General features: G+C 37.6%; 1 long non-coding RNA gene across 1 annotated transcript; it reads right to left on the bottom strand.

Moving 5' to 3' along the window:
- Positions 1–53,023: 53,023 nt before the first annotated feature.
- Positions 53,024–60,865, bottom strand: LOC104689839. Its single transcript, XR_002045576.3, has 2 exons — positions 60,623–60,865; positions 53,024–59,343 (listed from the first exon to the last, which is right to left on the bottom strand). It is a non-coding gene; the product is annotated as an uncharacterized LOC104689839 (long non-coding RNA).
- Positions 60,866–72,089: the final 11,224 nt, after the last annotated feature.

Below are 72,089 nucleotides of genomic sequence, written 5' to 3'. Positions count from 1 at the left end.
AATCTGTTTGGACATTTAAAGACTCAGGAGGGTGGCTTGTTTTGTCTTGAAACTGTTCTTGTTATGTTTATCCAGTTGTTTTCATTCTCCTTTTATTAAAATAAAATGGGTGAGATGTTGGGGTCCCTTCCCCCTGCCATGGAGCCCTGGGAGATGGGCCCTGGGGGGGAGACACGGGGTCTCCCTGCCCCTGGTCACCTTTGTTTCCCATTGGTTGGTTTGTGTTCCCCGGGGTGGCCAAGGACCCTTGGGTCCCGTGACTGCGGAGTTCCTGAGCTGAGCCCCGGCCATGCGGCTGGAGAAATAAACACCTCTGAAACATCTACCACGAATCTGTCCATATATACTTCGCTTTCCATGGGACTCCTGGTTTGAAATATACTTATTGCAGTAATCCCCGCTGCAACAGATTGGAAGACGGAGGGAGGAAGAGGCAGGGAGATGAGAGTGTGGAGTAAATTGTGTGAAATTACATAGCTCTGAAATTTGACAGGTTTGCAAGGTTCTTGGTAGACAGCCACAAGGCAGAATACCTGTGGGAGCTTGAGGCCAGTAATAAATGTAATCTAGACCAACAAGGGTAATAGAGAAACTAAATTTGTCTGATCAGCCAACAGGAGCCAACTGCTTATTTGGAATCTTAATTAAAAATACCTTTAAATGTTCCCAATGTTCATGGAACACATTTATTGTATTTTATATATGTATTTTAAGGTTTCCTAACTCTTTTTCTGACATGTTTGTTGACTTGCTCACAGTTACAGTGAACATTCTGAATGAATGTTCCAATAGTTTGTGTAAGTAGGAAGTTTTCTCCATGGCCTGACACACTGGCATGGAAAAATTCTAATATAAGCTCATCTCAGTAATCAAATAAATCAGTAAAAAAATAAATTTATTTATTTAGGGCTATACTCACAATATACGAAGCGAATAATTTATTTTATTTCCATTTTTTTGGATGCCAGACTACATGAGAGGGATACAGCCTTTCTCAAATCACAGAATTTGCACTAGCTTGTTCCAAGATTAGATAAATTTTGTTGAAGTCAAAATAGTCCTTTTATTCTACATTTGTTCTTTATATTGGACTATATATATAATTAGAATAGAAAAAAAAATCAGCATTGCACAGTAAAGCAAAGCTTGAAAAATATATTTTTGTTCATTCTAGGGCACTTTTATTTCCCACAGAAATTTCTTACAAAAATTCTCAATAAGTCAGTAAATCTCAAATTTTCTGTCTGTAGGTTTCGTTACTAAAAAATTAAAACCCTATCATTGCATTAATCTGCAATGTGTATCCCTGAAATGTAGCACAACCTTGCATTAGATGTGACATGAAATGCAGCATTACATCTGTTACATAACACAGTCTGACTGGCAGTGCTTGGTATAAGAGGTCAGAATTGTTCGATCAACCAAAGCTTTCATTAAAGGGCCTATTTCAGCAAAACTGGGAAACAGATTCAGGGGAAATCTGTTTTGAGTTTCTTTTCTGAAGGTTCTGCTATCCAGAGGGATGTAAGAGTCAGACAGCAGGGACATAAGTTTCTTAGAATAACCAAAAAGTGTTTTGACAGAAATGCTTTTTGACACCTGTGGACATATGAGGAACAGTCAGTACTGCAATTTAGAGCAGTTTTAACTATGAGGCTGTGTACTGTCCATTTAAAATAATTTCTTGGAGTCAAGTATTCTAAAATCTAGTGTTAAATGCAAACTCATTTAAACAGAATATTTATTATTATTATTATTATTTTGGAGACGGAATGCAGTCAGGTGTCTCTTTGTCAAAGTGAGAAGAAAGCTGCCTCTGGTAAGACAATATTACTCACATGGGTAAAGATTTTTCATCCATTCACTTACAGACATGACTTGACACTGGATTTAAAAACACACCTGGTGATTTTCAGCTACTGACTGCCATTACAGAAGGTGACTGCTCGTAGGTATGGCTTGTTTCCAGTGTGTGTGTGTGGAAGTCCATTTTAGAAGAAGTGCAAGAATAGTGGAAGCCTCTGTGGAGCACTTCTTCCCTGGGCAGTCACCAAGCCTTCCTTGGAGAGAAGAGTGTTCAGGTACTTCAAGCAGAAAAGCAGTGGGAAAGAGAGAACAAACAAGAGTCAGCAGGAGAGATCAAGGGGCTGAAACTCTGCAGATGAGCAGAGAGCAACTGCATGGAGGAACAGAGAGCAGAAAGCCATGCTTCAATGGGGGGAGAAAATCGGCTGAAGCCTGGGCAAAATTTCTTGCAGCTCAAGAAGCTGCTGACAGCCCACGAAACTGATTTCACAGTTCCACCTGCAAAGGTAAAATGCAAATGAGTCACAGAACCAGACCTTCTTTATTTCTCTCTAGTCTATTCTTGTTACTTTGATTTTTCACTCTGTATCTCCCTTGTGGAGCTCATTTGAAGGAACAGATGAAGTCATATACACCTCAAAGCTCTGGCTGACTCAGGGATGTGTTGCAACAAACCAGTATTGCTTCCACATTTTGCACATTACCAGTTTTCTTATTCTTACATTAGTAAAAAGAAAAGTCTACATCAATGTTGTGGTAAAACTGTTAGGATAAATTCAGAAAGATATACTTTCATTCTTGTGATTTCTTTTGTTTTTTTCTGAAATGCACGGAGCAGACAGGTTAGCCTTATAAGGCTTAGATTATCTATACAGGGATTTCTAATTTTCAGGTTTTGAATGAAGTTTGAAGAATTGAAGTGTGTTGCATATTGGAATTTTTTGTGGATACTATGGAATCTTTAACTTCTGTGTTAAACAGGCTTTTTATTTCTAACATTTCAGGTATGAATAAAGAAAATGTGTATAGGAAAGTGTTTATTTTGAGAGTGAATACTGGAATAAGAATGACACTTCAAATTGATTAGTACATGAAATTCACCATGTTTCCAAGCACTTCACTGATTCTTTTTTGCTACATTTTGAAGTCAGAATCAATAGCTATTATAATTTCATACATGGAACAAAAATAGAATGTTTAGATTTCCAGAGGTCCATAGAACAGTAAATATATTTTGAAAGAAATGCATGATTTATCTCTTATTTCTTAGAGGGAAAGAAAAGGTTTAATCAACAGCATTCACATTGTTGAAAACTTAGAGGTTCTCCTTGTGCCACAGTAAGTTCACTAAACTTCCGAGAACTGAATTTGAGACACTGCATTTCATATCAACTACTATTTACATGATTTCACTTTCAGGGCTGTGACATTATGAAGAACTCGACTCTTCTCCTGGCTTGTGTAAAGGTTTTGGCATCTAACCCTGTGTAAGTTACTAAGAGGAACAGACAAATGGATCTTGAGGGACAAAGCACTGAAAGATAAGTCTTTATCACTTTTCTAAGTTTCTTGAATTTCACATGCGAATTTATATATTCTTATTTGCAAGAATACAGAAAAGAAATTGTTGAACTGCAATCCTCACACTTCCTTGCAAAGTTTGGAAGAGCTTCTTACCAGTAAAATTCAGTAGATTTGTAATAACAGTACTACTCTGCTGAAGTTTTCTTTAGTGCCCTTGCTGAGCTGATGTGTCTTGCTGCTGTCGCAAGTCCTTGCTTGTCAGTCAAATTGCCTACCATAGTCTGGCATCACTATTTATAGCTGAAGGAGTGTCTGTTGTTTTGCATGAGGTATTACATTAGCACAAATTATTGCTAGCGAGTGGTGACATTCACCTTGGATATGCCACATCATGATGTCATTTGCTATCCAAGGTACATGCAGTCTGTCAGATGAAGTCAGTTAGCATCTGGTGAGCCGAGAGAGGTGCAAATTTCCAAATCCTAATATGCCAAACTAATCTCCAATCAAAATTTAAACTGAAGCAAATCCAGTTTGTTTCCTGACATTCTGAAAAGCTTCATTAATCCTTCATTTCTTGTGCCATATTTAAATTGTGTTTAAAAGCCCTAGACTTCATTTTAAGTAAGAAATATTTAAATATTTAAAAAGCACAACTTAAGAGTGTATAAGCAAATCAGCGAAAAGTATTAGATGTTCAGTTTAGGAACATCTAATAGAGCATCAATTCAGCAGAAATCACCACTGTATGTATTTTTTATTCCCAAGGAAAGTCTTGGTTCTTCTCTGAACTTTCACTAAGGAAAAAAGAAAAAATAAACTAAGTGATCAAGTGGAATAATTTTTTTAAGATGCTGAATTGGCAATTCTGTGAGGACTGGTCAATCTTTGGCCCAAGTGCTTATTTGCTCACTGAATGTAGACCAGTCAGTAGTTGGATTTCTAATTATTTTCATTTAGTGTGCACATTTTATTTCTAGTTTTTCTGCAATATTTGTTTTAGATATATTTGAGAAAACCCATTCAATATTTGTCTGATACTTTTGTGAATACAGTCCAGAAAAATTTCTCTTCAGTATTCATTTGGCTTAAAATGGACAAATCCCTCACTGTAAACTATTGTTCAAAACAAGTTTTGTGATCTTAAACATTTTGGATATCCTTTTATTTCCTGTTATATTACACTTTTTTTATTGCATCTATACTTTTAAGTTGTTGATAGAGTCAAAGAAAATATCTTGAAGTTCTACAAAAAAAAGATAATTCATGATACTTCAAGCTGTATCTAACAAAAAAAAAAACAACACATTGTATCTCTGTATCAGTCATTAGCACTAACTGCTCTCCTTTCCTGAGAGCTTTAACAGAGAATCTGTGAAGAATGAACCTGCAGATCACATTGCCCTTTTGTGACTTGAGTTTTCTTCCATGTGAGTCTTCCACGTAAAAGCTGAGATACAGGCCAGAACGATGAGTAATCTTCTGATGTGGAGTGTATTTATTTAAAAAAACCTAATTTCTTACTGCGACTCTTAATCTATTTTTTATATTACAATATAATCATTCTAACTGATTTTATGTGTTTTGATTCTGATTTCCCAGATGTAGCTTTCCTACTGAATATGAAACTCATACACCATAGAAATGATTTGGGTTTGTGGTTTTGTATTTTTGGTTGGTTGGTTTTGTTTAGATTTCTAAGGACCCCCAAACACTTGCACCCCTTCCACAAAGATGGATTTCAAAGACACTTGGCTGTCTCTTCAATTTTCTCCTGCTGTTTTCTTTGACTATAGTAACATTTTCCCTAGTACACATATATAAGTAATTGTCCATTAGTATATTAAGCACAAAAATATTGATCCAAATTAAGTCTGACGCAATGCTTCAACAACAGATGAATGAACAATCCATCTGTGCAAGTGGGAATTTTTGAAGGGATGAAAACCTGAAATCCCTCTTTTCCAGGAATAAAAACTTGTTGAGCTGGGGTAATGTGTGAAGTGCAACACAGTAATTAAACTGGATCCGAATGTTACACCCGATGGCTAGAAGATAAAATAAGCGTGCAAAAGCTTTCAAAGAGAAAGCATAGGACGAAAGAGAGGGAGAGGCAGCAAGTCTGTGATGTTTATCTTGCTATGGAGAAGTGAAGATGTTCTCTCTGAAAGTGTTTTTCAGAGATCTGAAGTGTCAATGTGTGGATGTGCAGCACTGGGCATTACTGTGCAGTTTCTATAGCTTCTAACACTTACCCTTTATTACCATGCAGGTAACAAGGACTTATAGACAGCTCCTTAGAAAGCATCTCAAGATCTCAGAGATGCACCTTAGCTCTGATGCTGTTATGATATCTTTCCAGATCCTCAGCTTCCACAGGAACAAATTTGCTGCCTTTGCTTCCTCTGAAGATTTTTTGGCATCAAATGATTTCTTGATTTATCCAGAAGCCCTAGTGGGTGCTACTATCCCAAATAAGGTGTGAAAGTGTCCTCAGCTATGCACAAACTTTCAAAAAATGTACTCTCCTTTTGACTATAAACCTGTTTCACAATGCTATTCAAAATTGTTATCAATAGCACTGAGACTCTGTTTTAGCAGAGCTTTGAAATGAGAAAAGCTTTAGCTTTTGTTCAATTCAGGAGGCCACAGAACTTCACGGGTTGGGAGGGCATTATTAAATATGTTTTATTAGAACACAAAAAGTATTATCTCAAGCGAGATAATTCTTTGAATTGAGAAATGTAAAACCTCATCACAAATAAATGAAAAAATGAATGTCCAGGGCTCTGAAGGCATCCGTAGCTCTAACTGTTCCTTTTCAGTGCCTGCATCTCCCTCCAACCCTGCAATCGCACACCCAGAGGAGCCACCTGCCCTCATGACAAGTATCAATGATTTATGTATCACAGTCTTAAAAGCAGAAGATCATTATCAGATATGTGGGAAAATTGAGCATGGTATGCTTACAAAGTCATCAGAAAGAATTGATAAACTGATCAAAAATGTAGTGCCCTTCCACCATGAATGTATGACAAAGATTTCTCCAGATATTTTTCCTTTTCTTCAGTTTTGCTCTCTATTGCTATTTCTTTGGCTTCCTGAGTTACTATTAAGTCTGTGGCCCATTCTATGTTGCTAAGGAAATCTTTCCACCATCTCTAAGCTCGGCAATGGATCTGCTGTGTGTGATGGATGAGCTTACAGCTCCTTCTCCAGAATCTCTGTCCCACTTCACTTCCACAAGCTTTTCCAGGGGTGTACTGAAGCAGAGAATGCTCCATTCTCCTCCAGTAACTCTCTACAAATTCCCTCTTCCCTCAGCTCTTCTAAATCTAACCCAGGAGGCTGCATCCCATGCTCATATAATTCTTTCCCCCTGAGGCTCAGCCATACTCTTTAAAAATTGTGAACTGACAGTGCAGCAGAATGATACAGTTCTACCATTTATTGCAATGTGTTTGACAAAATGGATGTTACAGGTAAGACAATGTGACTCACACAGAAACAGGAATTATTTTTATACTTCTAACAAACTCTTTTTCCTATGCCTCTCTATCATCAGACCACTTTTCCATGCTCAGTAGGTCTGATCATTGAAAATCCCTAGAGCTCCTTCCAAGACCATGATTTTCAAACAGCCCAGGATTTGACAAAGGGGGTGGTGAAATAGCCATGACTGCTGCAGATATACCTAACATTCCTGCATGTGATTCTCTTCTGTAACTGCCCTGAAAATATTTATATTCTGTATAGCATTTATATCTGAGGGAATGCAGGATTTACCATCCTACTTCCTATTTCTATCTCTTTACTGAAATAGCTGTTTTATTATGTTTTTTCTGTTGTGCCATTCTTCACTGAGATCTAGAGAGGAGCCTGCACCACCCACCATCCCCCCTCCACACTGGTGCAATCACCTGTGAAGTACCTAGATTTAAGGAAGACTAAAACCAAGAAAATTATGTACGTTAGGAAGAGGCTGAGCTTCAGTAAGACAATTCAGGAGAAGAGAAAAAAGTTTGGATTTATGTTTGTAACTGTGATTTCTTTCAGGTTTCTTTCAGCTCCTACCTCTTTAAGCTGTCCTTTAAAGCAAAGGCCAAGACAACCAACTCCCTTTAGGTGGATTCTTCAGCAACAAATTTTTCCTATCTTTTCCACGTTCGTTCTCTGTTTTCACTCTTTGCTTTCCAAGGACTCAGCTTTCTTTTCGAGGGTCTTGACTAAACATGTACCTAAGCTTTTTTACTGTAGAATACACTGATCCTGAAACAAACTATTGAAATTTGTATGTAGTGACCATAGCTTAGAGCTGGTATATTATTAAAACCAGATAGATCAGTTTTATAAATGCGCAAAATTCAGGTCTATTATCAGACCTAAAAGCAAATGTTGAATGTAAGACATTGATTACTGACAAGTAATAATAGATTCCTTTCAAAGTTTTGAAGAGTTTCTAATTAATTTGAAGTCCTACTCTGCCACTATACTGTCAGAGAGATGAAGCAGATGTTTTTCTGTGCAGGAGGAAAGTTGATTTTGAAATCTCTACGAGCACAGAACATCGGTGTCCTGAGAGAATATGAGTCACTGCTAACATAGGAGTCATGCTGTGCTATATCATAATGCATATGATTATAGAAATCCATACTTCCAATTTTTGGAATTAATCCATTTACTCCAAATTTGAGTTTAATTAAGTAGTCATTCTTACAAAAAATCTCTCTCTTTTCAATGATTCAAAGACACTGATAAAATAACAAAGAGATTGGATGCAGAGACATTAATGGTATGAACATGCCAAGCTAAATCCGTCTATAAATTCTACTATAAATATCTAACACACATTAATGCAGATAGTGCTCATTACAAACTGCCCCTGAAGGGGAGAGTAACTCAGGTTCTTGTTAATAGATCCCTTGGGGCAGGTTAGAGTGAAACAACACTGAATGACCAGTGTTCATACAGAAATAGATAGATAGATAGATAGATAGATAGATAGATAGATAGATATGTATGGTTTATTTTAGAACAATTTGGCTGCAATGCAAAAGAGGTATGTAGCCATCATTTTGGTTATTATCTATAGTAATGCAACAACAAAAAACTCTAGATATCACTTAAGAAAATATAAAAGGAAAAGAAAGATTAAGAGTAGATAGTGCGGAGAAAAGATATCAAGCGACAAGACTTGATTGTGGCAAATTAGTTGTCCATGGATCGAAGCGATGGTGACAGTTTTGATCTGTCTGTTGTGGGGAAAGCCCATGAAACGTAGAGTTCAGTGGATTAATACATGTTTAGGTTCAGGTGGGGATGACCAGGTACCTCCCCTGGAGCTGGGGTGTAGCAATGGGGAACGAAGATGACAGACCCCCTTGCACGTACAGAGAAGATCCGTTCATTGCCAAAAATCGCCCCCTCGTTATACCCTTAATGTCAGCCGGACCCAAAGCGAAGCCTGACAGAACTTAGCGGCAGAAGGGCACCCACTGGCTGGCACAGCTGCGCTGCTGCTGTCCACGCGTCCTATCACCCAATCAGCTTCCCGCTCATTGCTGCCCACGTGCTCCTCCAGCCAATCACAATCTCACTGCCAACTGTCACTCAACCGGCTCTTTCCTCGCTGGCTACTGCCGCTCTCCCCTCACCCAACTTCCAGCCGTCCGGCCCGCAGCCATGCCTTTCCCACAGGGCCTTCTGGTGAGCATAAGCCTCAACCCCCTTAACAAATATAACCCCATACTCAACAGAGGAGTTTTACGCTGTCTGATGTAACACTGTGGACCATGTGCACATGTGGAAGGTCCCAGAAAAGAGTCTGGGGACACTTCAGGGGTCTTTGATGGTTTATGAACCATTCTCGGACATGAGATCTGCTTCTCATGTCAGCTTAGTTGCTCCAATTATCATTTCAGAAGGGATTGAGACCTTCAAGCCTACATGTGAATGTCCTGGTACTTCCCCAGGGGGTGAAGTTTAAGACTAAGCCAATTGTGTATAGGAGGACATTGGCATGATAAAGAGCATTATCCCACCTCATAAAATCTGCTTCTTATTGTTTTATACATCTTATCATATGCGTCCTCATTTATCTGCACATTTATCTGAAAACCCAGTTTGTAGCCTCCAGTGGTGGGTGTTCACCCTTTCTGCCCCTGGGCTGTTCCCTTGCACATTGTCAGCAAAGTATTTGCCACTTCCGCAAAAGGCCAATTGTTTGAGTCATTAACTTAATATTTCAGTCTCTCACAGTGCTCAAAAGCAGGCACACTAGCTGGCAACTCCTTACTCTGTGCAGGATAGGATGGGACTGTAGGAAGTACAGTCAGAACTTCCCGCTTCTGAGATGTATTCTTCAGGCACTACTGCCTATAATTTCCCCTTCTTAGGTTTGGGCCCATTCTTTCCCTGGACCTACTGATGGAAAAAAATATTCATGAAAACTTTTGGCTTTTATATTAGCCATATGTTTTCCAGAGGCTCACAGACTGTGCATATTAAAAAAAAAAAAAAACCAAAAAAATTTGCTTGTCTAAGAGAGAGAAAAGATGAAAAGAATATCTGAAGATGTTATTTGAATAGTTTTTCAATTACTATTACTCAATCAGATGTACTAGAAACTGAAAATTACATTGACAAGATGAGCTTGCGCTATCAGTATATAAAGCTGCACAAGGAAGGGAAAAGTAATCAGAATAAAACATGCACAAAATTGAAATGACTATCTGATGCTCTTGAAAAGATCATTATATTTGATATGGATCATTTGATGAGATACAGGCCAAATTCAACCCCAGGGTAAACAAGTGGAATGGACAGAGACTGGAAAAGAAACAACAGACTCTTTTATTTCCTTCTTATTTTGTAGCAAGAAATAGGATATGCACTGCAGTTACAGCTCTCTGTTGAATGTATGGAAAATAAGAGAGTAATTTTGTCTCTCACAAAGGCTCAAGAAAGCATGCAACTAACTGAAAATATTTGAAATTTCATTTAAACTTCTCATAATATCCAAGCAAAATTTAGGTTCTTACCTAATGTTCATTTTTCTGCCTTCTATTATTATTATTTCTATTAAGGTATTTTGGTCTGTCTCAAAATGTTGCATTAGGAGTTCCATACTGTGTTTCCCACCTGTTCGTTGGGGTGCTTTGGACAGAAGGCATGCATATCTCATAAAAATTCTTGCAAGGTAACATGTGGAAAAGACTGTTGATCTCTTCATGCAAGAGAGCAGCAAAAAATTTCCAGCTGTCAAGAATACAAAACCAGAGTGGAATTAATTGAAATTATATAGGCAAGTTCTTTTCCTCTACCCTTTTTCTCCACCTGTGACTTGTCCTCTCTGTAGTTCTGGTGCACATGAAAAACAATGTGGCTACATGCAACCATTTGGGGAAGGAGTAATATAAACTCACACACTTCTCAAACAGCCTCATTTTGTAGTGGAAGAATTGTGAAGCACCTGTGCTGTGGTTCTAGATTAAAAGGAATTACAGAACAAAGAGGCAAAGTAGGCTTTCCTCTCAATGAGGATTATTCCCTGTTGTCAATTTATTAGTGATCTATCTGAATTAATAGTCAGTGCTCTAGAATACCTGAGGAGAGTTGGTCTTTAATGATGCCTCCACTGAGTAAACTCTGTATTCAAGATCAATAACTCAACTATTCACCTTAAGGTTTAATCCCATCACCATCTATACACACTTCAGTTTTCAGTTCCGTTTTTACTTCCTATGGAACAGCAGTTTGTAGAATTTTCTCTGAACATTGTCCTGATTTAAAACAAAACCACAAGATAATGTTTTAAATAGGATATCCTCTTTATTTTAGAAGACTGTGTAGGAATGGTGTTTTGTTTCAAGTGAATTTAAATCGTAAACCCCAGGAGGTCGCTATTTATATGGATTCTTTTAGGATCAATTTCAGGGAAGAAAAAGTAATCTCAAACCTCACTCTAAAATAATAAAGTAATCACATATTTTATCTGTAGACTGTACAATATTTCATTTGTACTCACAGGAACATGTCTAGATTATATATAGCTTACAGAATCTGTAACTATATACAGTATTCTATACACACAAAATTATTTTGTGCATAGTGAGTGTGTTAATTTCTATTTAAACCTCATAATCAAAAAGAAACCGAGTTTCTCAGTTCTTGCAAGTTTATGCAAAAACAAAATTTTGTTTCTTGAAATATTTGCACAAGACTTCTATAGAAAAAACTTGAGTTCATAAGAGATAGGGACAATCATTTTGATCTTGCACATATCGTATTAAGTTTCCTTCCACATATTCTACATAAAGACCTGTGTTCTCTGATAGAGGTGAGGACAGTGTATACTCATGCTGTGGCAGCTATCATAAGCTGTCTCTGGCCTATATCCCTTAATTCTCCAGGACTTCTTAGATCAAAACACAAGTACTCAACAAAATAAGACACCTTTTAGATAAAAATATTTTGGATAAAGGTCTTTTTTTTTGATGAGAATCTGCAAATATTTACTTTTTGTGAAGTACTATCTTATTTCTCAGTATTCATTCCCTCCTATCACTTCACTTTTCTCCTAGTTCTTCAGACCAAATCCAGTCTGAATACCTACAAAATCAATGTACTTGTTCACTAGTGAGATTCATTCATGTCCAAGGGCATTAAAAAGAACATTTCAGAGGACCTAAGTGATGCCATGAAATAGAGCCTGCCCTAAAGCTAGTAAACAGGAAGCAGCAACAAGAACTTAAAAAGAATTTAAGTCCTTGATTATAATATTTCATTTATTCTTCCTGCTTTTGCCAGCTAAGTTTCCTGACGTTGTTCTCTGAATTGAGGCTATCACTGATTATTGCTTTCATGAACACAGGAGAAAGAGTGAATTTCCCAGAGTTAAACTGAAAAGAATAATCTTTTATCTTCCCCCACCAGAAAGCTCATTTTTCAGTTGAACTGATAGAACCACAAGGGCAGTGAAGTTACTAGCAGTGATGGTTTTGATAAAAACAATATTTTGTATCTGGTTTTAATTTTAATCAAATTATAGGAATCACTTCTTAGCTCAAACATCTATAGATATCTATTTTCTGTATTTCATTAGTCTTAGCACACAGGAATTTGCTCATACAGGTTTATTGGAAATATAACCTGGACTTTGTGGGAAACTTACATTATATATTTAATTTTATTTAATTTTGCCCATTAAAATGTAAGTTTATAAGTTGACAAAAGTCATTAACATTCCCACTTTTACTGAGAGAGAGACAGAGATGTCTCCAAATAGTTAATACGAAGTGACTTCTGTAATTTTAAGGTCCGTGGTGAAACAGATAGTTCTGTAATTCACTAGATACTCCTTGTCACCTTTGGAGATGAACATGTCATCTTCTTTCTATTAGGCATCAGATCAGTCACCACATCACGCAATGGTGGATTTTTTTTTTGTTTGTTTGTTTTGCAACAGTAGTCTCTACCAACATTAAAGCAATTATCTTCAAATGGGATTCTATTTGATCTGTTTGTGATTATTAGATGAGCAAAGATTTAGAGAATGTTGGCTATTTTAATGTTGATGTTATTATGAGAAAGGTTACATCTTCATGAGTTGGTGGATAATTTTATTTTTAATGTGTTATGTTAGGTCTGACTTGCCATTATAACGACTCTTTGGAAGTTTCCATCAGTTATGGAAGGAGCTATTATTAAACAGGCAATCAGTCAAAACATCCTTCTCTTTCTAAGTTAGATGAATTTCTGCCTCCACACATAGAAGAGAGGTCCAAAGAACCAGCAGAATTTCTGTTTTTTCTGCAGTTGGACATTTAATGAAAGCAGCCGAAATCTTGGTCTTGAATAGACAGGTTTCTTTTTCTTAAGAATAGCATTGACTGAAATTTATTGTGTGTTTCACCAATAAAGTGTAAAACCTTAGTGTGTTGCATGATAAGATTGTTTTCTTTTTTTGGAACTATCCTTAGGTCATGTTTCATGGAAAATCTACTTCAATCTGAATCTACCAGAAGTCCTGTGTAGGTGGTGTTGTGAAACTTGAAAATGTTTCCATGGATACAAAGTAGAGACATTGCAGCAGCATTCAGCCAGGCCATGGAAGTGTTGAGATGTTTTTCATTACTAGCACTGGGCTGTAGAATTCTACTAAAAGTGGCTTTTGCCCAATTCTTTATTCCCCAGAATATGTCCATAGGTTAAAAAAGACCCCACTGGTATCTGTGGAGCTTGTCAGTTTATGAACTTTAATGATGTTTCTAGGTAACACTATAAGGTAAGAGAGTGCATCTGCCTAAGCTCGTATTTAGCTACTCTGCCAAACTTTATTTAGTTATCTGCAATGTGTTTTATATATATATACCTTTTAGCATTTTGGATGGAGTTTAATACTGTTCATATTTAGTACAGATCTACTTGCAGAAAAGAAAACAAGAATAAATGCAAGGTTAAGACAGCTTATTTTTGTGGAAAAACTCTACTTTTTACTTTATTTTCTCTCTTTTGCTCATGCTGCCAACAGTTTCATTAAGCTCCATTTTTTCCTGATTTATTTTCATGTTTACTACTCTTCCACCGCCTCTGTATTTCTTGCACATACTCTTCTATCCATTCTTTGACTCCACGTAATTTATAAATAGACTGCAGACTATTACCTTTACCTCTGGTATATCCCTGTGAAGACCATAGGGACTTCTCTGAAATGGAATACAAACATTTCATATTAAAGCTCATAATTGTTGTTATGTAATAGCTCTTCACTTTTGAGATAGGGAAAAAGCCGTAGCTTGTTTCTGAGCTCTTCCCCAGAATTCAATGTTCTCAAGACAGAACGGATAAATGGGATGAGCCTTGGCTACCAGGCCCTGCCCTGCCCAACACAGGAGCCCCCTTACCCTCCTGGTGCCTGACCCCTGCTTTCTCCTCTTCCAGTACTGTCATTCGTCTGAACCTAAAGAAGGAAGGTACTGTTGTTTCCATTTTGTAAGCAAGGGATGGAGTTTTACCTAAGATCAATCTTCTAATGGTATTTACAAATAGTTAAATTCCAATTAAAATTTTTGAAAATCGTGAGTTTCCTTCAAAGCAGGTTCAAGAGTGGATTGTTTTGGTTGGTTGGTTGTAGTTTTGTTTCAGTTTTTTCCTGGTATTTCTATTATTGTTAGCTTGCTATTATCCTGGATTCAACCTTTCTACCCCAGCTGTAAAATAAGATACAAGAGAGGGGCTAGAAGAGGAAATGCCATCTAATTCAAATTGTAGTTTTAAGAAAAATGCATGCTAATAACAAGAATTTTTCCCTGGGGCTGGAAAATGACTGGTTAAGAGTTCATGTCTATAAAACGGCCACTCTTCTGAAATTTTTCATTCAAGAGTATCAAGTAAATGAAAAAGAGCAGTAGAGCACAGCAAGATTAAAACATGGGCCAGTGAACAGAAAGTGGATTATAATGTCAATAATGGTGTATTCAGTAATTTTTGTGCCCAAATGCCTTCAGTACACATAAAAAAAGAAGGGGAAAAAAAGCATGGAACAATTCACATTGTTTATTTTCCAAAAAGCATATAGTAATGAATATACTCTAATGTGCATGTGTCAGTGAATATTTGCTGTACAGCTTTATGTCTAGAACTCTCTGCCCTGTTTCTGTCAAGTCAGACAATATTGCCAATATATAAAGTGCCAAAAAAAAGAAATAAAACAGGATTATATGGGCAAAATACACACACAGTGATTTTTATATCGATTAACTTACTGTTGCTAACTCCTGAAGTAAAATAGCTGTGCTGAAATTTTTATAGTATGGCAGGTATTTTAATCAGATCAGTAATTATGAATTTTCACAGCAGGGAAAGATTGGCATATCTATATTTTATATAGATTTAAAACTCTCTTGGCAAGAAGCATTAGAATTTTGTTCTCTAAATATATTTGCTAAGATATAAGCCATTGTATTTCCTATTGTGTTTTGTGAGGCTAATTATAACTCCTTGTTCTATGTGGCTGTTGCTTAGTCTTTTGCTCTCACTATGCTTCTACTAAAGTACATGAAAGAATGTATACCATAAGGGATGGAGTGCCACCAGTGCAGTACCTGGGATGAAAACTACAGGCAAAAAACAAAGCACAAACAAGGTTCTTTGAAAATGGAGAATGTGATTTAACAAGGACAAAGATGTCCTTGTCTGAGTAAGCAATAAAAATTTCTTTTTCTAAAAGTTTGTTTCTAATTAAACTCTGCAAAGTAAGAAAAATATTGCAAGCAACAGCATTCTCTATTTGAATAAAAGAAAAAGAAAAAAAGAGAAAAGCTCATCCTTTTCAAGTCGGGAGCATGTTTTCAGGGCTACAGCTTGGCAAAGTTTACTCCAAAATTTTTCACTGCTCCATGTGGAAATCTGTTCATGCAGTTCCCATCCCTAACTACAGTACAGTCTCTGGTTTAATCACTATTACTTGTCTGCCTTCCTCAGGTCATCTTTCATGATGCTTGGACAATGCTATGTGATGTGATCTTTGTGAAAAAACCTGCAGTTGAACTTTGGTAGGTGTTTTGCACATATGCACTAAAAAAAACCTCCTGGTGACCCAGGAATATTCCAGTTTTAGGCTTTTGTTCTACACATGTTTAAACCTCTGCACAACAATATTGATTTTACTTAGGGCAAGTTCTACCTAAAGGTAGGCATATAGATAATCTTTAAGTTTTTATACCAAGAAGGGCCTGTGTTGTCTCTATTCTTCATCCAAAAGCACCTTTATTTGGACACTACTCTGAACTCAACATGCAATTTCGTAGTAGGTACATTTTTAGATGCCAGTGCAAAAGAGGTTACACACTAATTTTGTCACTATGTGACAATAGTACCCCTGTGGGCATTTAATCCAGAAATGTTAATATGTGTTGATTATAACCCTAAAGTGTGTTAGTCCAAGGCAATTTGTTCTTTTTCATGGAACCTGAAAGTTCAATGATTTCACCTGAAGAAGGGTAGCAGGCAATATAATTAATGAAAAAAAAAAAATCTTTCTTTTCTGGTAATCCTAACCCTTTTACTCCTGCAGAGTTCAATAAAATATACAGGGAAACCAACTGAGTTCAAGAATCAAGGTAATGGCATTCACAGACTTGAATACTGCATAGATTTTCCTCTTAGAGAAACACAATTCTTCTTCTGACTTAATTGTCACTTTTATAATCTCCAAAGCATAGGTGAAATGCATTTGTGGGACATACTAGCTCTCTGGTTGGCTTGTTTTATGAAAACTCTGTACTTACCTGTGCAGTTGTGATAGCCTCACAAAATGACAGGACTAGTCTCACTTGCTTAGCAAAAGAAGTTTTAGAGATGTTGTGACACTTTAATTAGTAGATTTCTAGATAGGATGTTTCATTCTCTGTCATAAAAAGATTATTGGATTCATTGCCCTCATTAACTAACGCTATTGGTTAAATTTGTACAGTGATATTAGTAAAAAATAGAATCCAACGTCTGGCTCAATATTAGGTGTCTACAGGGCTTCTACTTTTCTGGGTTATTGCTAAAGCACATCACAAGAAAGGGAAAAGAAAATTTACTAAAGTGACAAAGAAAGGCCACTGCATAAAAATTTGTACCTTTCCTTGCTGAAAAGCAGCATTACTATTTTCTTGTTTTGAGGTCAAAGGAGGAGATTCTGAACAGACCAGAATTAATTCTTGTTTAATTTTTATGTATCCAGCTATAGTGAAGATCTATTTGTTCATGTTAACAGGAGTAGACATTTTATAGACAAGTAAATTTCATGGAGCATTGGATATATTTTCAGGCTGAAAATTCCAGTCATCCATGAAATTAAAGAGAAAAGGGTTTCCTTTAAAGGAAAGTTTTACAATTACAGATCCTGTCCACCTCTTCAAATATATTTCCCTATCAAACTTTTCATCAGTTTTAAGAATCCTTTTGATGTTGTATTTGTTAGTATTACTAATGTAACAAAAGGTGTGATAGGAAGCCAGGTTAAGTAATTCTGCTAACAAGAGTGCATGTGACTTGCACTCTGGAAAGAAATTTGCCATACTTCTCTGGGAGTCAACCATCATGCAAGTCTGTCAAAATTCGGTGGGAGTTCAGCATTTTGAACATGTTCTTTACAAGGTCTCCTGACTAATATCATATTTCTATTTTTTAACAACGTCAAATGCTTGAAGAGGTCCTGAATGTTTATTTAAAGAAATAAGGGACTGGTTCTGTAAAAATTTCCAAAAAGGACAATTTAACGTTAGCCACAGAGGTCGGTAGTTCAGACATCTATAAAACTCGCCATATTTTTGAAGATGGTTAAGGCTCCCAAAATGCCAATAATTTCAATAGGAACTGCAGCTGATCTTCGTACCACTTCCATGTGAGTGTTGCATAATAAGCTACTGTTTATCTGTCAAAACCAACTTCCTGACTACATTTTCTCTTCACTAGACAGACAGATTGAATAAGATCAAGACTCACTCTTTGAGTAGAGCCGGCTTATCACAGGTACACAATCAGGATGGGGTAGTCTTTATACAAAATTTTTTGTAACTTTTGATAATGCCTGGTTTTGGAACACTTGGAATGGAGGAATTTTCTGTTCTCTCAAAGGAGGGGAAAAAATGGCTTTGAGTATTGAATAGAAGAATTTATGTAAGTCCTACAACTCATTGTAATGCCAGCTGTCAGCAGTCCATCTGTTTTCCCTGTCATCATAGCTCTAATAGGTCTGTCAAGAACATGATACAGTCTGGCTCCATATAAGATCCTCAATCTTAGCCTCCCAGTGCCAAAGAATAATCAATAAGCCTGGTCAAAAGTTGATAGAAGAAGAAAAAAAAAATGCTTTCTAGTTTGATTTTGACTGTTTTGTGTATTCCCCACACTGAAACAGGAGATGATGTATCACGGATTCCACATTGCTGTAACTTTTAGGTACTATTAATTAAAAAGTACTAAGGCCACTTTACTGCAGTCTGTAGTCCTGTAGTGTATTTATAGATGTTTTAGTGTTTCTGAGTGGATTTGTCTCACATTTCACTTATGAATTTCATGGCCATTTCAATTCATGCTGAAAACAGGTCGCAGAATGTCCATACTATTGCAGGATGGAAGTCATATTCTTGCCAGCCCTGTTAAATAAGAAATGTTGTTTTCCTTCTTACTCTAAGCTCCTATATTGTGAGATTTTGGCAGCCCTAAAAGCCTCCGTGTTTCCCTGCAACAGCATTTTCAGAAAATTTCCAGTTCTTAAAAGCAGAAACGGCCACAGTTCCGCGACACCCTCCCTGTGCTGCATGGTGTGTAGTTTGAATTGCTGCTTTTTTCTTACTCCTGTACAAGGCTCCTGAGCACCACTGAAATACAGTACAGGAGACTATATAAGTCTATGAATGTACCTTTGTGGCACTTCTTGCCTGAATGGAGGAATTAATACAGGATCCAACATTACTCTGTCATTTTTTTGTCTTAATAGAAGAGATGGCTCCAGATTGTTATATTTTGGGGGGTGGGAGGTGTTGCAATTCTCTTCTGTTGAAAAAAGTTGTATTATCTAGGCTTTCTTTGCACTTTAGACCCATGTAGTAATCTTTTCATACTGACACAGTAATTCTAGTGTTTATAAATACATATGTAGTTTGCTACTCATGGATGCCTTTGACTACAGCTACTCTGTGAAATGTAAGGCAGTCAAAATGAACCTGTAGGCACTAAAAATTCCATATTAGTGAAATATTTGTCAAATCTATTGCTACTCTTCAGAAGTAATAAAATTTACAAACAGTAATTTAAAATTGTTAATACTTTCAGAGGTAGAAAGAATTCAGATAGCGTCCTGAAGTTAAAATATTAGAGATTGTTGGAACCCTGGGTTCTGAGAATTTCAGCCTGTTGGTGCTGAGAAGCAGTGATCCTCAGAAGTACAAGGTATTCGATCCAAGCTTCCTAAATTGTGTGATAATGCTCAGGTTGTTGCTGTGAAATTAAAAGTTATATCACTGGATGAAATATGTAGAAATGTAGAAAATTAGGTTTAGAACATATAAGTTATAATAGGTTACAATATGGAGGATTTGGGGTATGGATTTATGTCTTCTTCCTTCTTCTTCTTCACAAATCTGAGTACTCTGTCATTGGATCAAAAGTTCTGCACTGCAGAACATGGAAAGTTAGTAACTGGGTTGTAAGTAAAAACATATCTCATAATTGGTTAGTTTAGACTTTAAAAAGCTTTGAAAATTCAAACTCGCGGCCATTTTCCACCCTGCCAACAAAGAGGCACACATTGTGTAGCTGTATTACTGATAAGATATAATAAACAACTAAATCCAAACAAGAATTCTCGATCTCCTGCATCTCAATTCAAACTCTGAGTAAAAGAATTCAAGATACAGAAGAAGAAAAGAAGAAGTAAACTAATAGAGATCATCTGGAAGGAATTGAACATTTTGTAAAAAAGTAGGTTGAAGTATAGCAATTGGAAAAGACAATGATAACATTAATAAAAGATAAATATATTTCTGAAAATTCTATCTAAAACTTTGTGTTATGAAGTTATGGTTTATAAGTTGCTGGTGAGCCCCACAAGACACTAATATGGACACTGATGACATAGAAGACTGTTCTTTGTCTAGGTTTTTGTCTTTTCAGGGAGGGGTTTTCATGCTTTAGTATCAAATTAATGGCCTCTTCAACTCAAGGTGTATTGTGATTACGTTTGTTACCAAACTGAAGCACCAGCAAGATGAAGAACACTCTGTGAAGGGGAGCTGTCAACAGATGGTCGCTTCACTACCAAAAATTTATGTTTTGTTATTTTCAGGTGCCTTTTAAAAAGCATGAAATTTATTTGTAAGATATAAAGATCAAATATCAAAATCTATTGATATGTGAGGAATCATTTGGAATTATTTATCTGTGCATGTGTGTTTAAGTGCTATTTATATCCATAGACATTTAACAGGAATTAAAAAAAATAAATATTTTCAACAAACCCTATGAATTTTTATATATTAAAACAAAACCAAAGCATATTCAAAATCTAGTGCTGACTTTTTGCTCCTTAATAATTCTCAGGTATTTCCAGTTTTCTCTCTGTGTCAAAGACATGCTCAATAATTTAAGACCATACTTGTAAGAAATTAAGGTATTCACATTCTTTAACAATGCTATTAAGTGACTTCCTGAACTTTCAGAATCATAACTGTCTTGATGAAAAAAACAGTAAAACTTTGCCATTTAATGTATTCAATAGAAAAATATAGGACACATTATGAGGCACTATGATAACAGATAAATCTCCAGTGTGTTGTCCTCAGACACACAGAACCTCACCTGATTGTAAACTATTACTGAACCTGGCAAAGCTCCACTGAAATAAACAAAATGATACTGATTTATGGTAATTGGGAAGTTGGCTAACAAATTCACTATATAAATTTTCTATACAATATTATCTAGGTTAAGGTCATGCTTCCTAAGTGCAATTCTTTCCCTTCTGATACTTTCTCTGTGCTCTAATCAGTTCTATCACAAGCTATAATGCTTTAATTGTATTACATAGAGGCCAAAATAATTTCAAACATTAAAACTGCAAACCAAATCTGCTGTATTATACTAATAGTATTACTAGATTTGGATATTAAATAGAAGGCAGGATTCCTGCAAAGAGACTAAATTTTATTTTGAAGAGTTCTTAAGTAAGAGCGAGAAGTAATAGAGAAGTTCTCAAAATAAAAGTAGCAGGTCTCAACATGGTTCATTTACGTTAGTACAAAATGAGACAAAATTTGCTTCTTCCAATTTGAAAGCTAAAGTGATATAATCCCACTTAAGTGCATGTTTGTGCCAGCTTATTAGAACTGCTGACATTGAATAACAGAGATAGAAAATAAAAAAAGCCCCATTGAGTCAGAATTTTGACTAGGATAAATCAAACTCGACAAGTCAGTGCACTCTGTTCAAAGATTTGTCCCCTAGTTTTTCAATTAACTTATGTGTACTGGTCAATTTTTCCATTAATTTATTATTTATTATTAATTTATGCATACTGATCAATTAATTTATGTGCACTTGTCTGTACAGCAGCCGTGTTGATATAAAATAGGTTTAAAAAAAATGGGAAACAACACTCCTAATTGTTTCCCAAAAGAGGCCTTTGGCTTTTCCTTGCATCTACATAACACTCCTAGATCAACAATCCTTGAGAGAAGAGCAATGTCATTTTTGCTCTCTGATTTGTCTCTGAGTATTCAAAAGCTAGGCAGGCCCCTGCCTATTAAAAAGACAACTGTGGTTTGAGTTTAATTAAGCAATTAAATTTTATTGCTTTGTAGTATTTGAAGCTACGAACAGCTGCTGAAACTGATTAAACACTGAGGCGAAGCCTGAGGTGTTTGATCAGTCCAAAAAGTAATTTTATGCCAAGTAAGGAACTAAATTATAAAGATTATTCATGTCATTATATAAAAAATCATAATATAAAAATAATAAGATGAGTTGCTTCCACTTCGAGGTTTTGAGTACTGGATCTAAAGTTTCTTTACTGGACTGTTTAGAGAGACACCAGCACATAAATGTCTGCATTTATTAGTCTCACAGATTCCACGGAACATGGTGACATTTTTTCTTCATCAGTCAAACCAAGGCTTCTTTGAGCCTAAAATCCATTTCAGAAAGTGTTATACATTCCATATTTTTTCTTGAATATTGGGCACACTGTGGATACTGGAAAGCTTTTAGCAGAGAAATTTTCCAGCTTTCTCAGTACTCTGTGAAGTTTTCCTTTCTCACGCAAGCTAGCTGAAAACAGTGTAGAGGTTTTTGTAAACCAAGACTTTATCTAAAACCTGCAGTCTTGTTATGGTACTTGTGGGGTATGCCTAGCCCCCGCCCTGGAGGGACGTCTGCTGAAATAAGGAGAGTGCCTAAACCTCCCAGCAGAACTCCCCTGGAAAAGGAGCTACTCTTCAGTTATGGTGAGAAACCCAGAATCCTCTGGGAGACCCTATGCAGATCCTTTGTAACCCATTGGCCCTTCCCTTCTGATACCCACCCCCTGTATGCCTATAAAGCTAATCCCCTGCCCCTGCAAGGGCAGAGAGATGCTCATCCCTGGCTCCCCTTCGCCGGAGTACGGATAATAAAGTTACCTCATGTGGAACAGCTACTCAAGCCTCTCATCTCTCTCTCTCCCTGGTCTGGCCTGGAGGCTGCCCTGCAGAGCTAAGCTGAAATCATGAGCTGACACACCGGGCTTCAGGAAGATGATCTCTTTTGGGACCGTCTCTCTGGACTGGTCACAGCTTCCTTGGTCAGAGCTGCTGACCCCTCACCAGCTGTCATAGGTACTGACTGAAGAAAATATTTTGAAATGGGTGTTGTGAGAATTAGCCAGTTACTCTAAGAGGTGGATGGTCAAGTGACCAATAGCCTTAGCCATTCTTGCGAACCAAGTTATATAAATGAGTCTGTAATTAATTAAATAATCCCATTTTCTTCCTGGACTTGAATTCTGTGTCATTCTTCTCGCCGTCCCCGGTACAACAGCGACAGGCACACTACTCTTGAGTAATATTAAATCTGAAAAATGTGAGTTGTTCACTGAAATCACAACTAGAATAATTAATCTAAAGTAATGCAATGGCCAAGGTATGTTCAGGAGAAAATACTGAAATAATCAATCATGTACCTTACATTGTTCTGCTTCTTCCCAAGCAGCGTACCCTGTGCAGTCATTCAAGAAAATGCAACCTCACAATATCCCCCCAAGGCATAGATGTATTTACTCTGCTATTTAATAATTTGAAAAACTGTGGCTAACAAAGCATTTTTTTTGCCCAGGTTCATTAAGTGTACCACATCTCTAAGACCAGACCTGGATGTGCTTTTAGTTGAAGTGCTGTATTTTAAATACTGAACAATACTACATTCCTGACTGAATCTGTGAAATGCTACAACTATGTAAAAAATTGGTTTGCATACAGAATATATATTTTGCACATGAATTTGTATGTTTAATGAAATAATTTGTGCATATGTTGAAGTCACAACTTAGGTAACTATTTTAGTCAAAGAAAATTTTTTTTGCGAAGCAATTTGCATGCACAGATGGAAAGAATGGAAAACAGCTCCAACTCATGTCTGTGATAGCAAGGTATACTTTATTTCTCCGTACTGTGACTGGATGCACTTTATGTTACCTCTCAAGGACCTGAGAATTGCATTTCTTTGCCAAATTGAACAAATCTTTTTGATGTTTTTGAAAGATATATTCACTCATAAACTAGCTTGTGTGCCGCACAGACAGAAGTTAATGTGCTCCCAATCAAGAGCTTGCTTCTTCCTAATCAATTTAATGTAATTAAAGACTAACCCAGACTTTCTTTCACATTATCATCTTTAGTTTTGTGCGGCTCTTTGATATCTAAAAGCTGCTGAACCCAGAAATCAGAGACAACTATTTCAAACATATTGTTGTTGCTTATTTTGCTGCAGGCCTAGCAAGATGTCATGTGCTGTTTAATGATACCTAGAAATATGTTGAAATATTTTTCCCCCTGATCAAAAAGAGGCAAGTTCCTCTTTTGCAGCCATGGATTGCTGTCCCTGTAGATGTTAATTAGTAAAACTTCTGAGCTCTGTAGCCTAAACTGACTTAAATCTTTGCTCCATTTATGGTAGCATAAGAGTGAAAGTGGTTTTTTTATCCTTGCCAGGATGATTGAATTAAATTAACATGCTCCCTGTTTGATGTCTTTTTTTAATAACTCTTAAAATTCCTTTCAAAGATTTTCCAGTAGGGCAGGTGTCACTGAAAATTGTGAACCGGGGGAAAACCTGAAAACAAATAAAACAAAGTAAACAAAACAAACAAACAAACAACAAAAAATTAAAAGCTAAAAAAACCCGAAGAACCATACCAAATGTTGCTTACAGGGGAACAGTAAAGAAAAAAAACCAAAAAGAATAACAAATAGAATACAATAACTCAAGGAATTGTCAGAGAAGTACTTGAAGCATAGAAGATAATTGTAGTTACAAAATAAATAGTTCCCTCTCATAATTGTTATTCTCTACACAGTAGCTGGACAAGAAAACTATTTAAGAAGAGTAATTCTGCAGTCTTTTGATGATATGGGTATTATTTAAGTGGCACATTGCTCTAAGAAAGCAGTTTTTTCATTTACATGAGAGGGCAGGGTAAACTTGAATGCCGGTAAAATAATACTGTCTTGGTTTGAAAGACAGGTGTCTGCTAAGGAAGGCAGAAGCCTCCCTTGGAATGGCAGATGCAACCCCCTTCCCTCCGAGTTATTATAATTTCGAAATCAAGGGCTTTTAGGCAAAGATGTGGGAAATAGGAATAACAGTTCTTTACTATTATATATCTATATGTGTGTAACCAATCAAACAAACAGCAATAACTCTGGCAGTGACAGCAAACAATCACAAACCCAGTCCCAGCCTTCTCGGCTGTCAGGCCCTTTCCCCTCGGGTGCAGTTCCGCTCGCAGCCGGCAGGGGCGCTGGCGGCTCCCGGTGAGCAGGGCAGGTGCGATGGTTCCCCCGCGGCTGCAGGGGGCGCTCCGGAGCGAGCTCGGGGAGCGCGCGGCACCGGTGCCCTGGGATCCCGGGAAGGGATGGAAAAAAGGCTTCACAAACTCCCGGGCAGCCGATCCCGGTGTCCGGCCGGACCCTTGGGAACAGCAGGCTGGAACAGCAGGGACAAGCACAAGTCCCGGATGGCAGACGAGGTGTATCCAAATGGAGAAATGCCCCTCCGGAGGTCTGGGCAGGCAGGGCGAGCACGGCTACAACGTAGCAAAGGCTCGAAGCAGCAGCGGGGCAGGGCGGCCACGGCCGGCTCCGAGCAGGGCAGGGGAAGGCAGGCTTGGGACCTCGGAGCTTCTCCAGTAGTGAGGAAAAGCAGCCGAAGAAGCAGACTCCTCTCCCTTGAATGCAGAGACCGACTGCCCCTGCACCCAGGTGAAAACAAAAGAGTAGCTAGGTGCACCCCACCCCCAGTAGATAGCTTTTTGTTTTCCTTAAATATCCAGCGATTTGTCGTCTTAGCAACAGTATGGGGGGAAAATTCCTTTAACAGAAAAAAAAACCTTAGGAGAACTCTTAAAACCCCAACAAATACTGACAATTAAGCTTCAGTCATGTTTTAGTGTATTAAAAAAGAAAAAAAAGGAGAAAGGGGGATGAAGACCCTGTCTCTCAAATCTAACCCAGGACTTAAATCAGACATAGAAACAATATCAAATTGTTTGTCTGAGTGCTAGAACTGCTGATGCTTTGTGCTCTTTGCCTATAGTTAGGTGTTTTTCTGGAGTTTTCATCCCCAAATACAAGTTAGAGTACAAAGACGATGCTCACAGAAAGCAACCCTTGAGTTCATCCTAAATGTCATTCTCTACTTATTTGGATAGTATGTCTAGTAATAAATATATGTTGAGAGAAAATATGAAATAAATTTGAATTCCCTCAGAGAGGTAAACAGTTTATTGAATCATTGAAATTTCAGTAGATTCAAAACATACTGACCAGCTCCAAATGTGAATCAACCAAGCACCTTCTTGGTCTTAGCTTGCTTTTTTTTTTTTTCATGGATGCTTCTAGCCATTCCATTTTTCTTGCCTCCAGCTGGTTTCACTGCACCCACCTCTTCTCCTCATCACAACATTCTCATTTTATCTTTTTTTTCTGCCTGCCATTTTTCTCTCCACACTTTCCATTTGTACATTACACATTACTTCCATCATTACTCCTTTCTCATTTTCCACAATGAACAAGATTTTTTTTTTTTTTTGTGCCAAACAAGGTATGGTGCTATAGCAGCAGTGTAAAATGAACATGAAATGCTGCCTGTTAAGTTTAAGCAGTAAGTAAATTTCAAGAAGACATCCTGTTTAAAATCTTTAGGACAGTGGAAGAGCAGAGGAGAACTGCAAAACGCATAAAGGTTTGCCATAATGTGAAAACAAACATTTCACCTTATGTCTTGGGGGGAGCCCTGCTGGAATTCCTTTGGCGCTGTGTTCAAAACAGAGATACGCTCGCTGGCTTCTCCTCCCTGGCTGCTCCGCTTCTGCAGCAGGGAAGAGAGTTACATTCTTTTTGCTTTGTAGCTAGTTTCTTGTTCATTAGCTAAAGTACAGAGCCCTGGGACCTTGGCTTCTTCTTCTTCTCTTCCGGAACTGTTCAGAACACCAGAACATCAGAACTTGCCTGGAAGGCCTGTCCACCGAGGCCCGGAGGGGCCCACGCCGAACCCCAGCTCCGGAGGGGAGAAAGCCACACTCACAAAGGACTCTGAAATCTACCCAGGTTCTCTCCACAGCGAGAGGTTTTATTATTTAGCATTATTCTTTTTTTGCCCTGTGCCTTCATGCACTATACTTGTTAAATAAATAGGTTTTTTTTCCTTTTTCACTTTCCTCCAAGGAGTTTCTTCCTGAACCTGGTGGGGGAGGGGCAGCTGTAACCTGCCTTCTATCAGAGGACGTTCTTTTCGGACGTTCCTCTGAATTTCTCTCACACCGGGACACCTTACAAATCGGCTCTCAATTAGTTTTCTTTTACTGACAGAAACCAGAAGGAAGAATGTTCTCATGTCTTCAAACTGTACTTTTCTTCCCCATACTTTTTGCTGTATTTCACTTTGTACAGTTTTTCAGAAAATAAAGAAGAGGAGGATGGGGAATCCTTCTATATATAACTGATAAATCTTCAGCAGGTCATCTTCAAAACTGCTGAAGCAAAATGAAGGCCATGTTTCTCTTCTTTATATTGATCTAGCTACACTAATGGACTGTTGTCTCTGTACTTTGTAGTTTCACAGGGTTTAGTTGAACTTGCTTTCTATCTACAGATAACTGCGGGTTGAGTAGCAAATGACAGTATTTTCCTCAACAATTTTCCATTTTCTGTAACAGGAGAATTTTTCCAAAGTAAATGCTTTCTCTATATTGATAATGATTTCTGGCTTTGCTTCATTTTTCAGGCTAGCAATCACCAAAAAAGAAAAGCACACTACCAACAGAAGACTACCAAATTCTTCTGTCACTGTGTGCGCATGATGGGTACTTGATTGATCTGATACATGATATTTTTTATAAGGGATTCATATACTCCTTTGAATTATACATATTTATTAATGGAAATAAAAATAATTTTATACTTACTACTAACAGAGATTGGGTCTTTTTAAGAAGCCCTTCATTGGTGTCATTTTGTGCACACTTTAATTCAATTATTAACCTACAGAGAATGTATAAAAGGCCAGCTAGTACAACCAGTGAAGTGCTAGATTTTTTAATTAATAGACACTCAAACAGCCACTTCCTGGGTTTTGTTTCCCATGAAACTATATGCATGCAAATGTTACATTTAATTGCCTGGAGTGAAAGCACAAACCTCTTTTCTTAATTTTAATTAGGAAATATTTCTCCTTTTAGATTGCCCTGTGAATACTTCATGGAAGATAATCAAAAATGAAATATCATTTGTTCTGTGATTTCTTTAAAAGGGCTTCCTTGATTACAAATAAACATTTATACCACATTAAGTCCAAGAAATTCCATGGGGGTTTGAGGATGATATTGCACTGGATTCTGTGCAAATGGAGATGAAAACACCTGAGAAACAACTTACTGGAACAGAAGACAGAATTTAAAAATAATATATGAGTTTATATTTCATGGAAAACAAACATAAAAATGTTACAAATGTGACAGGGAATTTGCCTTCAAATGTAGAATTATTTTCTTGGGAAAAATGCATTGATCTCCTCACTCATCTCTAGTTATTAAGTCGGTTTTACAGTATTTCTCTTCTATGCTGTATTATTACAAGTTCTGTATGGTCACTTTATGTTAATAGCAATTTTTTTTTTACAATTATGTGTTTCTTCTTTATTTCCTTGGAAGTGCTATTAGAAGAAAGCAACTGTGATTACACATACAAAAAGTTGCCTGAGTCATTGTTTCGTGAAAAAGAAAAAATTGTTTTGTGTTGCTTGTCATAACCTGCTACGAATCTTGAGGTTTGGAGAAGCACTTTTTACCAGATACCTTTGTTGTAGTGTATAAACCTGCAATTCTAAAAAAAAAATTAAGCGCACTTCCAGCTTTGAAATTAAAGTATGTCTCCTTTCTGGTGAGCAGTATGTGGGAAAGGATCACCTTGTCTCACTTTATATTATTGATTATGCACTGCTTGCTCATCTTTTGAAGTCAGGTTTGAAATAGAGCTTTAAAAATTCAATGGTAACAATATTTCCTTGAGATGAAATTACAGATGAAGACTTTTTCATGTATTTCCTTGCTACTGAATTCCTATTGTTTTGAGTTTCCTTTAGAAAATTACCTTCTCCCTCTTCAAGAAGCTGTATATATAATTGATCATTACATATATGAGGTACTTGCATTTTGTATAATGTAAAAATGATAAATGTAAAGTATAAACACTATATTAAGAGTCTTGAAATTCATGTGAAACAGAAGAGATAAGGAGGGACACAGATCCACACCAAGAGTTAGCAAGTGACATGCAAGAGGCTCATATTACTTTAACAGTGTTATACTTAGAGATATGTTTTCAGGATAGAAATATAAATAAGCTTCTTAAATGACAGCAGAAATGATTTGAATAAAAAAGTTTGTTGAGTGTAGGCTTTCTCAACTACCTCATGACAAGGCTCAAAAAAGACACTTTAAATATATTTCACAATTCAGCTTTGTAAAATAATAGTAGTAGTAGCAGTAGTAGTAGTAGTAGTAATAATAATAATAATAATAATAATAATAATATGTAGGTTTAAAATCATCATCATATCTTACACAGGCAATGTTGGCTAAGACAGACAGGTGTAATTATGCATTCTAGAACAGCTGCTTGTGACAGACAGTTTGCTTGCAACCCTGCTAAGAGAAAATTGCAATTATCATGCATTTGATCCAAAGGGCTTGTGCTGTTGTTGTGAGGCTTCACAATACAAAAGGGCACTGATTTTATAAAGTGTGCTAGAGGAAGAGCTAAAGCCACCACATGGCATCCCAGCAAGAGGCAGATTTATTAACCTCACACATGTCTCCAGAAGAGACCTTCTGAACGAAAAAGCCAGTTCTCACTGCTTGGGTCAGATCCAGTGTTCTCCTGGGTTAGGGCATTAGCAGATAAAAGGCAGCCAGTTTTAGAGTTCCCTCCAGGTAGCTTTTGATCTTGTCAGAAGACAGGACCAGTGCTCTTCTGCCAACAGCATCAGGAATTTTTTTTTTTTTTTTTTAATCAGGAGGACCCACTGACTATACCTGTCAGAGTGAACCAACTCATACAATTGGTTCCCCATTCCTCTTGGCCCCTCAAGGGATGTTGCTTGTTTATGGGTGCCCTGGCAGCTTTTGTAGGCACCAAAATAATGGTGACATTAAATGGTACCCAAAGCAACCCAGATATCCTTTGACATTTACATCTGTCAGAAAGAAAAGAACAATAGTCTACATCAAACAGACCTCTTCTCACTCTCTCTGGAGCAATAAATAAGGAAAGGGCTATGGCTTGCACTGCACCTAAAGGTCAGCACTACATCTGATTATTGGTGGGAGAATTCAGTAAAATTCCTCACACAGGACACTTGGCTACTGCTCACAATATCTTAGATCCTAGGGGTTTTCATGACAAGTGCATCTTTGGCACTGCTCTCATGGTACAATTAGAGAGACTGGCAGTCTGGGAATTTCTCAGTCCAAACCAGTCCAGAAAGAACAGAGTTCTCACTCCTCAGAAGCAAAAGGGTACCTATTGAACAGTTAGACCAAAGCACTTCAAACATCTATTATTCCTGTGTAAAGAGGTAATAGCTCTGTGAATCAATGATAACCCTTAAATACCGTTGAAGAGTAGCCTTTGGTAAAGGACTTTGTCACCATGCTAAGTGTAATTACCAATGCTGTATGTATGTATGTATGTGTTGCAGCTGCTGACACAGATTAAAAAAAAAAAATTAAAAAAAAAGCTAAGACATATACCTCTATCACTATCAAGCTACTTGGTCTTTAAGAAACAGAATCACTTCAGAACTCTGAAGTCAAGAGTTAAGACATGTTAAAAATATCCCTGCCAAGCACACCTGATCATTTGAGTAATACACTCATAACATCCCTGCCATGATCAGGTTCCATTTCTTTCAAGCTGCTGTCATCTATCTCCTTCTCTCGACTTTTTCAGATGGAATGGAGTGGACAGGAGCAGTCCTCTCCTCTTAGTAGAAAAAAGTTGCCTTCTTTAGTCATCACCACTTGCACTCCGGCTTCCCTGTTCAGGAGCTGAGCAGTGATCAGAGTGGACAGAAACGCAGGATGGGGACGGTAGAGAGGCATCTGCATCCAGAAGTTCCAAGGCAATTACCTCCAGATCTACTAGGCTTCTGGAGGGTGCATGTTGCCCTATATTTGTAATGTCCTTATTAAACCAGGTTTATTTACATGAGTTCATCTTCCATGGATACAGGAAAACCGTTAAGACAAGGCAAACACAGCAACCCCAAGTTTCTGTGACAGAACCAAGACATGCAATGAATGACACATCAACCATGACACCATTTTTTCTTGCATGTAGCCTGCAAAATATGACTTACTTCAGCTGCTCTGATCAATTCTTTGCCTTTTAGATCTTATTACTTCTTGTCAGGGGTCAGTTCGAGCGGACAACTCTCTTGTACGTCCACACCCTTTCCCTCCCTGCTCCACTCCTATCCCTTACCTTCATTTCTCTTTCCCTCTACTCCCTTTCCTTGCTGGCACAGTCCCACTGGGCCCCAGCAAGCAAAGCTTGGCCAAGGGAGGCTGCAGACTGGCCATTTCCAGGTGAGGTGACCCAGCAGGTGCCAGGCAGATCGGGCACTCAGTGTAGCAGGTCAGGGCAGTGAGGCTGGTGGCCAGAGTGGGATCGGGGCTGTGAGGCGCTTCCTGAGGACGGCAGGAGGCTCTTCTCACCTCTTGCTTGCAGAGCATTACTCTACAAGCTTCACAGCACTTCAGGTGCTGTCATTCTGACGATGGATGTCAAATGAGGTTTCTACTGTTACCTCAAAAGAACTGCAGAATCTTGTGAATCCTCTCATCCATTTTGGTTCTGTGCTGAAAGATGCAAGGCAGGAAAACTACCCCTCTCTGATACTTCATTGAAATATATAATACTACTGCTGACAACTGCCTTCAGGAGTCAGCAGTCCCTGAAACAGGAGATCTCTCGACAAACTTCTTCAGAACCATTATGTTTTTGTAGGCTTAATTTGTTGATACTCAATCTTTTTTAGAGAAATACTTGGACTTCTGTAAATAAATTTACATAAAGACAAGTGCATAGCATTATATTTTAGAAGCAGAAAGAAGTGCAAAAGCCTTTTCTAGGAGAACGCTTTTATTTCTCAGTGTTTCTCCAGAGGGAGAAGAAAAAATATTGCCTGTATCCTTCTGTTTAAGGGTGGGGAAGTTTAAAGAAAATTTTGGAAAAGAAAAGCTAATTTATTGCCTGAAAACCACAATTCTCTTTTAAAAGTTTCTCTGTAGATCTGTATCATCAATCAGTGCTACATGGCTTCATTCTGTAAGGCAACTGTTCTGAATTATTTTTTGGGGCAAGGGACATTAGGACAACCTGATGTCTTGAAGACAGAGGGCCAAGTACTTCTTTCTTATGCTGCTGAATTTACTATACACGTATACAGTAACTCACTTAAGGGGCACAACACTGACAGATAGTTCTGGTCAACATGAGGGGGGAAAATACAGCTGCTGTGACTTTCTGTCTGATTTTCATTTCAAGCTGCCAAGGATGCTAGCTATTTTCTCACTTTTTTCTTCATCTATCAGAGCTACATGTACTCTCATGCTCTCTATACCTCTCTTCATGTGTTTCTTTTTTACCAGCTTTGGGAGACAGTCTAGTTTACAGCCTTACCATATGTGTTAGAAGATTAAATAAATGAGCTACACTTTATGCCGGATCTATTTTATCTATTTTCTCATCAATCTGCTGCTCCTTACCTAAAAGCATCCCCTATACTTTAACAAAACTGGAGACATTTATGATATGTTTCAGCGTGAGCCACCCTATTTATATTTAGAATGTCTTCACTATGATTAGTCACACAGTCTGGACATCTATGCAGAAAATGGTAGGAGTAAAATACACACCCCACACTTTTAACATCAGTGTACAATCTTTATGGCTCTATGCAAGTGTGGCTATGAAATGTAGATCACTCTCAAACTAGTGTGTCATTTAGATATTTCATTAATCTTACTTAAATAGCTATTAAAACCCTTCACACGCTTTCTGAATTCTCTGAGATGTATCTACAGTTTTCATTAGATAGTTACAGTATATCCAATAAACAATATCATGTAAATTCAAGGAAATGTCACTCCTTATTAAAAAATAACATAACAAAGAACCTTAAGCGAATTACAGGAAGAGACATCCCAAGATTCTGTCAATAGCTGAAAAGCTAGGGATGAGTCAGGAGTACTAATCAGTTTTGGTCACATACTCTGTGCCCTGTCAGACACCTGGACTCCCCCTTGCACATGAAGAAGAGGAACAAAAGTGGCAGTCCACAGTGATGGAAGTACACTGCCGTTTCAGTGTTCTTGTTAAAGCAGTATTACCTGCCTTAAGCATCCTGCTTTTTTGACTTATTAGCTCTACTTTAATAACAGATCATTAGTGAGATAAATGACTTAAATTTGTGCCTCATTTCTGGACTCTTGTCATCATCGCTGGGGGGGCTCCATTAGGGTCTTAGTGACAACAGAAAACTACTAGACAATAACTTGATTGCTACTAAGAAATTCGAGTACAAGCACTAAGCAGCCCAGCAAACATGCCACTATGAAGAATCTGTTCGACAGTGTCTCATGACAACAAGACCACCTGCTCTTATCAGATGGTTTTGGTTGGGAACTCATTTATTTTGAAGTCAAACCACTAAAGGTCTGTACAAGTTAGACTATCCAAAATATCTTATCAAAAACCAGAAGGTGCCATTCCAGACTCCTTTATCATGTGGAAAAATGTTCCTCGATCATTCTAATATTTATCAGTGAGCCTCAGAAGTTTATAGCTTTCTTCCATGGCTTTGTAAGGAATCATTGACCACCTACAATCTTGCATATTTGTTTATTGCCAACTACTTTTTCTGGCAGATAAATCTCTTTAGGAATACTTATATGCTGACACCTAGTGGCTTTAAATCAAATGTTGTTTGTAGATAGGCAGTGGTGTTTTACTTCAAATCCTGTCCACTTCTTGGAAGTAGTGGTTTGAATTCTAAGTATTTCTTTTTTCTTCCTTATTTCATTTTAGGCGAATGGACACCTGTTTGAGTCAGAATACTGAATTGATTTATGTGTTACATTACAGTTTATTGATATCAATTATGCCTACAATAAGGATAAAAATATTCAGATGCATTTTTTTAATCCAGAATTGGAAAATGTGCCTCAGCCTTTTTTTTCAGTCTATATTTTAGTGTAGCAGAAGAGTCCTATTCATTTGAGAGGAGCTCTTCAAATGAGCAGATGTAATATTTCCCCATGCAGTAATCAATAATGTGCAACCATAAAGAAGTAATATTGTTCCTGTCTAAGGGAGACCATTTCCTTCCACTTAAGGTGAAATAAAAAGAATCATTTGACTCAGTGAATGGGGAAATGTGTTGGCTTGACATATGTCCCCAGAAAAAAATATTAATTTGAGCCTGCTGAAGTTTAGAGCTTGGTTTTTGTTGTTTTTTTCCCTAATGTGTACCTCATTCTAAAAGCTAAAAGTATATAAGCTCCCTCAATTCTAAAGGTTTGCCATAGGTAATAAAGTGTGATGAAAACCAAAGCAAAAGAATGTTTTAAATATTTGCGTGCAAGGTGACTCAGATAAGCAGTAGGGTCAAGCAGCTTATATTGTTTAGGGAGACTGTATTCTGGAAGTCCAACTGGTTTGTTATGCTAATCTTAGTGTTGGTTTACTGGCCAAAATAATTACTAGACAGATGGAAAAAAAGTACAATAAAACATAGTTATGAGCTAAGAACCACAATATCATTGAGAACTATCTAATATTTAAAGTGTTTTGCTAATATTGTCTTGTGCCACAGAGAGAAACAAGATAATGATAAAAATATTTGTAACTTTAGAAGTTTGTTTTCCTTAACTACCTCTTAAAATCCTACGTAGATTATTTAATATTTCATTAGATTTTTTTAGGGCAGTGTAAATATTCCTGTTTTCTGTTTGAATCTGTTTAAAGGAAGGTCAGCATTAATTATTTTATGATAATAATACTGATACAGTGTGTTCATTCTATATGAGCACTTTTGAATACTTGATTAAGACTCAGAATAGGCAGCTGGTCTTCTAAAACTGACTTACCCTCACAGACACAAATTTTTTTCCCTGAATGCTGTAAACCTTTTATTTCAACTCTGTGTTAAGGTATTTCCAAAGCTTTAGTATCCAAATTAGTGTTTAAGTTTGGTTGGTTAGTTGGTTGTTTTCTTTGGACTTTTTTTGTTGTTTGGGGTTTTTTTCTTTAAGAAAATACATTGTCTCAAGTCTGATTGGCTGGAGCTGCTGAGAGATGAGTTTGTATTTCAGAAAAATGAAAGTTCTTACCTTCCCAAATTATGTCTTATATCCATGGTTTATTGTACTGATATTGAACAATATTATTTCAATTACCATTTTGCTTCTTTTTGACAGCACATCATGAAAACAGATGAATGGGTAGTTCTTTATTTGCTCATCAGTGTCATGTTTGACCACAGAGGAAACACAGACTTTTTACCCATGTTATTCCAGTGATGAGCTGGTATAAAGCAAACTCAAAAGAAGTTGTTAAAAAAAACCAACAACAACAACAACAACAACAAAAAAAAAAAAAAAAAAAAAGGAAAAAAAACAAGAAAAAAAAACAACCAAAGATTTCTTTTGGCTGTAGAGGAAAAGAACCATTTTCTTGAACATAGAATCATGCAGTGATTTCGGTTGGAAGGGACCCTAAAGACCATTTAGCTCCAACCCCTCTGTCATGGGTAGGGACACCTTCTACTAGACCTTCCACTAGACATAACAAAATAAATAAATTCAGCTGGTATGCAAATACACAGGAAAAAAGGAAAAAAATGTTGCTCAGAGCCCCGTCCAACCTGGCCTTGAACACTTCCAGTGATGGGGCATCCACTACTTCTCTGGGCAACCTGTTCCAGTGCCTCACCACCCTCACTGTAAATAATTTCTTCCTAACACCTAATTTAAAACTCCCCTTTTCCTGTTTAAAGCCATTCCCCCTTATCCCATCACTGCATTTCCTTGTAAAAAGTCCCACTGTGGCAAAACAAAATTCCTTTCAAGGTTACACATTGCTGCTCTTCATAAAAATGACAGGCAATATTTTATATAGAATTAAAACCAATTGAAATACATAGTCGCTTTCTCTGACTTACTGCCACTCACCCATTTTTGAGCTGAAATTACTGTATGAGTCATGCCTTCTTTTCTATTTTTTTAAGATACTTTTAAGTGTTTTGAAATCAAATAAGAACCAGAATTTTTTTATAATCTCATTTTAAAATCAATATTGTTTTGCTTACACACTGAAGCCTCATAAGAGAAGCAAACAATATTCCTTAAGCATCTACTATATGACATTTCTTTTCATAAAAACTTCTTTGAAAAGATAGATTAGATTTTAAGTCTAAGTATAGGAGAAAACTGTGGATATTTTGTATATTTTGCTTTTTTCAATGAAAATAAAACCCTCTATATGCAAACATTTCACCTTGGTAATTTTAAATCTCAGTGGGATAAATGAAAATCAGAAAATACAGTAATCCACAATATACAGAAAATGTTTTTAAAATTCTTTTTTTTAAATTTTCTGGGGTGACCATCATGGTCTTCATCAGAAGAAAACAAAAAAATCAGGCACCTTTTCCTCCACAAATCTGGTGTTCATATAATATGCTTTTGTTCTAAGAAGGTAGAGTCTGTGATACTCATTCAAACATTAGCTAGAGGAACTATAATTTATAAGACAGACATTTCTTCCTTTTATACTTGTACCCAGTGTCCTCTTTTTTCTTGCCTTAATTTCTTACTATTATTGATTTGTCACTGCAGCTTTTGAACCTAATATTTATGGAAGCTTTTGTATGCCAGCTGTTATCCCCACCCTGCCCTAACTTTGCATGCAATTTGAACACCTCATTAAAATGGATTTGTATTTTTTACATCGAAAAAATATGTTAGTTTGATATTCCTGGAGCAGTTTTCTCCCCATCAGCACCTGCAAAACTTTTTCCTTTTGTGATCCAGTACAATCAATCCATTTTTCAATCAGCTAATGAATTTCTATTTGGTGTCTTTCATCATTGCTTTGCTCACCTCCTATGTCTAAAAGTCCATCCTTGGGAATTGTCTTTTCCATTTTAACTCAAAGAATGTTTTACTGTGATATATCAGTAAAATATTAAAGTTATATTTAAAATAATGGACCTGCTTTTCCAATTCAAATTTAGTCAGAAGTTCTTAGGTAAAAAATTGTTTCCGCAAGTTCAAAATTATAAGTATTCTGTATTCTTCATCATTTTTTGAGTCTACACTTCAAATATGAAGTACCTGATTAGGTAAGTGGATGAGATCTCTAATTTACACTTTATCTTTTTCCTCTTTTTTCTTTTTAATTTTTGAACATCATATTTTCAGGTATGGGATGGATTGACTCAAGCCAGTGCCAATGGCTCTACTATCAGCACATTCCTTGAATGTTATTCAGAATTTTTTCCTAACTTCAGTGTTTCCATAATTTGGTTTTACTAAATCTGTCCTTCCCTAATGTGAAGGTGTGTTTCTGTGTGTATATATATAACTACATGAGATAAATAGGCCCTCTTGTTCTATACTGCCCGAGTTGTAGCTAGGGCAACCATTACCAAACCTTTCAAAGCCAAAAGAAATTGTTACCTTGGCAACAGGAGCCATGTAAAATCTCACAGAACAACTGTCTTTTCTGCTCAAATTTCATTCTTCTTGAGGCAGGAAAAAAGGTTTTCTATTTCACTATCTGACTCAAAATAGGTGAATTATGGTGGGGGAGTATAACTACATCTGAACACCCCTGGCAGAAAAAAAAGCCCTGGCAATCTCTCAAAGTATTTGACCCTTTTCTAGTTAATAGGGATTAGTATCCTACTAGCAGAGCGTATAATATCATCAGACCTCTTAATAAAATCTTTGGCAGTCAGTAACATTATTTAAGCTTGAAAAATCCATCTAGGTACAGTAGGAACTCACACAGTGTGAAACGACAATGCATTACTGACACTGAAGCTCCATTGTCACCCTTAGGCTTCCTCATCAGCGAAAATTCATAATTCATAAAGCATAGTAATATAAAGGGGCAATGTTTCTGAGTGCTTGAGAAAATGACTGCCAACTTCTAGTTTATAAATTCTTAAAATTATGCATTTTCTTGATTAGTTGGACTCTTTCAAAAACCAAGGGTTTTTTTTCCTTTTTTTCCTTCCCTCTTTTTAAACTTCTATTAATCTACAATTGTGTTATGTCTAATAAAATTAAGGTTTACCATACAGTATTCATATGTACTATGCTGTCTCTGTGGTGCTATTTCTTGGCTCCTACTGTACTCCATCTTCTGTTTTTAATATTGTCCTCTGATGTAAAGTATTTCCATTAAAAAGTTTGGGGTTTCAAAGTAGTTCTATCAAGACAACAAAATGTATTGCTAAAAAAATTTCCAAGGAATTACCATTTCACATGTGAAGTAAATCTTACTTAAATATCTCAGTAAAGTTATTGATATATTTTTGTCAGAAACATCTTGCTTCAGCAAAGAAATATGTTTCCAACTTTTTATATATGCTGGATAAAAGCCAGAATAATTAGGTTTTATGGATTTTTCTGCAGGCATCATCATTATTATTTATTATTTGTTCAGCCAAGTCCACCATTTTACCAAATGTATTTTATTTATTATTGTGAGAGAAAAGAATGAAATGTGTCATGCACTTCATTCTAAGTCTGGAATATATAAGTTATTCCTTAAACAAATAAGGTGTTTTCTGACAAAATCACTATGTTTTGCTTATACTGACTTCAATTCAAATGGTTATGTCATAGATTTATAGACAAGCACCTTCTGTTCACAAGCAGGTAATTCTCGATAACAAATGATGTTGTGGAAGGCACTAATTTTTGTGTTAGCAAGCATGTTATCCCTGTGGATAGTTTTGGAACTGTATGACTTGTTAACTGGGGAGGTCAGACCTTTGCTTTCAAACAGTTTGTGCCTTGGTCATAGGCTTGAACCCAAAGCCTATTAATTTCCTGTAAACTTGAATTACACCAAATCAGAGTTCTGGGCTTTGATATTATGTATAAAATTCATAAGATTTTACAGTAGAGTTATCAAATAATAGTTAAACTGGTGGGTCTCTATAGGTGAATAAAATCTGTTTAGAATTGGATTTTGAGCACTCCAGAATGAGAGCAGTTGAAACAACTTTTTGCTCATGACCATTATGATGACAGATTGTCTTTATTTCTACCTGATGTGTTAGAGAGGTACTTGCAAGCTGTAGCTGAACACTTTTTTATAGGGATGATATTTCAGCATTATCAGATGTCTTCTCCCCTAAAAATTTAGTAAAGCCTTATCCCTCTGTTGGCATGGATGTGTTACACAGCTTGGGGAAAATGTATCATAGACCTTGAACCTGAGAGAATTATTTCCATTAGAGATTAGTTGCTTTAAAGAGTTCATGTTATTACATAAATAACATTCAGTTAAACCATTTTAAATTTTTAAGACCATCATTAAGCTGTGAGATTCTTCATATTGCAACAGCCAAAATTTAAACTCTTTGATAAATATGCAGGTAGAATAAATTTCAGTGAAATTATGGAGAAAACATCCATAAAGAAAATGTCAGTGAGTTTACTTTTGGAGCATTTCTAGGCTGAGCTCAGACAACTAATCCATTTGTCCATTTTTTGTTATTTTTTAGATATCTGTCATCTTGTACTCCAAGGCTCAAGGCAATAAAATACAAATGTAGCAATCTTGTAGAAAGAGCAGTGACGTCCTTCCCTGGAACATAGTTCAGACTGGAATGTAACTACAAGGACCTGTCTGAATCTTTATGAAATGCATTCTTGAATTCCAGACATCTGATGGTCATGTCCCACATAGTGATTGTGAAGTAAGTGCTAGATTTGTCTTCTGAGATAAGTGAGCTTGTGGGGCTTTTTACAGGTTTTCTTGGTTGTCAGTGGAGACAAATATGTCTTATAAAATCAGACTATTAGATCTTGCAAAATGTTCAAAATTTACAACTTATTTTGGTGTTTAGTTTCAGATAACCAGAAGTATCAAAAAGAAGATGAGACATAAAAGTGAGTTAAATTGAAAATGGAGAACTTAAAAAAAAAAAATTAACTTCTATGGAAAGGTTATTCAGAAGCTAACTAGTGCACAACTTTTATGAGAGCAAGTTAGTATTCATTTTAGATATTAGACTTATTAATTTTAGAATTAGACTTAGTCACCTAAGAATGTATATCTGTTTATTGAAGTATTCAATAGTACTCATGTAACAAAACAAAGCGTACTAAACAAATGAATTGCAATGAGTCATTGCTGTGTTTCCTGGAGTCTTTTTCTAGTCTTGATTTTCTTCTCAAGAATCGTTCACATTTTGTGGAAAAGGGATGTAAAAATGCTCTTTCGAATTTCACTGGATCTTGATTCATGTATTCGTAATATAATTCTCTTTGTAGAATTAATAAATTGAACTTTTCAACGCTTTATTTTGTGGGATATCCTGAGTGACATATTTATTCTACTAAAATAATAAAAAATACACATAAACTAAAACTTTGGCCAAGTTCAAAATTTTGAGTTACCAGAAATTAAAAATAATTGAGTGAATAAAAATCAGAATTTTGAATATTCTGCAAAAATACAAAAAGAGGTTCAAAATACAACCTCCTTTTAATTCTGTATCTTTCACAAATGATGCATTTCCTATGCTGTCTTATAAAAGTTGCCATACCTTTTAGTGAACCTTGTTGTGATATTATTTGTGTTTATAAAGAATAAGACACTTGATGCTTTTGTTTCAAAGCAGATTTTTTCAGTCTGTTATGCTGACACCTTCAGCAGCACTTGACATATGTTCCAAGAAAATACTTGGTGACAGGAAAGTCTGGCTCTGAGTATCAGAAACAGACACAACTGTGTTTTTAGTTACCAAAAAATGTAAAGGTTCTTACCTTGCAGTTTATGGTCTGCTGCCATGCAATAATTCCTTACTGACAGAAACACACTTCTCTGTAGATCCTTCTTCACTCTCTGCAGATGTCAGGTTCTTCGATCCTTCCTCACTCTCTGCAGATGTCAGGTTCTTCAATCCTTTCTTTTTTCCACTGTTTTCCTCCCTGCCTGCTTTTTTTTAGCACCTGACTGTAATCACAGATGTAAAACACTATGACTCATAATCTAATACATTCAAAACTGTCATTAGTGTGCCCAAGCATCCAGTTGCAGACTAAATTCTCTTTATTATCCATTTTATTTTTTCCACAATCAAGACTTTTTTATTTGCTATTCTAGAAATAACATTATTTAAAATCAATTAACATTTAATACTTTGATACAATGCATTATACAATGTGTACATGCACCAACATCAAAGTGATGCAAGGATGTTCTAGGAGGAATAGAATTGTCAAGCAATGCCAATAGAAAATAGTCACAATGCCAAAACTTTTCAGGTACCTAATATTCATAGGCACCTCTGTGATCAACTTTAAAATAAAACATCTCACAGGAAAAATAAGCAAACCCTTATTTCTTAAGAATCAGAGCACAACCACTGGCCTGTTACAACAAAAGATTGCATAGTTGAAATACTCCTTTTACAGATAATGTGATCAATGTTTCCCATGAAAGGTGCTTTAAGACATACAAATTAGGAGTCAGAGTGTATTGCGAAATGCTTTTTAACAGGAAGAGCTGCAAATAAAGAGCAGGTGGCTGACTGTATTATGTATGTTATCTATATAATGAGGTAGACATTTATATAATCATAGAATCACAGAAAAGTTTGGGTTGGAAGGGACCTTAAACATTATCTAGATCCAACCCTTCTGCCATGGGCAGGGACACTTTCCACTGCACCAGGTTGCTGTGAACCCCATCTAACCTGGCCTTGAACATTTCCAAGGATGGGGCATCCACAACTTCTCTGGGGAACCTGTTCCAATGCATCGCCAGTCTCATAGTTAAGAATTTCTTTCTAATATCTAATCTAAAACTACTTTCAGTTTAAAGCCATTCCCCCTTGTCCTGTCACTACATGCCCTAGTGAAAAGTCCTTTTCCATCTTCCTTGTAGCCTCTTTTAGGTACTGGAAAGTTCTGGTAAGGTCTCTTCAGAGACTTCTCAGGCTGAACAACCCCAACTCTCTCAGCCTGTCTTCACAGGAGAGGTGCTCCATCCTTCTGATCATCTTAATGACCCTCCTCTGGACCCACTCCAATAGGTGCACATCCTTCTAGTGTTGGGGACCCCAGAGTTTGATTCAGTACTGCAGGCAGGGTCTCACAAAAGTGTAGTACAGCAGTAGAATCAGACCCTCTGGTCATCCTTCTTTTAATGCAGCCCAGGATACTGTTGGCTGTCCAGGATGCAAGTGTGCCCTGACAGGTCATGTCAGGCTTCTCGTCTACCAACACGCCCAAGTTCTTCTCCTCGGGGCTGCTCTCAATCCCTTCTCCATCCAGACTGAATTTGTGCTTGAGATTGCCCTGACCAGTGTGCAGGAGCTTGCACTTGGACTTGTTGAACTTCATGAGATTTGCACAGTCCCATCTCTCAAGCCTGTCAAGGTCTCTCTGGATGGCATCCTTTCCATCTGGCATGTCAACTGCGCCACACAGCTTGGTGTCATCAGCAAACTTGATTATTTAATTTTGATTATTGAATGCAATGGCTATCCTGGGACTAAGTAAGTATGGAGAAAATTGATGGGACAAAATCTCAGGTCAATATCCAAGAAGACAGAAGAATTATTCCTGAGCAGTGATCTCTCAGTTATGTAAAGGAAGACATCAAAAGGTGTACCTGTGCAGTTAGAATAACCTGTTTGTATCAGATGGATACAAATGATAAGCCACTCTATTCAGGAATGTGAGCAGGAGAAGTTTAAAAAAATATCTACTTAAAAATATACTGAAAATTTCTGGTAAGAATATTTAGAAACAACAAATGCAGGATTCAGAATCTACTCTTCCTGAAAAATCAAAACAGTTTTGAATCTAGATCTTACATTTTTGTATTTCACACACATCTAAATATTCACTATTTCTTAAAAAAAAAAAGTAAATTAATCTGATGTATGAGATTTTTTGTTCAAGCCCCGTTAATTATCTCTTGGCCTTAACTCTAATTGAAATAATGCTTCAGAGAAACATATCAAACATACCTCTTCTTACAGAAATTATATGAACTAAAACATCAAATACACTGTACATTTAAATCAGGTTTTCAAAATTAATGTTTCAAGTATCACAGTTTTTGGAAAGCCTTTTCTCAGTCAGTAATGTGCTTGAAAACTCTGAGGTAACATCCACCAAACTGAAATGTGAGGAGGTCAGGAGCAGGTGAATTGCAGAGCATCATTCTGTGATAAAGATCTCAAACCTCAGGAACTCCACTGGAGACACATCTGTTGTTTTTGTGAAATATGCATCATCATTAATATTTTCTTAAAGCTTCTGTATGAAACCCATCTCAAAAACAAGTTTACAGGAAGTCTTATGAACTGCATTTCAAATACAGAGGATGTGGAAAAGTGCCTTTTTCCCCCCCTTTCAAGACCTTTTATAAAAATCCTGTAGCTTAACTCAAACTGAGGACTGACTTTATCATAAGTACATATTCCCACAATACCTTCCAGTGAATGGCCATTTTAATTAGGAGAAGGCAAAGCAACTCTGCCTTTTTGTTGCACTATAGGATAGGGTGGGCGTGGTTTTGAACTCTGCTTTTAGCTTGCTTGTCCCTTTCCAAGTGGCAGAACTGTAAAAGATGACGGAGTTTTCTTACACAGGGATTGCACTTCTTTGCACAGGTAAAGTCTGCTGCTCATTGATCTGCGTTCCTTGGGACTTACAGCAACTGGGTCTCACATGTCCATAGCATCAGTGCAATTCCAGCCAGTTAAGACAAATGCATGTGATGTATTGTTACTATAAAAGCCCATATGTTGTTCAGTTAAGAAAAAATGCAGCTCTTAGCGCAAAGAAAGTTGTTAGCTGTTATTTGTCTGCTTTGAGAACTCTCTCCTATTCCTGAACTGTCTCTCAGAATATATAACAAAATGCACTGGTGCTGGTTACTTATAGCTTCTCAAAATTAATTACCCTACTGACAACGAGCTCATTTTTTGTTTACTGTGGAAATGAAACAATTCACCCACAAACATTTACCTCATAGAAAATACTTGCTGGGTTATGACTGTGTCTTTGTCCTGGAATATTTCCACTTATTTCAGTGGAGTTACCCCAAGATTTTTCCCTTTACATTCAATCCACCTGTCTGAAGTCTGTGTTGAATTTATAATCCTATTTATATTTTGAAAAAGTCTCAGAGCAACAAATACTGAAAGCCTGAGGTTTTGTGTCTGTATATGCCACAGAGTAAAAGAAGGAAATGTCATCTTTTAATTAGCAGGGAGTGTGGGGTTTTCTGGTTCTCGCCTTTTAATCTATATTATGATCAAAACATTTGCAAATCAACTGACTTGAAAACTGTGTTAGAGAGGTCCCCTCAAAATCCCAAATATTCTTTGCATTCATGTTTTTCTGAGAGAAAAATAAATCCAGAGATTCTATGCAAGGGTATCTTCCTTGTAGCCTTCAGAAGACTCCTTTGCTCCTCTGGAAAACAACATATTCTGCAAGTCTTGGTTTCCACTTAAAACAATAGCTTTCCCTTTGAGGACTGAGGGGAAAAAAAAAAATAATTAAATTTAGAAAATATACATTTCTGCATCTTGGCGAATTTAACCCCAATGTGATTTTAGGTCTGTTTATTATTATTTCCAACACACTTGTTTTTCTGTCTGAATACCAAAACCCAGCATAATTCAGGACTCTAATGTATTCTGAAGCATATGAGACAATTTTTCCAAATGCCAACAGCTTTCAATTCTGCAGCTCTCTATTTGTAAGATGAAGCACTTTTCTTTATTTTTCAAATGCATTCTCAGCACCTGTCCTTTCAGAAAGAACTAAAGTGCCACCAAGTTCACTATAAAACATTAAGGACCTACAAAAACTTGCATTAATTTTATTTCTTTTATAAAAGATGTCTTGCTTTTTGCATTGAGGTTTTATTTGTGTAGAGCTTTGTCTGAAACTGGCTCAGTTCCTACACCTAACCATTAAAATGGAAGTGTAAAGTCATGAAGCAGGAGGAGGGAGACTGAGACTATTTAGCTTGGAAAAGAGGAGGTTCAGGAGAATATCATTAATGTCTACAAGTACCTGAAGTGAGGGGGTGAAGAAAAGGGATCTGTTTCTTCTCAGTGGTGCCTAGCAGACCAGTGGCAATGAGCACAAACTGAAGTGCAGGAGGTTCCCTCTGAACAGCAGGAAACATTTTTTCACTGTGAGGATGACTGAGCACTGGCACAGGCCTCCCAAAGAGGTTGTCAAGTCTCCATACTTGGAGATATTCAAAAGCTACTTGGACATGGCCCCAGGCAACCTGCTCTATGTGGCCCTCCTTGAGCAGGGCAACTGGCCCAGATGACCTCCAGAAGATGTGGACAGCCCTTTAGGCAACTGTAAACCTGAAATTACAGTGCCACAGGGCCAACCTAGGGCATCCAAGAGGACCATGTATCTGTCGTTTCAGAGCTTCTAGCTGAAATTGCAGTGCTAGATATGTATTTTAAATTAGAGTTTACTCTAGAAGTCTGTAAAGTACATTATTTTACCTTTGACTGAAGCAAACCCTACACTCTGCAGAATGAACAGATTGAAACCCCAAGAGGAGCCTAAATTTCAGAAAATACATTATCTGGCAGCAGGAAAAGGCTAGGACCTCAGAACAAATATAACCAGGATCTGCTGAATCTAGGAAGGGTAAGCAAGTAACACTAATTTTTTTTTCTTTTCGGTCTCCTTAACTTTATCTATCTTCTGCTGCCCAGTGCTCAGTGGTCATGGAAGAAGTATGAACTGGTCATTGTACTTGTTATACCTGGAAAGAATGATGGAGGAAAGAGAACTACATCAGATATACCAACTGAAAATCTAGGCTCTACTGGTATTTAAAATTATTACCCAAAAATAATGGCACCTGAAAAGCCTGCCTGTTACTGTTTCACTGAATTCCAACTTTATTTGGCAAACCTGACAGCAAGTAGCGGCTTAAGAAAATAGTCTACCAAAACCTTCAGACTTTCTAGGCTTCTGCATAACAGAAGTTATGCCACTGCCTAAAACTTAAAATGTTGTTTGAAAAACTAACAATATTGCTCCCCCCAGTATATTCTAATTTAATCTTTAAGTCAATTTTAAGCACTGTGTCTTGATTTGCATTGGGCTAGGCAGGCTTCTAAGGTGATTATTTTGCGCAATCTCATTTTGGAAGGAGTCATGCTGACTGTCTGGCTTTTCATCTGTCTCAAACCCTTACCAAAAGGATAAGGGAAAGTGAAATAATTTTTAATGATTTAGACAAGACAGGTTGTCTGCTTACTTGTACTAGAGGTTATTTAATGATAAATTTTGTGCTGATTATTGTACAAGTTTGCTAAGTAGGAAAACCTACAGGCCAAAACAAGTCCTTCATGAAAATTATAGCAAATCTTTGTAGATTGTTTTTCAGAGTGTTCTAATGACTAACACAAGCTTTCAGAACCTGAGCCAGTGTGTGAAGTAGTCAAGCACCTTTTTTCTTCTCTCTGCCAGTGAAATCAGTGGGAAATGCAGGTGCCTGGCACTCTTCAAGATGAAGAGTATACCTTGTCTAACTGAAGAGTTGAGGCCATCCCAATGGCGCATCACAAGATATTCCTGGTGTTTACCAAGCCTCAGTTTAAAGGTGGGGATAGTTATTATGTTTGTGGTAAAGACTCGACTGAGTGCACCTACAGTGGCTCACACTTTAAGAGCCTTTTAACTTGAGAATATTGTTAAAGTGTTGGCAGTATTTGAAAACCTACAGTGTCATCAGCACTTTATCTGTTCTTATGTGCGAGAATGTTAAAATCTCATTACAGTCTATCATCTGGTGCTACATGCACTCTGAAAATATTGCCACAATACTAGAATAGGAGGGAAGTAAGATCAAGGAATTCAGTGCTGATTCTTGGGAAGATAGAGGGAGTTTGTGTAGTAATTAACAGCATTTTCAGGGGTTCAAGTCTGAACAGTGATTCAACATACTCAAATTTGATAAAATTTTTATACCTTTCCTTTATTTTTTTTGGGTGGGATTCCTGGAAGAGACCACTGGGACACCAGCAATCTGGGAAATATCCCATGGCAGCATCATTCTTGGAAAGATACTGGAAACTATCTATATGAATATGTAATAATGGAAATGTACTTCTACCTTATTTTGAATCCTTACACACAGGCATATATGCCTGCCAGGACTTTATCATTCATTTCTCCAAACAGAACAGGTGAAACCTGCAGAATCAACAATAATTATTTGTTCTTTCCCTCCTTCTTTCCTCCTGACTCCATGAAAGATTCTTGGTCTGTTATCTGTTCAGTTCTTAGCTCGCTAGAAGGAGCCAGAGCTCAGCCACTCTTCGTTCTCCTCTGTGTGCTCAGCCCAGTGTTATAAGAATGGTGCTCTTAAAACCACAGACTACAGAGAGTGAGGATTTAGAAATGCTCAATTTAAATAGTTCTTGATGCTTCTACATTAGAATTCCTTATTTCTTGACTACTGACATTTCACTAATGCCATATAGAAGTTCATTTATGACTAAATCTGAGTTATTAAAGAAAGATGTTGTAAGTTAGAGATGCTTGGAAACAAGAGCTATATTACCAAGTGATTTCTCTTATAAATGAACAGCTGGTATCAAAATGTCAAAGTGCAAATAAGTGGGACGATTATCTTAATTCAACAAGTTAAAGGGCTGGCATATCCAATGGAATGCTACGACAGACCTTGCTGTACAAAAGAATAATTAAGATTAATAATGCTTCAAGTGAAAATTCAGGTTTATATTTGCATGAATCCCACACAGTGAAATGTCTTAACTGACAATATTTTATTAAGTAAAACTTCTACCAACTGAGGCAGGATTATATTTTTGTTTTAATCTGCCTCTACAGTGACAGTTAAATAAATGGTTTATTTTATTTCAGAATTAAATTAATTGCTTCAATGAATTGCTGGAAGCTGCAGCATGTGCAAGTCATTGCTGGATTTGGAGTCTGATGGCACTTGCCTCCTGCTCCAAGCTAAGACAGCTGTTACTTGTAAAGGTATTTACTATTGTATCTGCAGGCCTTCCAGGCTTTCAGTGGGATAGGGATTTAGTCTAAAAGTTCTCATATACTGCTTATGTCTTATCCTTTGTACTGAAGTGCAGTATACAAAGTACCACAAAAGCAACAGAAAGCATTCAGTTTCACTCCATAACTTCTGGAGTTACTGGAAAAACATTTCATAGGAAAATAACTTGGATACGGGACATGTGGATTGACACGATGTAGAAGTGCAGAAGCTAAGGGGCTGATGCGTATGTCTCAAACATCAATAGGTGGATAGCCATGGAGCCAGCCAGGGTTGCTGCTGAGACCACACTGCGAGAAAGAACTAAATGTGGCTGAAGATGGGGGCTACACAGAGATAGGGCACATTTTTCTGGGACAAACATCCTTGTTCTGGCTCCTGGAGATAAGCACTGCACAGTACAGCATAAGTGCAGGAATGAGGTCAAGGAGCAGTCATGGACTGTCTACCAAAGTCCAACCAAGAAGCTCTGAAGCCCTCAACCCATTTCCAGAAAGGTTTAGAAGAATGAATTGTTTATGGTAACTAATTTGCATAGAAAATGAGAAACTTAGCTCCAGGGCAGGGAAAGCTTGTCTCAGAAAGGTAACCTCATGAAACCTGGGCAGAGCCCCCAGGGCCCTGCACACCCCACCATCTGGATGGACACTGGGGCTGGGAGTGGTGATCTTCTTTTCTTCATTTCTTCCTCTCTGCTTCTCTTCAATCTCTCTCTATTTCAACCTACCCCTTATTCCAAATCTGTTGTCATTTAGCTTATACTGTAATATAAGACACTAACTTAGACAATTTCCATGCCAAGTGTATAATTTCCTAATAAAATTGTAAGTTTTTGTAGACCCTCTGCCTTTTGCCACTCCTTTTTGATTGCAGGCATCTACAAATCTTGTATGCTGCAAGGGTGGGGCATCATACATGCCTGGTCTGCCTCATTCACTGCAAAAGCTTAAAATAGGATTTTCTGAAGTCCAGATAAAAGTTGTTCTACTTTAAAAGCAAGCTGACTTTATTTCATTTTTTAATTTTTACTTTTAGCTCAGATATGCATACTGTGAAACATTTGTCTTTGATCTTATGCACTTATGAAAATTCACAAGTTGATTTGTTTTCTCCCTTCTCCTTACCCGACTTCTTCTATAAAATGTTGAGCCAGAAGAAATGTATATTTTGTCATGGACATCCACTTCAATACTTCTGGAAAGAAGTTCTGAGTTAAAATACTCACTATCAAGACTCTGAGTTGTTAGAATGCAGTAATCATCCTGGGAGGTAAGAAACGAGTGAAAATACTGCTTGTCCCATCACAGCATATTTAATAACCTTTTCAGTAAGTCTACAACTCCTTCTTCAGTAAAGTTCCGAGTTACATATTTGCTTAATAGCTGGGAATTGTGTAGCTGTCCGGTAGGATCTAAGAAGTAGTCATGATACTAGAAAGTCTTTTTTCCATATTCGGCAAGCTGATGTGAATAATAATTTTCTTGTAAAATGATTAGAAGGATTAATTTAGTGACCAAATACCAAGTGCCAACTCAAAAAACTAGATAAAAATAGTTAAATTAACCTTGTAAACTTAGGGAAAGTAGCACCCTGTTAGTTCTAGAAGAATAAGCCACATCACTCTGTCTCCCTGGAGTCTGTCAATGAGGAGAGCTAATGGAATCTGAAAATATTCCAAAGACCTTCTAGGCTGAAAGATTCAACAGCAAGATTTGGGAGTCAGTACTTTTCTGTCTGAATTCTTCTCTTTCCCAGAATTTCTCTTCCCATATTACACCTACAGATGAGGTCTGAGCACTCCACTGGAATCCAGAACATTTTGCTGATAGCAGGCATCTAAAAAGCCAAAAGGAATTGATGGAAAATTGAAGAAAATTGCCATCCCTACCTCTTTCTGCTTTGTCTTCAGCATAAGCATTCTATTCTTTCAGATTTCTAGAGTGTGATTTATTTGACTTAACAAAATTTACAAAAAGATTCCCTGGGTTTTCACCCTGTCATGGTTTAGCATAGTTTGGTTTTTTAGTAAAGAAGGCTCCATCAGTCATGGAAGCGATTCCCTTGCAAAGAGAGCTTCCTCTATGACTTGACAGAACCTATCAACTGGCTAGTTTGAATATTGACAACTTTTTAAGCCACTTAAGAAGCTTGACACGCCCCTGTGATCCACATTTAAGACCGAACAGAGCCCGGGAAAGCTCTCTTGTCCTCCGGCTTTCAGACAGGTAGCAGGGGGGGCCTGCAGGTGGCCCAGCGGGGCCAAGCCGGGCCTTGCTCGGCCCGGCTGGGTCGGCCGTGGTGCGGCCCTCTTCCATCCGCCGCCCCCCCCACAACCCTGCTCCATGCAGGCAGCCGCCCTCCACAGCTCTGCTCCGCGCCAGCGGCCCTGGCACGGCCTGGGCTCGTCTGGGGCCGCTGCCCCGCTGCCCGGCAAAGATCATGTGACCAACAGCGATAAGTGAACTCCAGCTGCAAGGCCCGGGTGAGATTAACCCTTTTTTAGTGCTTTAAGTTTCCTCCAGAACAGATGAAGCCTGCAGACATCAATCCTTTCCCAAACCAGAGGAAGAGGGAAGGTGAAGGCACGTGAAGAAAACGCCATAAAGACACCAAAGTCAGTGAAGCAGGAAGAGCTAAAACCCTGAGGGAGGAGAAAGAGGAGATGCTTCAAGCTTAGAAGCTGAAATTCTGTTGTAAAGCTATGGTGGTGATGGGCTATGATATATCAGAGTACCCGTTGTAATTTCATGAAAGCATGGGGGGTGGAGCATTCAAATTGTAATTGTGAGCAAAAGTACTTGTGCTGAAATAAGCAAATGACAGTAGCTGTAATTTGATGAGGACCCTTGCTCCCAGGGGAGGAGGAGGGCCTCTATTCCTAGAGATGAAGATGGTGCCAGAGGTAGGTGAAGAGAACCTTTGTTTCTGAACAGCTCAACCTAAAAATGGTACCCCATCAGCTCAAGATTGGACCTTCAGAAACAGTTGTGGGGAAAGCTGTAAGTCGAGGGAAGGGACTTTCACATGTGAGCAGAGAACCAACCCAGGCGGCTGGCTCGCTTTGACATTGAAGCCATGAGAGAACTGTTTCTTGTGGAGATGTCTCCATAGCATGAGCAAGAGAGATTCCTGTCCCTAAGTGAACTGAAAAAGATTATTATAGAGGTGGTAAACTGACTGAAAATCTCAAGAGTTTTCTTTTTACGTTGTCAGAGGGGGAAGGGAGAAAGGTAGGAGGAGGAAAGTGTTCTGAAGGTTTAGCCTGATTTTTCTTCTTTCTTTTAGGTCTGTTAATAAACTTCTTTATATTCTTTTAAGTTTTGTGCCTGCTTTGCGTTTTTCCTAATTCTTATATCACAGAAGCAAAATAAGTAAGTAATGGATATTTTGAACTGAACCACTACACACCCTAAACTGGGTCATATTAAAACTGGCAGACAGTAAACAGGCAAGAATTGTGTCTGTAATCCTGGTTTTGCAGCAATGAATTTGGACACTGTCTCGGTTTTGAAAGACAGCTGTCTGCTAAGGAAGGCAGAGGCCCCCCTTGAAGTGGCAGATATAACCCCTTTTCCCTCCAAGTTATTATATTTTGAAATCAAGAGCCCTTAGGCGAAGATGTGGGAAATAGGAATAACAGTTCTTTACTATATATATGTATGTATATAACCAGTCAAACAAAAACAACAACAACTCTGGCAGTAACAGCAATCACAAACCCAGTCCCAGCCTTCTCGGCTGTCGGGCCCTTTCCCCTCGGGTGCAGTTCCGCTCGCAGCCGGCAGGGGCGCTGGCGGCTCCCGGTGAGCAGGGCAGGTGCGATGGTTCCCCCGCGGCTGCAGGGGGCGCTCCGGAGCGAGCTCGGGAAACCCGCGGCTCTGGTGCCCTGGGATCCCGGGAAGGATGGAACAAAGGCTTCACAAACCCCTGGGCAGTTGATCCCGGGCTCTCAGGAACAGCAGGCTGGAACGGCAGGGACGGACGCAAATCCCGGGTGGCAGGCGAGATGTATCCAGATGGGAGAACCCCACGGAGGCCCAGGCAGGCAGGGCGAGCAGGGCTACAGCGTAGCGAAAGCTCGAAGCAGCAGCGGGGCAGGGCAGCCACAGCCCGGTCTCCAGCAGGGCAGGGAAAGCGGCTTTTGGGGTCCCGGCGTTGTTTCCAGCAGGAAGAAAAGAACGGCCAAAAAGAAAGAAGCAGCAGCTCCTTTCTCTGCAGCTTCTCTCTCCAGACGCTCCGAGCGAACTCCCCCCACACCCAGGTGTAGACAAAAGAGTAGCCAGGCCCGCCCCACTCCCCTTTTTGTCTTTCTTAAGTACAGCTATTTGTCCCCTAGCAACATGCATATGGGAGAAAATTCCTTTAACAGGAAAAAAAACTAAGACTAAACTAAAACCCCAACAGGCACAGACTTCTTCTATTCAAATTATTACCGACAGTTTTTACACCCATAAACTGGATTTATGAGGCATAGTTCCAAATGTTAAAAGTCCTACTTCTACTTTAAACATGCTGGTGTTTTTAATTTTCTGTTATAATGATTAAGTATATATAAAATAGATGCATTTATATGCCATGTATTCCATGCCTCCACAGTAAGTTATAAATGTAGGATGAAGAGAGGAGAAATGGAAAATTAAACAGGTCATATTAAGTGCTGCCTAAATGATGTTTAATGTTGCACAGCTTATATTCCATACACAAAGAATACAACTGCTGGACTTGCATTATTATTTATTCTGTAGACAAAGACGAAAGTCTTCCGTTAGTAATATGGTTAAATGTTGGCCTCTGAGTGTCACTGAATAGCAGTAAGAACTGGCAAGGCTACACACGACTGTTCAAGTTATGCTTCTGTATATTGTTCACAGTGATCATACAGTGTTTTCTATCCAGTGCCAATTTAATAACTGAACACGTAGATGTCAGGATATTTGGCTTTAGTGGACTTCAAGGTCAACAGGCTTCAAAAAAGAGTGACTTGATTAGTTTAAAGATGAGGGAAACATCAGGCTGTTCTATGGTTGTGCTTTTTCTTTTTTTTTTTTTTTTTATGAGCACAGGAAGGGTTAGTTGAGGAAAATACTGATAACTAGACAATGAATTTATTTGTGTATTCTTGCTTCAATTGGTTAAATTAAATCAGTCTTATTCTTGCTCAATAAGACTGATTTAATCCATTGCAAGAATGAATGCTAAACACAGTTGAAAGATTTTGACAATCTCAGTAAATTCCATCAACAGATATTTTTTGCCACCATTTCAGGTATAGTGTTAGCAATTATTATAACATTAATTATGTCTATCCTGATACTTCTGGAACCCACTGATTTTTCCTGGCCAACTGCTTTATACTAAGGGCAACTGAGGAAGCAGGAAGACATAGATTGTGAAATTCCACTTACACTTGCAACACTTTGGCAGTGAAATGTTTTAGACTGAAAGTATAAGACTAGATACAGATATGCTATGATGAATGCATATGCTTGACTTTTCTGGCCTTGAAGGTCCTGTAAGACCTTCACAGTACTTTGCTTCCCCAGGATGATTAAGGAAGAAAAAAAAAAACCAACACATACCCATTTACCATAAATCTCTTAATGAGTTATAAATAATCTCAGCTCAAGATACTATAAAGGACTACTTAGCATTTTGCTTATGATTTTACATAATTCATCTAAATATAGTCAATTGCAGAGCAGATTTATTTTTGTTGTGGGTGACATTTTAGATGGTAGCTTGATCACTTTGTTTCATAATGATATCCCGCATATCTATTTTGGTGTATCTGTAGAACTTGAATCAAGCTACCTTTTCTATTCTTACTCTTCAAAGCCTCTGGTAACTCTTCCATTCCTGACTGTATAATGACATTGTATGTTTAGATAGATATATAGATATATATATATATATATGCAGATGTATATATAGCAAATACACATATAGAACATTATTAGCTCGGTACTTATGTAAAATAGCTTTTCAGGGTTAACAACACCAGTATTCAGATGGGCTAGTCTTTCAACCATGTGGGCAGACAATCTCTTTTCATACCCTTACAGCTTTACATTCAAAGCTGAAGTCACCCAAGCATATGATCATGTCCTAAATATAATTGTTCATATAGTTCTACTCTTACTCAGCAAAAACTTTAAGGCTGTGCTTAAAGTTAACCAGGGTGTTACTGGACTGAGACCTTTAGCAGGAGATGATGAAAAGTTTGTATTTCCTAAGAGTTCTACAGCGACAGAGACAGAATCACTAAAGAAGAAGAAATTCTCTAACTCAGAGAAGGGATGGGGGATTTGTCACCATAACTGATTTTTAAGGTCAAGGGAAATAATTGTGATTAATTTCCTCCCACTTATTTTGAGTCTCAGCTGAACATTTGTTGGATAATATTCAAAAGATGTTTTATAACTGTTGCCACAAAACTGAATTGAAGGGGCTATTCAGTAAAGGACACTAGATGTTCCTTGGGAGATCACCTCTTGGTGTTACTTCAAGGACACAGTAAAGTATATTGTATCTGAGTTTAGTAAAGACATATATCTTAATTTATTACCTTAAAATGTCAATATTAAGTTCTTTAATGTGGTTTCTTAAAGGTGTGAGGCATATGTAATAGCACTGTCTCTCATGTCTCATCCCCTTTTTTTATTCCAGACTAACCACTTAGACCCACTAACCACTTTCAAGCAAATTTAAATAAAACCTGCAAGTCTCAATACGTACTTTGTGAAAATAGGCAGATAGAGCAAAGAAAGACTGTAACATCCCAGCAACAGAAATTCTGCAGGACTCTGGTTCTTACCAGGCATCAAAACACCCATAGAGGTGTTCATCATAACTGAACATGCCTCTGAATTTCTCCCATAATTTTTACTATTGATGAAAGGTATTTCTTCACAGTACTAGGGCTGTTTCTTACTGCATGTTTTCTTTCTGCATGTCTTACAGGTAAAACCATTTAAAAATTGTAGCCAATGATGCAAAGTGCCAAACCTGACACCTCCACTGATGGTTTCTTGCTGAACCACATATTTCATTTATTCTTGTATTAAAATCTCTGCTCCTAGGCGTCCATCTTTCTATCATAGGCATAGTAGGCAGAAATTCATATCCCCTCTAGACATTGCCTCAATATAAAAGGCATAAATCATTTTTTTGAGTGTCTGTAAGTGCACAGCTATTAGTCTAAAAACAGAAACCTATTAAATCTTCATTAAGAAACTCAAGTCAAATATTCCATTGGAAGAGTACTCTATAATAAAATCATACTAATTCCTTTCCTATGGCATCATTGCTGGCAAAGGTTGTCTCCTGTCTCATTCACACCAGTTCTACTGTGTTACATGATTACAGAAGTAATGTCTTTTTAGTCACAGGTCTGCACTGTGAAAAGTTAGAGATGCATTTGAGGACAGGGGCAAGAATTAAACAGGTTTTTTTCCTCCCATTATCTACCATATGTACTACATATAAAGATATAAAGATGATGCACAGATATTACCACAAAAGGAACTAATTCTGTTCTCAGAATTTTGGCTGCTGAAGGAGGGAAGAAAAGGCTGGTAGGGGGAAGAAGAGAGAGAAAAATATTTCCAGAAATAGTTAAGCTAAAATGACTGATTTTTTTCCCCACAAGGAATTTTTGCCAAGCCATCCTTTACCTAGTATTTTGATGTCTCTTCTTATATACTTTACATATTTTGCTGGGTAAAATAGGCATTTGCTGTGGCTTTTTTGGGTACACCCTTGTTCTGACTGGGCAGCTGACAGCTAATTCACGGTATGGCTTTCCAAAATGACCAGGTCTAGGCACTTGCCTTCTCCAGCCTGCAAAATTAATTTAGGCCTCTCCATTTCACTCAGCTGTCAGTTTTCATAACTAGGATAGGGGCTTCACATTTCTCTGTCTTCACATTTTTCTGTCAAATCCTGTTGAGATCGAGCAATGTGTTCAAAAGTACCTGTCATCTGTGACAGATGAAGACAGGGCACAGTCACCTAAGTCTTATTTCATACAGAAACTGAACTTCAAGAAAGAACACATTAGCTGAAACAGAAATATGTTATGTTCCACTTTTGCAAAGTGAATGTATTTGTCAGTGCTATCATGCAAACTATGAAGTCACATAGGGTTGAATTGTACTTGCAAAGAACCTTGTGATGTGAAAATGAAAGTATATTGGAATAATTACTGAATATTACAAACAGTAAATGAAGCTTTTTAGCACCGGGGAATAATAAATAACTGTATCTGAGTATAATTCCTCTTATATCAGTAGGAGTCCTTTCCTGTTTTAAACAGAGACAGAAATAGTCTCAGATACAATAATTTTACTGGTATTAATGATAACTATTATTATCAATAATATTTATTTATTTATTAGCAATTATTATTTCTTACCATCTATTTAGATGGAGTTTTGTTAGAAATCTCATCTATCATAAGGTTTCATCAAAAGTAACAATTTTTTCACATTTTTAAACTTAACATGTCACTGTGTCAAAACGAAATGCAGCTTAACAGGGAAAACTTTACATTGCATAATACTTTGGTTTATGTCTTCTAAGACACGATCATCATTTGGCAGAGGGAGAAAGTCTATGTACTCTAAGTCTACTTGAAGTAACTAATACAGCTATCCACTGGGCAGAATAGGAAAACCTATGAAACACAGGAGTCATTTCTGTGTGAATGTTGCATCTTAAACATAGTGTAGAGCTTTTAATAACAAAAACATAATTTAAACAATGTGAGAGATGATTAAACTGTGACTCAAAATTGGCAGAGCTGTTCTTCTTGTTCTCCTTGCAGCCATGCTGGGAGTAGAGTTGTTGTCAGCAGCATTATATCCTCAGCCTCACAAAGGGAATATTAGCCACAGAGTTTGCAAGTGTGATCATAATTGTATTTGAGCAAAAATCTTCTTTAGAACAGTCATTTTCTGTCTGATAAATGTTTCAGACTTGTAATCTCATCTTCTGACTCTAGCTCCCCACCCTGATCCTTTGTGTTAACTTTTGACACTTGAGTTTCTTCCCACTCCTGGTTCCTGACCTTATTCATTAGGCAAGACCATCTAATCTTTGTCCTCCTCATGTCTATTCTAATCAGTGAAATTTCTGTAATTCCCAACATGGTATTGTGTGATTTCTGCAGTGTATTTCTATGATGAAAACCTAATTTCAGGTTAAAGGTAAAACCAGAGTTTTAAAAATAATTCTGTTGTATTCTCAAATGATATAGTTGCACTGGCTGAAGTGTAATTCAAAAATTGATTTGGTGGATAAACTAATAAGAAATATCAGAGATATATAAATCTAAATCCTTACATCTATTCATCTTGTTTAGGTATTTCTCAGTACCTGTTCACTATAGAGGAAAACTTCTGGAATTTTGAGGACAGTTATAAAACAAAAGTTTCATTTTTATTCTGACTAGGTCATAAAATAATGTTTGATCAAGTGGTTTTACCTGATGAAAGATATCTTTCAGTAGGGCAGGTATTAGCCATCTTTGCTCCAGTTTTATCAACTTTCTGAGAAGGGATTCATGCCAGAAAACATTAATAAAATAAGACTTATCAGGAGTAGCTTTTGGGCCATTTGTCATTTCAGTCCCTAGCTTAGGGGGATCTCAGTGGCAGACAGTGGGGAGGGGAGGAGTGTCTTATGTTGCCTGCAAATACTACTACAGGTGACTACATTTATTACTAGAACTGAGGTTTTGTATTAAAAAATAGCTTTACGTTTGAAATTGTGAAAAAAAGATGCTCTTAACCCTCTTTCCTTTCACCCCTTGCCCTTTGCAAGAAAAGAATTAAATGGTATTCAACCTGAGTGGTCAAGTTAAAAATGGCCAAACCATGGTAAGGGGGTGCATTACAAGTTGTAGAATGCCACAGGCCAAGTAGTAAGGTGGTAGTGGCTGGAAGCACACATTTCTGCCTCTGTCTCTGAATGTGCATGGGATGCCTGAATAGACTGCTTTATATATGAAGGGGGCAGATTAGTGAAGAGCTTCTTGCAAGTGGAAGAATTGTGTATTTTAAAATTATTTTTCTGTTACTTTTTTTTCCTTTCGGGTGACTCTGTGACAGTAAATAAGAAAGATCTGCACAGAGACTATAGTAATTTGGCCTCTTAAATCATATTTGACAAAATGAGATTTGGGAATCTAAATCTAATACATGTTACAAAGCAGTGTGCAGCTGTTCTTAAATCCCTTTTGTTTCCAGATTTTCCAAAGTATTAAGGCATCTAAAAATGCTAGGATGAGTGGGAGGGAGTGGGGGGGGGGGCTGTTCAGGGTTTGATTTGTATCTGTCTCATGGGATTCAGTGTCTAATATTTATGTATTCTTTTCAGCCTTAACTTCCACAAAATTTTGATTCCAAGTAACTGAGTCATCCACTGCTTTGTAAGAATCTAACCAGTTTGGGGGAAAGGGGAAGGGTATGTGGAGGGTGGGTTATACATGGTATGCAAGTAAAACTTGGAATTTAACACAATCATTATTTGACATAATTAGATTTTCCAGTAACCATGAATTAGCTGACAGTAGGTCATGTTTCATTGAATATTTTAAAATGAATATACTTTAGCATTTTATTGGCTATAATGTAACTATATTTAAGTACCTGTCAGTATTTTCATTATGAACCATATTTTGGAAACTGGAGTTTAATTAAGCAGTATCTCTACTGTTATAAATTTTGTCAGGCTGAGAGCTGGCATACAAGCTAAATAGGAAATATTTCACAACATAATTATGGCCCCAAAGGAATTGAAACAAGCAAACAGCACATTCAACTAAGTTCTTAAAGTGCACCTGTTAAAAGCAAAATCTAAGGAACTCAAAGTGAATGAAGCAAGTTTGTTGTATTTTTTTTTTACATGTAACTTAATAAATGTGCAGAATAATCAGCTGGGAGGTGAGCAGGGTTTAAAAAGCAAAACCAAAATTAGATTGTCTGAGGCAGAGGGAGAATATATTATAGAACAGATTTCTCCTGTTCCTCAGAAACCTTACGTCTATTAAATAACCTAAAATCTATGTAGTCAGCGCTTTATGAGCATGTACAATCAAAGTGTAAAATTCATAAAGTAGTCACACAGGAGAAGTGGCATATAAATTTTTTTGCAAATATATCTTCAAGGATTTGTGGAGTCATTTAATAACCACTGATATAATGATAACTCTTGCAAGAGAAGGACAATTTTAAACTTTGAAGGTCATACCTAAGCAGCATCTTCAGCTATTTGTTCTGGAAAAGACGATTCCCTGTGTCTTCATGGTGGAAACAAAACCAGCTATAATTATGAAAGATGCTATTCTGTAGTTTTGCTGTAAAACAGATCAATGGAAAGTAAGTAGAGCGTCTTGAAAAGTAAGTAGGCAGTTCATTTACATTCATCCAGGAATAGGATTAAGCTTCCAGTACTAGTAAATGAGACATTTCCACCTTCAGTTCCATATCCACCTTCAACACCGTTTCTAAAACATATAATACTTTCTCAAGTTAATTTACAATGGCTCTAAAGAACAGTGCAATACTGAAGAGTGTTACAGATTGGAACATTGGTGACGTCCCATCAGTGCAGGTGTTGACAGAGTGGTGAATTAGTGAGATACATAGACAACTAATGGTGAATTATTTTATTTTATCATGTGGTATGAAATATACCAAAAAACCAGAAGGTTAAAATAGATGGTATGAATGTGTCCAAGAAAGATTTTCAGCATGAAAATGTTGGCAGAAAAATGCCCTGACAGAATAGGTGTAAATGATGGAAGAATATGAGAGAAAGGCAGAGAAAAGGTACAGGATTATAGAAAGTGGTTTTGTGGCTGTGTTTTATTTTAAAAAAGAAATTCACAGTCAATTGTGACAACAAAATTACTGTGAAGGAGCATAGTACTGGAGGAAAAAAAAAAACCCTTGAGCAACAGTATGTATATTTCTGACATAGCATATGTTTGACTTGTCACTTTAAATTTGTTTAAAAAAAGTTCAGCATAATTTTAACTTGTCATTTGTTCTGCCAGATTTTCTATTGCCTGTCTCTGCAGTTCTAATGATGTTTCCAATTGGTCTGTCCATATTTCACTTTAGATCTTTTTGTTGTTGTTGCTCCTTACTGTGTTTGGTTTATATGGCAAGGTTTTGGGGGCAAGGGGAAGAGGGGTGGCTTCTGTGCAAAGACACTAGAAGCTGCCTTCATATTGGACAGATTCCCTATACATGTCATTCACTTCAGAGCTGGACTCAATGATCCTTGTGTATCCCTTCCAACTCGGAATATTCTGTGATTCTGTGAAATAGCCATTCCAGCAGGATTAAAGACAACCTCGTCTCTGGCCAAAGTTGAGCCAAGGGGGGATATTTTTAGCACCCTTCTGATACAATAATCAAGAATGTGTAAAAATGTTTTTCAACAGCAGCTGGGAGAGTGAAAGCATGTAAGAGAAAGAGCCCTGAAGATACCAAGGTCAGTGCAGAAGGAGGGGGAAGAGGTTCTCCATCCACCAGAGCTGAGATTCCCCTGCAGCCCATGGGGAAGACCATGGTGAAGCAACTGTGTCCCTGCAGCCCATGGAGGACTGTGATGGTGCAGAGATTCACCTGCAGCCTGATGGAGGATCCCATGCCGGAATAGGTGGATGTGCCCTGAAGAAAGCAATAGCTCACGGACAGGTCTCAGTGGAGTAGGTTTTCTGGCAGGACCCATGCTGGGACAGCCCATTCCTGAAGGACATTACTCTGTAAAAAAGACTCACACTGGAGCACTTCTTGGAAAACTAAAAGCTGTGGGAAGGACCCACACTGGAGAAGTTCATGGAGAACTGTCTTGCAGGGGCGGGATGCCATGCTGGAGCAGGGGAAGAGTGTGGGGAGAAAGGAGAAGAAGAGACAAAGCATTATAAACTGACTTCAGCCCCCCTCCCCATTCCCTATCCTTGTTTTGAATAAGTGGTTTGAGCTATTTAAGGAATCACCATCAAAGGTATCAGCAAAAAACAGGTTTTAATATGAGTTTGTGAAAGTGTGACTTTAGCAGAGTTCTGTGGCAAGGTTCACTCTATAGTTTGCTGCCTAAATAAAGCATATATAGGAAAATATGAGAAGAGTTAGTGTTGAATGTATGTTGGATCTACATGGACGCAAAAGGGTCAGGATGCAAAGTCATCCCTTTCATTACACAGTGATTTAGTGTAGTCAGGCAACTTCACAACCAAACACAAGGTGAGTTTGACACAGACCTCCATGTGAGCTGCTTTTTTCACCTTCCTGCCTTTGGTTTGCCCATATGTTGTCTATAACCTACTGCCACCCATTCCCTCCTTTCAGAGCCTCAGCCATCTCACAGGGTGGGTCAGCAGATGCACTGTGCTGACTCACCTGCTTCTGACAAAAATCAGGTAATCAGTGGTGATAACCAGGTCCTCCTATTATTCCTTCTCTGTACCTTACCTTTCTGAACTCAGGCCATAGTGATATTGTTCCCAGTGAAGGGAGCTTGCATGAATCTCCATCACCAGCCTGCACTCGATAAGAGCTTTAGACTTGCTAACAAGATTCAGTCTACTTCATTACATAGTCTACAAATGTCATCCAGGGAAAGGAGGAATGTTGTGGCACTCTGTGGTAGTTATGTATTAGTGATATGACATCCTGATCATGTTCTCATACTTTTACTTGGGTAATAACTGTCCTTGGAAGTGCTGGCTTGCTGCCTAAAGGACTTGGACATTAATATATCTGCAATGGATTATGGGATGCACAATTGAAGTTGAGTATGACACATTGCAATCCAGTCACTTTATAAAACAATACACTATGTGCTGTGATTAATTTGATAAAAATGCATAAATGCAGTCCAAGTAGACTAAATTCCCATGTTCATGTGATCAGAAAATATCAGAAAATAGCTGATATTCCTCATGTCTGACTGAAGATAAAGCTGGTAGATTCTGAAAAGAAAGGTTTGACAAATGGTGAAGTCAAGTATAGATGAGTTCAGTCATCCAGAGAACAGGCGGGGAGAAAACTTTCTTGTAAAGAATCAGGTAACTTTGTTGTGCTTTGCATCTTGTTTAATAGCTAATATCTTTTCTCTTTTTCTTCATGACTCTAACACTTGGATGTCATGACTAAATTGGATTTTTCACTGCTCACCCACTATTCACTTGTTATCATTCATAAATCTGAATGGGATGTCCTGTAAGTATTTTTTTTGTTACTGAATGGAAAAAACTTTCTTAAGTAGGAAAAATGGGAGCAGGAAGGCATGGCTAAACTGTAAGAATTAATATATATTAAGGAAAAATACTTAGAGTTTTTCAGTAATTAAAAAATCCACCATTGCTATTCAGTAAAGGAAAAAAGTTGCTCAGCTTCAGCCTAATATAAATTCCCATATTTTTAAATTGTTGCTTCCTGAACCATATGATTGACACTTCTTCTATCTTAGAGGGCACATCTGCAAAGAATGTTAAGGTCCTGGAATGCATCCAGAGGAGGGTAACAAAACTGGTGAAAGGGGTGGAAGGAATATCCTGTGAGGAGTGGCTGAGGACTTTGGGCTGGTCTAGTTTTGAGAAAATGAGCATGAAGGGTGACTTCATTGCTCTCTACAGCTTCCTGAGGTGGGGCAGGAGATGGGGAGGTGCTGACATTTTCTCCCTTATATCTTTTGACAGGAATCTTATGTGGGAATTCTTCAAAGATGCAACAGGAGAGTTTCAGACTTGACATTAGGAAGTATTCCTTTACAGAAAAGGTAGTCAAACACTGGAACAGGCTTCCTAGAGAGGTGGTCAGTGCCCCGTGAGAGTTTTTAAGAGGCCTTTGGAATCACATAATCATTAAGACTGGAAAAGACCTCTAAGATCACCAAGTCAAATCGTCAACCCAGCCAAGTCCACCACTAAACCATGTCCCTAGGTGCCACATCTACCTCCCAGTATAGTGACCCAATCCCTTATCCAGGCAGCCTGTTCCAGTGCTTGAAAATCCTTTCGGTGAAGAAATTGTCCTAATATCCAATCTAAACTTCCCCTGGTGTAACCCAAAGACATTGTCCTGTCACCTGTTACCTGGAAGAAGAGACTGACTCCCACCTGGCTACATACAACCTCTTTTCAGGTAGCTGTAGAGAGTGATAAGGTCACTCCTGAGACTCCTTTTCTCCAGGCTAAACAACCCCAGTTCCTTCAGCCTCTCCTCATAAGACCTGTGCTCCAAACCCTTCACCAGCTCCACTGGCCTTCTCTGGACACACTGCAGCACCTCAATGTCCATCTTCCCAGAACAGAATACTATACTCAATTGGTGGCCTCACCAGCCCTGGTCCTGCTCTCCTGCCACACTCTTTCTGATACAGACCAGGATACCATTGGCCTTCTTGGCCTCCTGGCCACACGCTGGCTCGTGTTCAGGCAGCTGTCAGCCAGCAATTCTGATCCTTTTCTGCTACAGTGATTCAAGATTGGATTTAAAAGGCTGGCATTAAGTGGGTGTTCCATTTGCCATAGAACCACCAAGACAATGGGATTATTGAGCAGACTAATGGCCTGATTAAAAGGCTTGCTGATGTCTCCTGACCCAATTGGGACACACAGCTAGCACTAGCAATTCTTACCATCAATAACCAGTGGAGCAGTTAGGGGAGCTCCAAAATCAGAGCATTCTGCTCTGAAAAACCACCAAAGTTGATGACTCCATATGAAATGAAAAGGATTAGTTTCCACTAAGGATACACGTAGGTTGATCTGTCAGGCTGAAACAACTTTCTATTGATGTTGAGCCCATGACCCCAGCAAAACCTAGGGATTCACATGCTTGGGAGGTCCTAGATGGAAATGGAAGACACTTTATTAGCATCTTATGGATAATCCTGGATTTCTAACACAACAGCCCAGTCCTAAGGGACTGAGACCTATCTGTACACTCATTTAAAAGGCAGTGGAGAACTGGGCTATTGTCGTTCATACCGGGGGCACCAGTGATTAGCGCAGACGGCTCAGATATGGATGGCAATGTAGTGGCAAAGATGAAGGTGGGATTTATGGGAATGATGAATCTGACATCACGGTAATGCTTTGTTTATCCACTCCTAAGTGAACTGAGGATCCCTTGCCAACTTTTGTACAGGATGTCAGCATGTTTTGAATTAACTCAGAACTCAGCTGGACACAGTCCCAGTCAACCTGCTGTAGCTGACACTTCTTGGGCAGGGGGTTGCACTAGACAATCTTCAGATGTTCCTTTCAACCTGAACTACTATTGGTTCTAAGTAACCAAAGCTATGATTATGTGAAGATATAAAGTTTATCTGTAGGTAGCTATAGAATTGTTGTTAAAGGAGATGTTAAAAATTATTAATTTTACCTTTTCAGCCTCCCAGGGAAGCAGGGTGGGTGAATCTTCCATCTGTTTACAGTAAAATTGTTTCATTTACAATTAAATTACCAAGAATAGCACTGGAAGCAAATTACCGTGAACAAACATTCTGGATTCATTTGTGAAGGTGCCTGCCAGACTGTAAATGTTCAGTTACCAGAAGTTAGTCTTGTGGAACCCAATAATGTCTAGTAGCATCATATTTCCTTCTAATCAAACATATGCATGGCATCCTTCCATGTAGTTTATTCATGACTCCTGACAATATACATTGACAATATGCATTGAGGCTGACTTCTATTTGAAGAGAAAGAGAAACAAATAATTAAAAAATCTGTGTCAAATCCATGGACCTCACTCTGTTGAGGTGGCCTCCTATAAAAAACACATAATGAAGCGATAATTTATTTGTGCCAAGAGGTTGACTTCATAGACTTTTCCTGAATAGTTTTGAGTATTCTGCCCATCATATTTCATCTAGGGTAATAGAACTAAAGAGAAAATTTGGGTAGAGTTTTTTATTCTCACTGTGCTGTCTTAATAAATGGCCTAAAACCTGTAACGTGCATTGCCAAACCTTGGAAGAAAAAACCTAAAATTGCCTTCAGAAACGGAGAGAGGGTTTCTCCATAGTATAAACCCTTGCAGTTGCTTAGACATAGTTCTCTAGTTTAGATAAAGCAATTGAACTAATTAGCACTCTCTGTACTAGGGTATTTGGGATTACCCTAGGAGTTCAGATATGTAAAAGTATTTTACTGAAAAGTCTTTGAAGTCGCTTTAGACCAGCCAGCTTTTTTGGTTTTGCTTTGGCCAACAGCCAAATTTTCATCCATCTGTTCAGCTACCCACCCCAAATTCAGCCTCGAAGGGATGGGGTGGAAACCAAGAAAGAGCAGGACTTAAAAAGCTTGTGAGTTGAGATAAAGACAGGGAGATGCCTTACTAATTATCATCACAAGCAAAACATATTTGACTTCTGGAAAACTAATTTATTGACAATTAAAGGAAAGTTGCATGGTGAGAGGCAAAGAGAGATATGGAAAAATTTATCTCTTCACATGCCCTCTGCCCTTGCTGCTGCCCTCTTCCTTCTTCAACTTCAGTCCTTCATTCCTGAAGGGATGAAGAATGAGGGGCTGTGGTCAATGCATAACAGCTCCTCTTTGCGGCTCCTTCCTTCTCCTCACACTCTTGACTGCTCCAGCCTGGAACATTTCCAGGGTACACAGGGAAACTCTTGCCCCGCCGGGGTCTCTCCCTGGCCCAGGGCCATCCGTGCCGGGTCTCTCCCGCCTCCGTCCCCGCTCCCGCTGTCCCCTCAGGCTCGCAGGGCTGTTTCCCGCACGGTTCCCCCGCTCAGCCCTGGCTGCCGGGCAGCGTTTTGCCCTCCCTTGGCCAGGCTTTTTCCGGGGCTCTCGCCCGCCCGCCCGTGGCTGAGGGGCTCAGCCGTGCCCTGCGCTGGGGCCGCTGCAGCCGCTGGCACCGCCTGGGCCCGGCCCGGGCAGCCCCGGCACTGCCCCAGCGCTGCCGCCGCCACCGGGGCACCTCGGCCCGTACAGGACACTGTCCTGAAAGCATTTCTTTTACTTTGTGCTCACATGGATAACTGTAGGTACATGGAGGGTTGCACGTACATGGAGGATTGCACAGCTGTCAATACCTGTACTGCGCTAAACTTCTATCAGCAGAGCTAAAAAGCTGCTCCTGTTCTGTGAGGTTTACAAGATAATTGTAGACTAGGTGCAGATAAAAAAGGAGAGGAAAAAGGATAGCTGGGGTTTATTTACGTAGCATCATTTTGTCTATATTTTGATTATAATTTTGCTTGGATTTCTTTGGGTTTTGGTTTCTCTAGTTGACCAACAGCTTTCTCGGAAATGAATAGGATGAGATAGCTTTAACAGGATTGTACCTTGTTTGCTTTTTTTCTGACTTTTCTGTCTAAATTGTATTTTGGATGTCTTGTTAAGCAAAATAAGATTGTTCTGAAAAGAGGCCTATTTTTTTTTTAATTTGAGTTCAAGTGGGAAAACCTTTACCAGCTTTAAATTACACCATCCTAGGCCAGAGCCCGATCTTTAAATGAAGTGCTTATAAAAATTTAAAGTGCTCTTTTAATTTTAAACCAACGTATGCTGAGATGCCCAGAACTCTGATCACTGCCAAATTTCACTTCCAATAAATTTAAATTGCTATGTGCAAGACAGAGCAATTTAAAATTATTGGAATGCTTTAAATTCCATACTGTAGTGCCCATAAAATTTGAAGTCCTCCAATAATTTGAAATCACTCTGCACATTGTACTGCAATTTGAGCCTATTTGAAAACAAAACACCCAAGCATCCTATGCTTTAATTTGCAATGATAAGCAACATTAGAAAATGGCAGCTAAGGATTTACAAGAAACACTGTCCTGGGAAATGGATGAGTCACCACCCTGGAGGTTTTTTAAAAGACGTGTAGGTGTGACTTAGTGGCATGGTTTAGTAACGAATTTGGAAGTGCTGGTTTACGTTTGGATTTAAAGGTCTTTTCCAACCTAAACAATTCCTAGATTTTACACCATTTCTCATTGAATTAACTGAAAAAAAAAACCCATCAAACAAAATGAGGCAGAGTTAAAAGAAGAAAGTTATGCTTCTTTTTAAGATAATAGAATAGCAGCATCATTGTTTTGAGAGAAGGATATATGGAGTGTGAGATTAAGAAAGTTGGTGAATATACAAATTATTTTCCTCTGTGACAACTATAAATAATATAGATGACCGATAGATATGCTAGAAACTGAGCATGAACACATGAGATGTGCCAAGGCAACACATCCAGATGCCACCTGAAATGTGTTACATAACAATGAAACCAAATTCTACTCTTAGTGCCACCAGTGTACATTTAGAGGAGCTTTCTTCACTTTAGGATTTGCTTTAGATAACACTTAATAATCTTAGAAGATGATCTTCACCTTCCAGGTATCTGCCAGGATAGTTTCCTGTCTTACCTTATGCATCTTGAACAGATTTTAGTTACCTAAGTACCAGGAAATAAAAAAAAGTTACAGTGAAACAGTATTAATGTTTTGGCATACTATATCTGTTCTGTCTTACATGGGCAACACTTTCCAAAAGCATAAATTTAGGTTATCTTACTTCAAGAGAATTTCAAAGGAAGGTGTTCATTTGTGAAAAGAAATCTCTTGATTATTTGCATTAATACTCTCTGAGAGATAAAACCATTGCTGCTTTGTTCTGAAGCACGTTTTCTTCAATCAAACAGGTAGAAAAATCTATTGAATGGAGAAAAAATTAGATCAAATAGAATTAAAGTGCATTTTTCTGCAAAACAAGAGGCAAAATTGCTGTAGTCATTTTAATCTATTGAGGAAGCTTATTTAAAGACCCACAATGAGGCATGCCAGTCTTTACATTCTAATCTACTCCCATGAAATATGTTTCTCATTTCTTTGTGCACCAAGCAAAACATTATAAGATAATAAATGACAGTTGTCAGTTTAACCTCAGAGAATTCATTAGGGTAATTAAATTCTTTTTTATAAGCAAAAAATAATGTAAAATTTTCACTGTAAATATAATAGAAATAAGTTATAGCTACTTGGTACCACACCACAGACCTGAAGAAAAATTCAGGTACCCTTTGCCATTGTGGAAGCAATGTTGCATAAGCAAACTCGAAACCTCAGCAGAAAAAGGAAAATTAGCATCCTTTTAGAGGAACAGGTAAAATAAGTTTCTTATAGCAAAAAAATTAATGGGCACTTTTGAGTGTTGCACTTGAGCAAATGTCAGTTCCATTACATCAATCAACATTAAAGGACCAGTTATTATCGTCTAGAACGTTCTCTTTCCCATGCCCTACTTTAAGGCTAGTTTAGTGTTCTGCTAGTGAGATGACAGTTGTCTTTTTCATACATTTAAGAGACAGTAAGCCTTGTTCCATTGCAAATACAGTTTATTTCATTTGTTGGCAACCTCAGCAATTATTTGTACCTAGGCTAAGAGACTGTATTTCTGGGATAATACATAGCCAGACAGGAGACAAAGTACCACTCTTGGCAGTGTAGAGCCATCTGTGACCCTTGTTGCTTCTTTTTCCTCCCTCATGTCTTCACAGGCGTGCTGCACAAAGTCCTGAGCTAGATACAAGAATGCTCCCAGGTAAGTGAGAACACTGATATTTTTTCCAAAGCTGTCACTGTTACTGAGAGAAATGTCAGTTAAATGTGCCCTTTCTTCTGTTCCAGAGTAAATTTTCTACAACTAGGAAAATTCAGCTCTCAGTGGAAGGGCTACTGGCATTTGTTGTTTAAAACTGCCTAAGAACATTCCTATTTAATGAAGGAGAGAAGAAAATTCAACATTGCCTAAAAGTGAATAAAGGTAACTAAATACGCAAAATCTTCCCTTTTTGAAAAACTATTTTGCTTAGAAGAGAGATCACATTTATTACTCCCTGCATATAAATTGACTCTCACAGGCAGCTAAGCAACACACAGCTGCTTTCTGACTCCCTCACAAAAATGGAATTACATTTAATCAACTTTGAAAGTGTCCGCTTTAAAATAAATAAAAGAGTGACATTTTCCTGAACTATACAACGTTTTCCTGAAACACAAAAGGACCCTGAAAAACTCACTGCACAAAATTTCAGACAAGTTGACGTATTGTGGGGCTTTAAAAAAATTGGACAGGGGAGTGAGTGAAAAAGAAACAAACATCCAAGTCATGGCATGGCATTAAAAATTAGTAAATCCCACAAGTTTTGGATAGGACAGAGTGATCATCTCACTGGACATAAGAAGACCACAGGAAGAGGTCAGAGGAAGGAAAGGCTGTTTTAAATACTTTGGGGGAAGACTGTGATAGTGTCTTGCATCTTCCCATGAGTTATCTGCTATAAGGCACTGCTGAGGAAAATCTTAGACTAGGTATGCCACTGTTGGTCCCACTCTAGCATCATCACCAGTCTTGTATCTCTTTTGTCAGTTTTAGTAATTTGTGTCTTCATGATGCTTTATATTTTAAATGGACTTAGTTATCAAAAACTGAGCTTAGAAAACAGCCCCCAGCTTGAGCTTGTTATGAAAGAGGTATTTCTAAGGACTGTTTGTTCGAATACTGGTATTTTTTAAAAGTAAGGATAGGAATTAGACTAGTCATGGTTTGGTTGGTTTGGGGCTTGTTGTTGTTTTGGTTTGTTTTTCTTTAAGGCTTTGCTGAATATATTAACAGTCTTGCCATTCTTTATGTTTAGCATGATGCAACACAAGGTGATGAACGTAACAAGACAAATAGGCTTTAAAGATGGTCAAAGTTTATTTTGTAACAAATTCTCACCACTCAGAATTATTCTTAAACCTGACATTTTGGTGGAATTATTCTTAAACCTGACATTTTAGTGAACCACACTCACAAGAGATTACATCTTCTGTTATCCAAAAATGTCTCAGTGGCTTAATTCCTAGCAGCTATCTCCCTGCTTGACTAAGCAATAATTTTATAGTTACTGCAGGTCATACCAGGCTAAAAGCAGTCATTTAGACTTTCCATCACAGAATAAGGATATATGTTCTTGCAACACTTTATCTGTTCTGTTTAAAGCTGCAGTTAAACTTTGTATAACCTTAAAGTTTCAGATAACTCTAATTATAGGATTCTTTTTTTGTACAATGGGTGAGAGTTTTATATTGAAATTGCAAAAGTATGATTCATATGATGGCTGCAAATAGCACCACTTGTTGCTAGGTGAAAATCTGCACTGGCAAGAGTGAGAAGAAAAAGTTGATGCTTGGCCAAGAGTGAGTGTTACTCCTGAACTAATCTAGAGGGAAAGGATGGTTGAGATGAGATTAAATGGAAAAGCAGATAATTTCAAACTAACTTCTAATTTGTTGTTTTCTTTGGAGGGAGAGGGGGGAGTTGATGCTTGGTTTGCTCTTTTTAAACAAACATAATGATTTTTGTAGACAAAACAAATGTATCTCTCTCCTATCTGGTCAAAAGCACCAGGAACAGCACCACAAGGTGAATCAGTGGAAACAGATAAGAGGAAATTAGTAAAGAGATTGCGGGAAAAGTATCCAATTAGCTAAAAGGAGAACAGCTTTGACATTAACTTCAGCATTGGGTAGATAATGGATTTTTTTTGTATTTAAGTAGTAAATAAAATTTCCAGAATTGTTGTGACACAAATAGCAAATTGTGGGTGTTCTTAACAGGGAGAATGTTAAAATAACATTCAAGAATGTCTGCTTTCTGAAAACTAGAGTAATCAAAATAAATTTTAAAGCTGGTAGCAGAAGCTGCTGGTATACATCAATGTAATTACAGACACCAGTGTTAATCTAAGAAGTTTACCAGCCGAAATGGCCAAAGAAGAGAGAGTTTTGCAGTTCATTGCTGAATGATGTGAAGTGCCAATATATTATAGCTAATAATAATCTTTTCTCAATAGAGAGAAATACTAGTGCAATTGAATATGGGTTAGTAAAACATCCTCTGATATGCTGTGCATAATTCTGACCATTGACTTTAAAATAATTAGAATTCAAACCAAAACAAGTACAGGATGAATCAGGAATTTGGGCAGCTTATCATAGTGACAAAGACTAGAAAAATATTATTTCTCTTAGAGGATAAAATTGTTCTTTACACCCATATTCAGGTGTAAAATATCATAGGAGTTGAAAATCTGCTTTACTTAAATGTTATATTAACTCAAGAATATCCATCTGCTTAAATAATCTTCTTTCTGTGATGAAGTTTAATTCTTTTTTTGCACTGATCTATGGAAACAACTAAATATTTCATTGTGCTAGAACAACACAAAGTCTATAAATATCAACAGTCAAACTCTAAAGTTTTTCCTTACTTTTATTCATAAGCACTACATCAATTCACTATGTGTAATTAACATGGTTTCGAGATTAAAGTTCTAAAAATTAAAGAATGGTATATAAAACACAAAAAAGGATATATTTAAAATATTTTTGCTTTCTTACAAGTTATTTTAACATGAGTAAGTCAATGCAAAACTTCTAAGATAATTTCCTTTCACTGTAAAGTACCATTTTAATCCACAAGACATTGCCAGAGTTTCTCAATATAGATACAGTTTATTTTAAAAATTAAGTCACAAAGGAATTTCAGTAAAATAAAGATATTCTGCTTTGACTATATTGAAAGAATGCTTTCCAGCTGTCATTCTTAAAATTTATATTCAGCATAAATGATCAAATGAGAATTTTTTCCCATTTTTTGCTTTTAAAAAAGGTTTCTGCTTCTCTCTACCCATTTATTGCATTATCATGTCTCGAGAAGGTACTGAGAAAACTAGAAAGGAACTAAGAGAACACAAGAAAATTCAAGAGGGAATTACAGATGGCCACCAGTAGGAAAACTGCAAGTGACAGGCTTGATGATGAAAACAGAACTAAAAAGGAAAGGGTGAAACTAAGCTGATCAGTGAAGCTCTCTGAACTTGAGTATTTCAAATCAGACTAATCTGTTAATTTGGGTTCTTATAATCGAGTATTCTGTTTCTAACATGAAGTGGGCACTTAGGAATGTGCCAGCATACGTAGTCGGATATTTGTGGGGAAATTGAATGTATATATTTGTATAATATAATTGGATCTCCAATTTTAATTTTGGTTTGTAGCTGTTGAATA

The sequence above is a fragment of the Corvus cornix genome, chromosome 2 (assembly GCF_000738735.6).
Source record: "Corvus cornix cornix isolate S_Up_H32 chromosome 2, ASM73873v5, whole genome shotgun sequence".
Taxonomy (NCBI): Eukaryota; Metazoa; Chordata; class Aves; order Passeriformes; family Corvidae; genus Corvus; species Corvus cornix.
The sequence above is the reverse complement of the archived record's forward strand: the minus strand, read 5'-3'. Positions and strand labels throughout refer to the sequence as shown.